The sequence below is a fragment of the Gossypium hirsutum genome, chromosome D11 (assembly GCF_007990345.1).
Source record: "Gossypium hirsutum isolate 1008001.06 chromosome D11, Gossypium_hirsutum_v2.1, whole genome shotgun sequence".
NCBI lineage: Eukaryota > Viridiplantae > Streptophyta > Magnoliopsida > Malvales > Malvaceae > Gossypium > Gossypium hirsutum.
The window spans coordinates 62,637,505-62,703,068 of record NC_053447.1 but is presented as its reverse complement, the minus strand read 5'-3'; the positions used below and the strand labels follow the sequence as shown (position 1 = coordinate 62,703,068).

Here is a 65,564-nt window from a genome sequence, read left to right as displayed (position 1 = left end):
ATTTTCTACCATAAAACTTCAAAATTCAACTATACTCATCGATGGAAAAACCCTAATACTTTAATAGTTTTGCAAATTAATCCCCGAGATATCTAGATTAAGCTATTACGATCTCGGAAACATAAAAATCATTAAAAACGGGACAAGAATACTCACTTAATTAAGCAAAATAAGCTTGTCTATCTTCAAGCTTCCATGGCTAGGGTTTCTATGTTTTATTTTAGGAAAGATGATGAAAATGATGAAAATTTGTTTTATTTTATTTATTTATCATCATTTTATCATTTACTTTCCAAAATTAACATTAATAATTTACTAAATTCCAATGATGAATAATCATCCTTATCTACTAACTCCTCTAAATGGTTTATTTGTCATGTAAGGACCTCCAGTTTTAAATTCCATAACTATTTGATATAGAGGTGATCATGGGTCAGGTCAGGCCCAACCAAAATTTTAGGCCCACTTTCTAGGCCCGAGCCCAACCCGACCTGAAATATGGGCCTAAAAATTTGTCCAGGCCCGGACCTAGAGAAAATTGCTAAGCCCAAGCCAGGCCCGGCCCAACCCATATTAAATATATATTTTACTAAAAATAAAAAATATATATTTTATTAAAAATAAAATATATATTTAATATATAATTCGGGCCGGGTCGGGCTGGGCTTGGGCCAAAAAAGTTTTACCCGAGGCCCGACCCGTTTTCTAAACGGGCTTTATTTTTTCCAAACCCATATTTTGGGCCTATATTTTTACCCGAACCCTCCCATTTTTTGGGCGGCCCGACCCATGATCACCTCTAATTTGATATTTTTAGCCACTAAAATTCAACTTTTGCACTTTATGCAATTTGGTCCTTTTTATCAAGCTAGGCATGTAAACGGTAAAATTTCTTAACGAAATTTTTATACGATATTTTTATCATACTGTACACCGTAAAAACTATTAAAGTAAATTTTCTTCCGACCTCGGATTTGTGGTCCCGAAACCACTGTTCTGATTTCACTAAAATCGGGTTGTTACATGAACTTTGATTTAATACAATAATACACATTCAACATTGATTGTGCTTAATAAATACACACAAAACTTTGATTTTGATTTAATTGTACACATTTAAAGAAACTAGTATTTTACTAAATAACTTGCGTTGCAATTAATTAATTTTATTATTGAATGAAATGTTTTTTTATTTTATATAATAAATGTAAGTTATCATTCAAACCAATTAAAATATATAAAATATTATAATAATAATAATAATAATAATAATAATAGTAATAGAAGAATTAATTTCGTAATTAATGTAAAGATAATAATGTTAAAATTTATATTTGTACAATGTTTAAAAGATGAAAATGGTGTAGATGAATACTTTCTACTATTTATTAATAAAATAACACGCCTTCTAAATTATTTAGCGAAATAGGATAATTTAAGTGACGAGGCATGTTGTGTAAGGTAAAAGCGCACCTAATTATTTATGCTTTTTGATTTAGTGCACATGATGAGGTGTACTTTTCCTATGTTCTAACTTATAATTTTATAAAATTTATAGGTCAAATATCTAATTTTTTATTTTAAGGGTAGGGCCTTGGCTCTGAAAACCCATTTTATCATATGTGCATTCCAAATACATAGAATACACGTATGATAAAGTGTGCTTTTGCCTTATGTGATGACCCTCGTCACTAAACTCTGATACTTCGCTAAATAATTTAGAAAATGTGTTATTAACTAGTTTTTATTTTAAAGTGTGATACTCGATTAAAAATCCAACTAAATTAATTATATTTTATTATTTAATAAAACATTTTTAATTCACATAATCAACTTTAATCAAGGTTAAAGATAATTAAAATATATAAAATATCTTAATGATAAAAGAATTCATGTCATAGTTAAAGTAATTACATACTATTAAAAGTTATACTTGTAATGACGGGTGGTCATACAGAAGGTTTCAAGAGATGTCAATGTTACAAGTCATACCCTAACTGGTGTAATGCAAAATCTCTCGTATGGTACTAATATGTTTAAGGAGGTTCCGACAGAAATCATTGAATAACTTCGGATAGATAGGTAGCTTATTTGTAGTGAATCTAGTTTATCTTTGTGATTGATATTTATATTTCCCTACCAAAAAAAAAAGTTGTATTTATCCAATGCTTAAAATATAAACATGATAAAAATCGATATTTTCTACTATTTAATCTTATGTTTTTTTATCTCTATAAAATCTATATAAATTCAGTTATATTTTCATATTTAATAAAATATTTTTATTTAATTAATGTAAGTAATAATTATTAAATACAATTAAAATATGTAAAATATTCAAATAATAATAAAAGCATTCTTATGTAATTAAAGTAATTATATAATATTAAAATTTGTATTTATACAATATTTAAAAGATGAACATCAATCTTCATTTATTTTGGTTATGTAAATAAATTAATTATATCATGATATGTATTTCTTAGTATGTTAAAATAGACCTTATATGTCGATTGAATCTTAGCTCGATTGATATCGACATTGTTGCCAACGCAGGAGGACGTGGGTTTGAGTATGCTAAAGCGCATTATCCTTCTAATTAAGGGTTGGGGAGGGGTTATAGGTAGTTATAGGCATTATATAAAAAAAATCTATCGAATAGTAATAAAATTGATTTTTTTTTTGTGTGATGGAAACAAAATCTATAAGATAATACTGAAAGAAATTTTTTTGATAATTCTTTAGATGTTACTTTTAAAATTTTATGGTGTTAAATTTTGATTTTTTTTAAATTTGGGCAGAATGATTTGTTTGACTCTCTTAACTTTACAAAAAAAAGTCAATTTAGCTTTCCATTTAATTTTTCGTTTCTTTTAACCCTTAAACTTGCGTTGTTTATCAAATCACTTCAAAATAAATAGAAAAATTAATATTTGTTAACTTTATGGTTTGCAAACATTGCTTAGGGAGTGCTTGCCTTGGGTTTGAAGTCTTAAGGGAGGTTGGGCCTTGGTCATTACCCTCTTTCTCGGACTAATCTTTAATAAAATGCCCTAAACCCTTAAGTGAAACCAAAACCAAAACAAGGATGAAGGCTGGCTCATCCCTTAACCCATCTAATAAGTATTGGGTAAACTACATTTAAAGTCAATAGACTATTAGTATATTTACATTTTGGTCATTCAATTTCAAAAGGTTACAAAATAGTTGTTGAACTATTCAAAAGTTTTCATTTAAGTCATTAGACTATTATAATCGTTGTTGTATGGCCTTCTTTATTCACAACTCTTACAACAGTTGAAAGCTCTCATTTCCCTTATCTTTTGCATTTTAGTTTTTTTTTTCATGAAACAACTTTGAACATTACGAATCTGCGAACCAAAATCTAAACGACTTTCTTCTTCAATCTTTGACACTGACTGTCAGATAAACTTGGATCTAAGGTATGTTACTCTACTAGTCAATAGGTTCGATTCACTATATTGATCATTGAATTGTCACTAAGAACTCGCTAGCCAAACTTAAAAAAAAAAAAAACTCAATGACTTAAATAAATACTTCCAAATAGTTCAATGACTATTTTGTAACTTTTTGAAGTTGAGTGATCAAAACGTAAACTTACTAGTATTTTAGTGACATTGGGCTAGTTTACCCTAATTAATTATATATGAACTTCATTAGATTAATCGTTAATTAATTAATCGATTAATATACCCTTTGTTACCTAAGTTTGGCTACAATATTCAATTTGATATCTGATTAAATAGCATCATGTGGCCTAATGAATATTTGACATTTGTGCTTTACTAAAAAAATATATAAATACCTAATTGGGTAAAAAAAACTTAGGTACCAAACCAAACAAGGAAACCAAACTTAGGTACCAACTTGGGATAAAAAAAAAAACCTCAAATGTCAAATTGAACATTGAAATCAAACTCAGATACCAAATAGTATATTACAAATAAAGCTTCGACAAGTTTGGGCCTCATTACATGCAAATGTCACCGGTGAGTTTTCCTCTAGATTATTTCGAGTATAAATCCAATAATATATGGGCTATTTTCAAATTTATCTAGTTTAGATCCGAATATATTCTAATTTCTAATTGATTGAATTTTATATTAAATTGATCCTAATTCTAATTAATCAAACATGTATCGTTTATAACACATGTACTAGTAAATTCTTTAAAAAGTAATAAATTAATTTCAATAATTTATCAATTTTTATGGAAAATAAGATGTCAATTCATACAAAAATAGAATATGGCTACAATCATGTCAATGTTGTTATTATTATTATTATTATTATTATTCAAATCTAAAATTTGTTAAGATAACCTTTCAAGGATCATAAATTTTCTGGTTCTAATCTGATGTGAAATTGAATAGATCCGATCTCATAGACCACTTTGTACCACCATGGGGAAATCCCACCATTTTAGGATGCCAATGAAGTGAGGCAATGTGATTTTATTTTTATTTCCATCTAGATATTTATGTCTCGTTATCTGATTATGTCTAAAATCTAATTTTATTAAATTTTTAGTACTCGAAATCTGATCTCGAAAAATAATATTACCTAATTTTTAAATCTCAAGTCGTAGTCTATTAATTGGGTGTTCAGTTTCCTTAAGAATAAATCGGATTCAACTCACAATTGTAAAAATAAAAATGTATAATTTTTATATTGCTTCCATTTTTAAATAATTAAATAAAAAAACTTATGAATATTAAACATCTAATTAAAAAATAGTTAAAATATTATAAAAGCATATAAAATTTAATATATATAATAATAGTTATAAAAATAAAAAAAAAATATTTTTGATAAAATTTCCTAAACAGTATAGTAAAAGTTTAGTCTAAACATATTTTCATTCGACTTCGTTACCAAATTAAATCGAGTCAAAACTTAATAAATCCGAATTATTTTACTCTCCCTAATCTCTTTTTTCCTTTGAGCCTTAGGCCTTCAACCTCATATCCACTATTCATAATAGTCCCCAGCCAGTAGTACCTACCAACTTTTTTTTGGGTAAGGTACATGCCAACTTTTTAATTACATGACTATAATATTGTACTAAGTACTAACCGATTTATAAAGATCGGATTATTCGTTAAAATTCGAAAGTTCATTTTTAAGAGTTTAAATAAAAATAATAATTATATTTAAAATTTAGACTAAAGTATTACGCACGTTTAAAATATAAGTTAATATTAGATTGTAATAATTAAAGTTTGAGTTCAACTTAATTTATTTTTTTAATTTAGTAATATATTTTTTATTTTCAAAACTATGTAATTTACATCATAAAAATAAAAAAAATAATTTTATAATGTAAATATAAAAAGTGAGCTGGATATTTTTAATGTGTAAAAGTTTAATAAAATAAAAATTAGTAATTTACTAAATCTTGAAAAGTAACATTTAAAAGAAAAAAAAAGTAATATAAGTAGATCTAAATAAATTAAGCTAATGCCATGTATAAAGAGGGTAAAAGTACTATGAAGATCCTTGTACTAGAAGTCAGATTATATTTTGTCTTCTTTACTTAAAAATTAGGTAAATTAATCTCAACAAATTGGTCATTTTCGTAACTAATGGAATAACAAGACAGTGGCATGTGACGCACCACATGTATGGTGTATCTTATGTTGACATACAATGACAATTTTTTAATAGTATAAATGGATGAAATTTTTAGGAGGATGATCAATTTGTTCTTTAACCTAACGCACATGGATTAATTAATTTGATTTTGAGTAGATCGTGTAAAATGCAATTTAACTCCTGGTATAAGAGTCTCTATGGTACTTTTACCGCTTAAGCTTGATCTGACTCAAACTCAGTCCACAACTCCTCGACACCATATAAAATCTATTTGTATCATTTTATTTTATTTTCCATTGCTTTTACATAAACTTGTTCAGTAGTCGAGTTATTTTATTTTATCAAAATTTTGTCTAATATTTAAGAGGGTTTGTACAAAAACATTAAGTCTGGAAATTGATTTTAAGTAAAAAAAAATTAAACCATATTTTAAAATATGGATTAACATTGAGCTCCAATATTCAAGGCTCAATCCTATCTCGAGCCGTTTTTAACTTATGTAATATATTGTTTTATATTATTTATATATTTATTGTAATTTATCTCATATAAAATTAAATTTATAATAATATATAATATGTAATATTATAATATAAATATTAAAAATACATTAAACATTATGTTTAAAATTTTAATAAAAGACAAACATATTAAAATAAAAGTTAGCATAATTTTACATAAAAATAAAAATAAAAATAAAAATAATATAGACAAATTTAAAACGAGCTTAAGTTAACCTTTTAAAAATATGATCAAACTAGAGAAAAATTAAAAATTCATATTATAGATAAAATCAAACATGAGAAAAGTAAAATAACCCAAACTAAACCCGACCCAATCTTAAAAGGCCTTTGCTTCTACACTACTTTATGTATTATTTCATGCCACTGCAATCTTATGTATTATTAGATGTCACTACAATGCAATAAATTTTATTTCTCTACACAAAAATGAATTGTCAAATTGAAAGAACAACATGTTCAATCAATTTTAAAAATGAACTCGTTAAAGTATTGCATGACTACATATACATGAACTATATGTGGTCCACACGTGATATTATGTGTCAAATACTTGTTTTAGGGGTTTGAAGGCTATATAAGTTACCCCGAATGACTCAAATAAGGGGACTTTTATTTGGAGAAAGGGAGAGCTTCTCTTACCTTTCTCATTTGGTCATAGTTTAGGAATGCTTCTCAAAAGTGCTTTTGAAAAAAAAAAACACTTTTAGGAAGCTAAAATTTTAAGCTTCTGAAAAAGTGTTTTTGGGTCAATTTTTTACTTGTGAGAAACAATTGTTCTTTTAAAAAGTAGCTTGTTTAGTAATGTTTTTGTCCCAAGAGTATTTTTTAGAAGCAATACTAAACACACCCTACATATACATGAACTATATGTGATCCACATGCGATATTATGTGCCCTACACTTATTTTACGGGATTTGAAGGCTATATAAGTCACCTTGAATGAGACTCTCTCATTTGTAGAAATGGAGAGCTTCTCTTCCCCTTCTTTTAGAAGACCGCATGTGACTCTTGGTCTTTAAGTGAACTGTCATTAACCGTTAAACCCATACTTGTTCATCAACTCTATTAGACAAAAAACCTAGTATGACTATAAGTAAAGAGATACGAAGTTCGGTATCCCTTAAGTAAGTTCTTGGATTTGAATTTTTTGAAAGATGAAGGGTTCCCAAGCAAAGCATGAATATAATTTATGAATTATAGGGTGTGGAGGGAGGGGGTCCAAAAAGCAGGTCTGCCCCATAAGAATAAGGCATAGGATCCCTTTGTACACACAAATACAAGGGGAAGGCAGACATGATAGGAATCCCACACCTATTTATATATATATATTCTATATTATTGCATTATTGTGATTAACTAAACCCTAAAATTTGCTTCTAATACAAGCCACTTGATTTTTATTTATTTATTTAAAAAATATTATATATTATTATGGATAATGGGTTTGTTAAGAGTTTGCTTGTTTGTCTAATGACACGATTAGGTAAGCAGACAAGCCAACCAGTTGATAGCAGCTTGCCAGATATGTGTTCTTCATTTGCCTTTGTAGCCCCCCTCTCAAGAACTACTGCCCCTTACCACATTAAATACTATTTCAAGTGAACCCAGCAATAAATATTAAAAATTTAAATTTTTTATTTTTAGGAGGGTAAAAAAAGAGAGTAAATTCTGAAAAAAATATTGATTCAAAAAAATATTTAGGAAAATGTACTGTTTTTTTTCGATATTTTGGGAAGTTATTAATTAAAAAAAAATTGAAAATAATGTATTTATTAATTAAAAATAAAAAAATTCGAAACAATGTGAAAAAATATATAAAAGTGCCTAGAAAATGAATCAAACTTGGGATTCAAGGATAAAGTTACTATTATTTAACCATATCACAAGAGGAGCTAATATATTAAAAGTAGTTATTAAAAATAAAAACAAAGCTTAAAACAACCTAAAATAAAAATATAATTGTGAGTAGAAGAGAAAACGAACCCAAGATTTAAAGATAAAACTATTAATATTAACTATCTGGAAAAAAAAATATGTTAAAAAAGTCAAAAAACACACCCTATAGGACGCGCTTTCAGCTGAGGTGGCTAAAAGCATGCCTGTAGCTCGCATTTTCGTCTTCTCTTTCCATTCCCTAAATATCACAGATATTGACCCATTTCCCTAATTTTTCTTTAAAATTGGTCTTTTCATCAAATTTGGCCACGTAAAAAGTGTTAACTTTTTTAATTAACAGTTAAAAAATGGAGTCAAAAGTCGATTAAATTTTAGCTCGACTTTGGCATTGTTGTCAATGTAGGAGGGCATGAATTCGAGTGCGCTGAACTGCATTATCATTTTATTTATGGGTTGAGGAGGGGTTATGAGTAATTTTAACATTATACAAAACAAAAATAATAACATATACTGAAATTAATATTAAAAAAATAGCAAAAAAAAAAGGGTTTCGTTTAACCGAGGGTGCAAGGCAATGGTCCCCTATGGCTTTTTTTATTGCCATTAGTGTGTATTGCGTTTACGTGAAAGTTCAAATTGATACGAGATTTGAACTATGAATAATATGTGCTCCGAAAAGCCTTAAAGACATTGAAATGAAAGTGAACAACTTTTTGTGCATACCTGCATTTTTTTTCCCTTCTCATGTTAGTCCTCAAATTCGTAGTTAAATCGAGTTGGGCTTTTAAATGGTTTACTTTTAAGCATGTTTCGTTTGCCATGCTTTTTTTTTTGGACACATTTGTCATGGTGCTAGTGTCACGGACTTAGGATTTTTGCCTCACAATCCGTGCGGCCTTAGGCAGTTTCTTGCTTTAAAAACTCCTAAGTCAGCCTAACTCCCACAATTTGAGGATTCAATAGAATTCCCCTTTGAAAACCAACACAAACGAAAGCAACTCAACGATCAAACAAAGGCGAACGAAGAACGAAATAAGAACAAGCCACGAAATATCAAGAACACAAGAGAGAATAATGTTTGAGTGAATACTCTCAAGAACTCATATTATTCCTCAAAACTCAAGTGATTTACAATGAGGGAAGATGTCTCTTATTTATAGTTGAGCCTCCTCAAATCCAACGGTGCAAAATTAAGTACATCAACGGCTATGATTAAAGGCCACATACCACCAAACCTTTAAGAATATAAAATCATATCTTCTAAGATTACATATCTTTTCTAAGATATGTAATCTTATAAAATAATATATTATATTTGTCTAACTTGTAGATGGGCCTTCAATCTCTTCAAGCAACGGGCCGGTCTGATTGGGCCAAATGACCTCCTGCCTTCTTGATGGTTCACACAGATGTGTCATGGTTGCGGGCTCCCATGCGCAGCCCATGACATTCTCCCCCACCAAATCTAGCGACGCCCTCGTCGTGTCCTCTGCATGGTATCGATCTATCTTATCTTGGAATTGCCACAAGGCTTCAGCAGGTTCCCAACTCATCTCACTATCCGGGAATCCCTTCCATCGGACTAAGTATTCGCGCCGCAGTCGGTAGTGCTTACGTCTGACCATACGATCCGCTTCGATGTTCTCGACCTCTCGATCATAGGCGACTTTTACCCCCATTGGTGCTCGTTCAGACTTGCTTCGATTTGGGTCTTCTCCATCTTCATGGAATGGTTTAAGCATACTCACGTGGAATACTGGATGAACTTTAAGCTTTTCAGGCAACTCGAGCTTGTAGGCCACCTTGCCTACCTTCTTCACAATTCGAAATGGCCCCTCGTACCGCCGAACGAGTCCTTTGTGCAACCCATCATGTCGCAAAATCAGGTGTAGTTTGGCAAGAACTGGTTCACCTACCTGAAATTGTACGTCCCTTCGATTTCGATCCGCCCACTTCTTATTGCGCTTACTTGCCTTGTGAAGACAAGCTCTAGCCAAATCGTTTTGCTCTTGCCAATCTCTCGCAAATCGATAGGCTGCTGGATTCGGTCCCCCATAACGAGTCGCAACAGCATTGGGTGTAAGTGGCTGTTGTCCTGTTACTATCTCGAACGGACTCTGGTTTGTCGCCCCACTTCTTTGCAAATTGTAAGAAAACTGAGCCACATCTAGCAACTTTGGCCAGTCCCTTTGTGTGGCACTCACATAGTGCCGTAGATATATCTCCAACAACGCATTCACTCGTTCAGTTTGCCCATCGGTTTGTGGATGCATGCTGGTTGAAAAGTTCAAGTTTGAACCCATTAACTTGAACAACTCCGTCCAAAATCGTCCCGTGAATCGCTCATCTCGATCGCTGATGATAGATTGTGGCACTCCCCAATACTTCACCACATGTCTAAGAAACAAGCGAGCAGCCTCCTCAGCAGGACACTCCTTGGTTGTGGGGATAAAAGTTGCATACTTCGAAAACCTGTCCACCACAACAAAAATGCTTGCAAATCCATCAGATTTAGGCAAACCTACAATAAAGTCCATGGATAAACTCTCCCATGGGCGCTCCGAAATAGGTAAAGGCTGTAGCAACCCAGCAGGAGCCTTCAACTCGATTTTATCTTGTTGGCACACCAAACAAGTTTTCACATAAGTCTCCACATCGTCACTCATGTGAGGCCAATAAAATCGATCCTCCAAGAGAGCTAAAGTGCGGTGCATGCCTGGATGTCCAGCCCATCTTGAATCATGACATTCCTTCATGACTTCCTTTCGCAAGTTCCCATGTTGGGGCACATATAGACGTTGTCCTTGAGTGTATAATAATTCTCCCTCGAGCCAAAATCGCCTCGTTTTTCCCTCTTTAGCAAGCTCAATCAAATTTTTGGCCGTGGAATCGTGGGACAACCCTTCTTGAATGCGCTCCAATAAGGGACTATTGGGTTGGCTTATCGTTGCAAATTCCATCTTTCGGCTAAGCGCATCAGCTACAATGTTGGCACTCCCCGGCTTGTACTCCATGCTAAAATCAAACTCTGCTAGGAAAACCTGCCAACGAGCCTGTTTGGGGGACAACTTTTTCTGGGTTAGGAAATAACTATTTGCAACATTATCAGTGAATACCACGAACCTGGAACCCAGCAAATAGTGCCTCCATGTGCGCAAACAATGCACCACAGCAGTCATCTCTTTTTCTTGGACCGTGTATCTCCGTTCTGTCTCATTCAGCTTTCGACTCTCGAAAGCAATTGGATGTCCTTCTTGCATCAATACTCCCCCAATTGCATAGTCTGAGGCATCCGTGCGTACCTCGTACGCTTTTGTAAAATCCGGTAAAGCAAGTACAGGTTCACTCACCATTGCTTGCTTTACTTGGTCAAAAGCTTTCTCACACCGAGAGTCCCAGTCCCATACTTTGCCCTTTTTCAATAAGTCCGTCAAGGGTGTAGTGATCTTGGAGTAGCCTTCAATGAAACGTCGATAGTAGTTTGCTAAACCAAGAAAGGACCGCAATTCCGTTACCTTGGTTGGTGGCTTCCAATCGGAAATTGCTCGGACTTTGCTTGCATCCATTCGGATCATGCCACCTCCTACAATATGGCCAAGAAAAGGCACATCTCGTTGGGCAAATAAGCATTTTTCCTCTTTGACATACAGCTCATTTTCCCGTAGGACTTGGAACACCTCTCTCAGATGTCCAACATGCTCCTCAAGCGTCTTACTATACACCACAATGTCGTCAAGATAAACAACCACAAAGCGATCTAAGAAAGGTTGTAATACCTTATTCATTAGGGTGCAAAATGTTGCCGGAGCATTTGTCAACCCGAACGGCATCACCAAGAATTCAAAAGACCCATACCGAGTCACACAGGCTGTTTTGGGCTCATCCCCTTCGGCTACTCTCACTTGGTAGTACCCCGATCGCAAATCCAACTTAGTAAACCATCTCGCACTACCAAGTTGATCGAACAGATCTGCAATGAGAGGAATGGGATACCTGTTCTTCACAGTGATCTTGTTTAAGGCCCTATAGTCAATGCACAATCTTAAGGACCCATCATGCTTCCTTTGGAATAACACCGGCGCTCCAAATGGGGCTTTAGAAGGTTTAATAAACCCGGCATCTAGAAGTTCCCTTAACTGGTTCCTCAATTCCTCCAACTCAGGCGGAGACATTCGATATGGTGCCCTTGCTGGTGGCTCAGTATTAGGCAACAACTCAATCTTGTGATCTACCTCCCTCTTTGGTGGCAATGTCTTGGGCAACTCTGTGGGCATTACATCTTGAAAAGACTGCAACAACTGCTTCACTTCTTTTGGGATTTCTTCCTCGAATTTCTCCTCCACATTGTTCCTTAAGGTGGCTAAATAGGAGACTTCGTTTCTACGTACTCCTTTGGCAAATTGGATTGCCGACAATGTTTTGCCTTCCATGTTTCCCTTTCTTTTCATTCGCACCATATAACGATGGTTCGAATCAGAGATCATCATGTAGTTCTCGGAAGGATGAATATACGCATTAAGTCGGTCAAACAAACTCAATCCTACCACAAAATCATAATCATCAAGTGGGATTACCTTAATGGTTGCCTTGCCTGTCCACTCGCCAAGTTTGAGTTCCACTCCTTTAGCCACACCCGTTATGGGAATACTTTCTGAGTTTACCGTTTTTATTCGACCCAAATCTTCCTCCACTTTGAGACCGAGTTCCTTCGCCATCTCTTTAGACATGAACAAATCAGATGCACCAGTATCAACAAGGGCATTCAATTTTCTGTCTACCACGATGATGTCCACAAACATCAGCCCATTACTCGTCTTGTCTTCAACACCGCCCAATATCGTACCAAGACTTTTGGTGTCAGGATTGGCCTCTTCGCGTGCTTCCATAGCATTGAAAGCGGCCCTCTTTGGACAAACACTCAACCGATGTGGACCTTGGCAAAGAAAGCATCTCATTGGCTCTTTCTTATCCCCTGGTCTACCATTATAATTCCTTGGGGCTTCGCCACTCCTTTCTGTTTGCTCTTTGTCTCCCCCACCATTGCCTTTGGGTCTTGGCTTGGGTTTGGAAGCATCATTATTGTCAAACTTTCTCCCACCAGCTTCGTAGAAGTTCTCTGCCTCAGCCATAGCTACAGTCAAATCGGTGATACCTAGGCGGCGCAACTCTTGCTTAGCCCACATTCTTAGCCCATCCTCAAACATATAAAATGCTTCCTTCTCATTCAAGTCTGAGATCTGAAGCATCAGCTCACTAAACTCCCGCACATAATCTCGAATAGTGCCTTGTTGCGTAAGCCGACGCAACTTAGCACGAGCCTCCTTTTCAGCATGCTGCGGATAAAACTGCTTCTTTAACTCTCCTTGGAACTCCTCCCAAGTCCCAATGGCCGTTCCTCCACGTCTCTCCTCCGTGGACCTACGTCACCACCATAAGAGAGCAACATCAGTAAAGTAAATCGAAGCAGTGTTTACCTTAGTGGCATCATCCTCAATGCCCATTGCTCGAAAATATTGCTCCAATTCCCACAGGAAGTTGTCCACTTCTCTCGCAGACCTAGCCCCCTTGAACTTCTCGGGTTTTGGAACATCTACATGGCGTTGCTTCGATCCTGAAGTCAACATCCCATTTCCCAGAGCGACCTTACAAATTGTGAGCTCCCCCTTAAGCTCAGCAATCTCCTCTTTCATGGCAGTCACCAGGGCCTCAAGAGCCTCGTCCCTTACCGTCAGCTTGTCCGAAGTGGATCTAAGAGTGTTAAGCACGAATACTTTGCTGTCTTCCCTTAGTTCCTCCATACGGGTTAGGACCACTTCGAGTGTCTCCCTCATGTCACCAACAGACTCCTCGAGATTGACCACTCGATTTTCCAAGCTCGACAAGATGTCCCTCGATCGACTAGCCTTCCTGGCCCTCCCACGGGTCTCCATTGGCTCATTCTCACCAACTTCTCTCGACATCCTTCTATAGTGCTTTCGAAAGACTGGCTCTGATACCAACTGTCACGGACTTAGGATTTTTGCCTCACAATCCGTGCGGCCTTAGGCAGTTTCTTGCTTTAAAAACTCCTAAGTCAGCCTAACTCCCACAATTTGAGGATTCAATAGAATTCCCCTTTGAAAACCAACACAAACGAAAGCAACTCAACGATCAAACAAAGGCGAACGAAGAACGAAATAAGAACAAGCCACGAAATATCAAGAACACAAGAGAGAATAATGTTTGAGTGAATACTCTCAAGAACTCATATTATTCCTCAAAACTCAAGTGATTTACAATGAGGGAAGATGTCTCTTATTTATAGTTGAGCCTCCTCAAATCCAACGGTGCAAAATTAAGTACATCAACGGCTATGATTAAAGGCCACCTACCACCAAACCTTTAAGAATATAAAATCATATCTTCTAAGATTACATATCTTATCTAAGATATGTAATCTTATAAAATAATATATTATATTTGTCTAACTTGTAGATGGGCCTTCAATCTCTTCAAGCAACGGGCCGGTCTGATTGGGCCAAATGACCTCCTGCCTTCTTGATGGTTCACACAGATGTGTCATGGTTGCGGGCTCCCATGCGCAGCCCATGACACTAGAACTCTGTTCACAGATGTTTTTGCTAGTATTGATCCAGATTTGGATTCTCAAGTGGAATTCGGAGAATTCTAAAAACTTGAAGATCCAACTTCAAGAAGATAAGTAGTTCGATACAAGATTGCTTTGTTATTTTTTGCTTCTATTTGTGATTTGCCATATGTTGTTGGAAAAATATTGATTTAAATCGTTGGCTTTTCTTTAATTATTGTTCTCTATTTATTTTACTCGGGAAATGATTCTAAATAAACAGATACGAAAGTTATAATTATAAACCACGATCGAATTTATGGAAGCATTGATTTATAATATCTACTTTAGGGATGCCTAAAATTCCAACTAAAAAAATAAATGAGTTTTCATTATTTAGGTAGTGATATATTTATATTTATTTGTGTAGGACAGTTTCATGTACATATAATAGCTAGCAATTAAAAAAAAAAACTGTCAACTGAAATTGTCAACATGTTTAATTTGGTAATTTAAGACCACCTGAAATTTTTTAAAATATTCTATAAAGTTTAAAAATATAAAAATATATATTAAAAATTAAATTCTTTTAAGTGTGATATAATTTTAGAGTATCACGTTATCACATTTTAAAATAATTAAAATTTAACAACTAAATTAAAAAAAATTCAAGTTACATGATTGATGTGGACCAAAAAAAGTTCAAGGGCTAAAATAAAAAATATCAAATTATTTGAATATATCATAAGCATCGATTTCATGGTAACAACTGTGGAAGCAGGGGTGAATCTAGGGGCAGCTGGCAACGATCCCAACTTAAAATGAAAATTTTTTCATCTAAGTCTTTTATAATTTGTAAAATTTTAAATTAGTAATGGTAAAGTTATACTTTGGCCCTCGGAATTATAAAGATCTAGGCTATTAAAATAGTGAAATTGTATTTCTACTATCATAAAAATGTATAATTTAATTCCAGCCCTCCCAAAAAAATTTCTAACTTTGCTTTTGCCCCTCAAGTCGTATTTTTGGATCTGCCACTGTGTGGAAGTATTGTTGTATATAAGACAGAGGCATTGGTAGTACTGGTGCTTGATATGAAACAGTAAATAAGTTAACTACGAGATATGGTGTGAGGTCGGGAACGTCGATCTCCACCCATAAAAACGGAGCATATTTCATAGTAAACATTTTACCTCTTTTAAAAAATATCTGCGATAAAAGGGTTAGTCACTATTATTGATGATAAATATTCTAATTTCCTATGCTTTGCAAATTGAGCATTCATTAAATATATTTGGTTAGGGGGCTAAATGAGAGAAGGTGGCAGCACATGCCGTGCATTTCGGGCATCATGGCGTGTGGACCTTCCTTCACCTTCCTATCTTCTATACTATGCAACATTGTGTTTTGGCTTTTGGCATTATCCCCCCTAAATTTTGAGTTTTGGGGTTAGGATTTCATCTTTCAATTTTTTTTTAAGTTACAATCGTCCGAATAAAATTGATTATTATAAGTTAGGTAAATATACATGAATTTCGTGTTAAAGTTTAATTTAGTATCTAAATTTTATGGGTTCAATTAGATACTTAAACTTGGCTTTATAGTTCATATTGATTTAAATAAGTCATTTATCGTAAGTATCAATTTGGATAAAAAGAAGTCAAGTTCAAATACCAATTTGAATCAATAAACTAAGTTTAGGTACCTGGTTGAATTAAAATAAACTTTAGGTACTAAATTGAACTTTAAAGCTAAGTTCAAGTACCTAATTGAACCAAAAAAACCTTAAGTAAGTTCGAGTACCAAAATGCATATTTATCCTTATAATAACTGAATTGAATAAATAACTCAACTAATTAACTAGAATAAATTCAAAGAAGAATTCACATTTGCATAAGTCAAACTCATATTAAATTAGTTTTTTTAAATAATATTATTATAAGATCCGATCGTATTTATTTTTTTATAGCTGAACTACCCATAATCCCTCCCAACTCATACATAGAAAGATAATGCGCTTCAACGCATTTGAACCCACGTTTTCCTATATTAATATAATAATATTTATATCAATCGAGTTAAGAATCAATCTACTCAACGAAATCAATCTTTTTAATTTATAGCTACACTCTCCCATAATCTCCTTCATTTGCTTGTTTTATCCTCTACCTGGTATCAACATAATTGGCTTTGCTTATCATCATGTTTTTTTTTTCTACAGTTCTAACAAAATTCCAAACAGAAACAAGACATTATGAAAGACAATGTTAAAGTCAAATAATTATTACATTCAATGATAATAGACCTTACACACCATATATATATATTATTACCCACACCATATGTGGATAATAGATGTACTATAATTTTTTTTCCATATTGTAATCATTTATGATTTTATCTATTCATAAGTGAATGATGAACCTGTTTCATGTGCTGCTTACCATAAACCCCAAGTACACTAAACTTAAATATTTAGATTTTAATTTAATTACAGTTTTTTTTCAAATTTCTTATATTGATAAATTACATTCAACTTCAAAAAGTTTCGTGGTCATTAAATTTAAGTCATTAAAAATCATTATTACATAATTTTCTTTAGTTGCATTATCTGCATTAATTAAAATTTTTTTTTCTATAGTTTATATCATCACTCAAAGTTCATTATTCAAACTTTAAAAATATTAATTTAAGAGCTTAGTGATTTAAATAAAAAATATTAAGAAGATGAATGAATTAAAGAAAAATTTTTAAATAATTTAATAGTGACTTTGGGTGGAATTTAGCCTTAAAGTTAAGACTTTTTTTTTTGCAAAATGCAAGCTTGAAGTTGAATGCTTGTGTTTTACAATAGGGGGGGGGGTAATTAGTGAAGATGTAAAATTTGGTGTTTTTGATATAGAAAACTCATCACCTACCACTGATAATTCAATCCTTCTTCTCTTAATTTATTTTTACTCTTAATTTTATTAAACCGCACACCATTCATTTTCACCTTCACAGCCTTTCTCTCAAAAAACCCACTTCCATGACCAATATCCACTTCATTCAGTTTCAAGCCTTTCATTATCAATTCTGCCTTTGCCTTTACAAGGACCTTCATTTCTGGTGCAAGATAGCTCCATTCCAGCTTAGATTCATATCCACATTTCCCCATAAAACCAATTATCTTCTTTTACTTATTTAAGCTCCTTTATTTTTTTCTTCTTCTTTTTGTGTTTATTGGACAAGTGGGTGCATTTGAGGGTTTCTTCAATTAGTTCACCTGCTCTTGTTTCTGGGAAATGGCCACATTGGGGGCTTCCTTTTCTAGATCTGAGATTATCTTTTCAAAGATCTGAGCTTTACTGTTGGAAGGTGAAGTTGCCACATTTGTTTAATTCTTAATGTTCTATTTATGTATCAAATTTTTTGCTTTTTTAGCTCGCTGTACATAATTTTTTTTCCTTGTATCTGAATCTTAATTGACTGATCTGTTTATTTACTAAAATCAAGGGTCTGTTTTACATAGCTTGATGCTTTTGCCCCATGAAATATGAGATTTGGAATGTAATTTTGAATACTAAGCCTTATTTTTATTGAATTTTGTAAATTATGTAGGTGTTGAATATCTGAAACTAGGGGGGGAAATGGCAAATGATCTCAATGCTGAAATGTCCAAGAAGACAGCCATTTTTGGACTTAAAGTGTGGGTAGTTATTGGGATTGTTGTTGCTTTATTTATCATAATCATCCTTTCTTTGTTGTCATTTTGTTTAACTTCAAGGAAGAAGAAATCAAGAGCTAGAAATAAGCTTCCCCTTACTCAAATCCCATCTATATCTAAAGAAATCAAGGAAGTTCGAGTCGAACAAGTATCAGCCAACGATTTCGTTCCTCGGGATGGTATTCTTCTCACCATTCATGATAAATCCAGTGACAAAGATTCAGATAGGGTTATGGTTCATCTTGGTATGGGAAAATCAAGGAATGGAGATAATAGTAGTCAGTCAGGGTCATTTCACCATTTAGAAAGAGATGGTGCAGGGTCTCAATCAGGAGAAGAAGGGAGTTCCGGTACCGTGACTGTTTATAGACCGTCTTCTTTGTATCCCGTCACTGCTCCATCTCCTTTAGTTGGCTTGCCTGAATTCTCTCATTTGGGTTGGGGTCACTGGTTTACATTGAGGGATCTTGAACTTGCTACGAACCGGTTTTCAAAGGAAAATGTTCTTGGAGAGGGTGGATATGGCGTTGTTTATCGGGGTCATTTGATCAACGGAACGCCAGTGGCTGTTAAGAAAATACTCAACAACTTGTGAGTATATATATATGTGTGTGTGCAGACTTTAAACATGGTGTTTTTTTCTTGTCCCGAAGTCTTGTTTAGCTAAACGGCCTATCATCTTCTTTGTAGAGGCCAAGCGGAGAAAGAATTTCGAGTCGAAGTGGAAGCCATTGGGCATGTTCGTCACAAGAATTTGGTCCGCCTTTTAGGTTACTGTATTGAAGGAACACACAGGTATAGTCTTCTTTTACTATGTTTTTGCATGGTTAAAATTTTTTGAATAGTTGACTATAAATTGGATCATCATTAGCAGTTATTGCCGTTAACGAAGGACATTGTTTAAAAATACAGGATGTTGGTTTACGAGTATGTCAACAATGGAAACTTAGAACAATGGCTTCACGGAGCTATGCGTCAACATGGATATCTTACCTGGGAAGCTCGCATAAAGGTTCTACTTGGAACAGCTAAGGCGTAAGTCACTATATCTTCATACATTTTCAGGTCCGGTTCTCTTTTGACACATGTTTTCTCATGCAGTCTTGCCTACTTGCATGAGGCCATTGAACCAAAGGTTGTGCACCGAGACATAAAGTCCAGCAATATTCTGATCGACGATGAGTTTAATGCCAAGGTTTCCGATTTTGGTCTGGCGAAGTTGCTAGGTGCTGGGAAAAGTCATGTTACAACCCGAGTTATGGGAACATTTGGGTATTTTATTTTCTCTAGTGCATCTTCATGTTTATATATTTAGGACCTTTAGTCATCTCTTGACAACTTTTTCCTTAAATCACGCAGATACGTGGCTCCTGAATATGCAAATACTGGCCTTTTGAACGAAAAGAGTGATGTCTATAGCTTTGGGGTTGTACTATTGGAAGCCATAACTGGTAGAGATCCCGTGGATTATGGTCGTCCTGCCCATGAGGTACACGAATATGTATTTCTGCAATTGAATCTTCACCCCTTGTGGTTTTGGATGTATTTCTACCTTCCCGAGTTTTAATTGTCGTTCTAAAGCATCCCTATAACACGAATATGTAAAAGTTAACCGCATTCTACACCTATACGATCATAAGACCTTGATGTTTCGTCTTGACAATCATTGTATATCACTGATGGATTTCTTATTCTGTATTCTTTTTTTAAAGAGGTTTTTATGTTTTATTAAATATAGAATCTTAATGTTTACAGGTTAATCTGGTAGATTGGCTGAAAATGATGGTTGGAAGCAGGAGATCAGAGGAAGTGGTAGATCCAAATATCGAGGTTAGACCGTCGACACGAACTCTAAAACGTGCCCCTTCTAACTGCTTTGAGATGTGTTGATCCGGATTCTGAAAAAAGACCCAAGATGGGTCAAGTTGCACGAATGCTCGAGTCTGAGGAGTATCCTATACCAAGAGAGGTTAGTGTTGCATCCATTCCTTAGCATGATCAATATGCATACATACATATATATATATAGCTCTGACATTCATGAAGTGCATGGTGGTTTTTTTTTTATCTGTTGTTCTGTTTCGATGAAATCAGGACCAAAGGCACCGTCGGACTCATGGAAACAACTCTGAAATAGACTCACAAAAGGATAATTCCGATACAGATAAGAGTGATTATCCAGCTTCATGGTCAGAGAGTAAGCGGACACAATCTTGAAGCTCGAGCGCAAAGAGGGTGGCAATGAAAGGTGGGATCCTTAAAAGCTTGTTTTGTGTCGAAAAAGTCATCGGGTTTGTCTCGGTATTAGCAGTTGTTGATAAGTAGGGAATTGTGGTAAAGAGTGGGGAAAAGGGGGAAGGACTTTTGCTTTATCAAATATTATTATTATTATCATCATTTGTTTTGTAATTGAATAGTATTAATTTGTAGATGGTAGGGATGATTTGTTGTGTATGAAATCGGTGTTTTGTGAGACATTTTAAGTGAGACCAAATATAAGGTTTAGTGATGGGTGTGGTGGGGATTTGTTTCATTGTTTTAGGCGTACGGACTAGGATTAGCACTTTTTGAGATTTGTTTTGCTTTAACCTCAACTGAAATGTTCCCATTTTTCATTGGTTGGAGTTGCTTTGCTTGTATATTAATTTGCTTATTATGAAGAGTACCAAATATGCATACAACAATACTTTGTTATTGCCTTTGCCATATTTCTTTTGCTCAATAAGCTTCATTGTCCAAGAACAACAAAGAACATGGACAAGTGCATCGAGACAACGAAAGGAAGCAATGGGAATCCCCCGAGTTCGATTGCTGACCCCCAAGGTCAGCCAGAACCGATACCGGGTATTCATGTGAATAAAGACCAGGCCGATGTAATGACGATGGTTTGAATCCTAATGTCGCAAGGAGACATGTAATCAGTTCATTGCAGCAACAAAACAGCCTAAGAACTAGACAACACAATGGCAACTTAATCAGACAGCAACAAATTAAAGCGGTCTTAGCCAAACACCATCAAAGGAGGCTCGGGTCTGGTGCTGGTTATGTTCTAGAATCATTTTCAGTGATTCTGCAGTAGAACCCAAATAGGTCCATTCAATTTCAATACAAATAACAATCGGTCAATCACCCTATATTTTCCCATTATAATAATGTCATTCACCTTTGTTCAAACAACCCTAAATCTAATATAGTAAGGGACCCATACCATACCATGACAGTACCATAGGCACAAAATGACAAAAAGTGGTGTAGCACAAGCAACATCAACAAAGTGTCTGATTCATTTTGTACCATTACCAACATCCATCTTCAACAAAAGCTCCTGGGAAAGCAATCAGCACTCGGTCATTTCCATAAGAACTATAATATATATAATAAATATCAGTTGCTTGCTACTCTTTGGGTCTTTGCCATGAGTCTCTGCCCACCACCATCTCGCCATACACTGCAAACTGGCAATCTTTCCGGTGGTCCCTTATTTTCGTCTGTTTTTTCTTGAATCTCACACTTTCCACCTTCTTCAAGTTGCGCAGCCGAAGCGTCGCCAAGGCGATTTCTAAGGAACTTGGAGACTTTTTTCCGTTGCTTATTTCCCCCTCCTTGAGATGCCAAAATTTTCTTCGAGCCACCAACATCTGGCTCGACCTGAGACTGAGGTGGGACATGTGAGTTAGCGTCTTCACCACCCAAAACCTTTGATTTGCCTTTGGAAGTGTGACTGTGATGCCCATCCTCCAATAATACTTTCACCCCACTATGGATTTCACCCGCCAAAGTATGTTTTGAACCAGTACTGCCATAGTCTTCACACTTCTCCTTTCCTTTCTTTGACCTTTTATCGTTTTTCCATTGACCAGTGTCATCATTGCAAGAATAGCTGTTACTTATGTTAAAATTGTATATCTCCACAAGTTCTCTTTGTTTCTCAACGTTGGGGCATAACCTAGCTAGCTCAAGAACAAGATGCGATAAACCAAACTGGTGCACATAGGCAAGATACTCCTCGGTGCTAATAAAACCCTGCCAATATTCACCGGTTATTCCTGTGAATGCAGAAAATTTGTCCTGATCAAATTCCAAAGAAACACGGATCTTTTCCACTAGAGCTTTGTTAGCAGATTGAAAATCTTCCACCTTAGGTAAAGATTCCCTAATCCTAGTAGGCTTACTTTTGGAAGAGCCAGATGAGTTATTAGTAGTTGATAGATGCGAAAATTTTGTCACAGGTCTGGACCGGTGCGCACCAGCAGCTGACATGTTAGGTTGAAGACTCACTGCAGGCCAAGCCTGAGCAGTATTCGAAACAACATTTGAAGTTCCATTGTGTCGGTGACGTGAGGGAGCAGCCATGCTCCTTCTAGCTGGTCCTTGTAAACCGTTTCTAACTTTTTGTTGATTGCTATTTGATGCTGCTGGAAGGGGAGGAAATGACGAGTCTTCAAGAGGTCCACCCCTAGAGTTTCCTAGTGCTCGGCAATTTCTTGAAGATGGCACGGAATCTATTGTAGCTAATGACTCGAAAGGGCCAACGATAGAAGCTACTTCACTCTTTATAACTGTTTGGTCACTTGTTGAAGTAGAATGAAAACTTCCAGCAGTCACGAAACTAGCTTGCATGGTCAACGAAAGTTGACTATCAGATGAATTGGGATGAGAGACATGTCCTCTTACTGGATGATCCTGCTCACAACTCCGCCGGTACCGGAAACTTATCGGTATCTGGATATAATGAAAAGAAAAATTACTAGCAATCTACATCTCCTTATACTATACAGTGGAAGATTACAAGTGACCAAGCAATGAATTGTCTAAAACAAGCATACCAAAATAAATATGTAATAAAATAAGGGGCATTGAAGAAACATGATTGTTTTCAATGATCCGAACACACCTGCAATGCAGCATTACGCTTGGAACGAGACATGCGCCCACCGTGTTCGAGAGTATTGTGCCTCTACAGAATTTTGTTTTTCTTAAAAAAAAAAAAGAAGAAAAAAAGATTGTACTTAAAATAAGTGGAAAATGTACATAAATATAACAACTATGCCTCAGACCTTCAATTCAGATTGAGTCGCAAAAACAACAAACTTTTTGGCACGACAGGCTTCATCCTCGCATAAATGATGCTCCCGGCTAAAATGGATCTGTAGCAAAATTTCTGATTCTATGGAGAATCAAAATGGAACAATTACAACAAGAACAGGAAAACACGAAATGGATACTGACCTCCATGTCATCATAATTTCTATAGTATTCATATTGTCCGGGATGCCGCCTGCATTGAGCCATGTCAGTTGAATACATGAGAGAACTAGCAATACCTAACATTTGCAATCTCTGAACTATAATTATATCACATTAATAAGGCTTACCTTTGGCATATGTGGCAAGTGAAATGTTCGGTAGACATATGCAAGTAGAGCTCATTCTCGCCATAGAATGGATTTTGACAGAACTCACACATAGGATGTCCCATAAAACCTCCCCTTTCACTTTCAGTGCCATCAACCACAGAATCACCTGTCTTTATATGCTTATCCAGTTGTTCTCTAGTATATAACTTTTGCTCACACATAAAGACCTGACTCAGATATTAAAGATAATATCAAATACATCATTGTGCAGCCAGCGGTTCTTGCCTCACAGTCTTAGTTAAAACAGGGTGTATATCTAATGAAAATTCCAACAACTGGGTAAAACGAAGCAGCAAAAGAAAATATCAACAATCACATAAATGGAAGTACTTTAGAGATCAAACTAGATCACTGTCTCCTACTTTGCTCTGACTCTTCATTTTTTTCTTTGGGAATATGTGTCCAACACATATTTGGACATAAGTAAGAGGATGACCTTCCAAAAATCCTCCAAATGCATGGAAAACTTAGTAAAAATTGAACATATAATGTCTCATACCAGTGTCCGAGCAACATAGGTATTGTCTCATTCCTTAGAATGTATCTAGGAGGGTTATCAATAAGAATGCAAGCCATATTGTTCAATTAGAAGGCCACTTGATAACATTTTTCTAGCATAGTTTATAATTTTTAACATAATATAACCAACTGTATCTCACCTTCCTACCTTCAAGACACAGACTGCAGTTAAGCAGTCTATGCCGGTTAAACAAGTGACTCTTAAGCTGCTCAATGTTCTTAAACTCTGCTCTCTTCTTTGATCCACCATTTTGCTGTTCATCCTTATTATCGCAAACAGTACAAGATAGCCTGCACATCGCTTTTATCATCTTGTAGTGATCCAGATCATCGAAATATGCTTGTGTCCCTTCATGGTACCAGTAAGAACTAACTTGACCCTCAATTGGATCAACTGGAAAAGCCGAGAAATCATTTATCACCTTCGTATAATCTCCCAAAGCCTGAAAAACTCATTAGATGTAAACTTAACCAGATATTGTTTCCATTATTCAGCATAGACATGGTTCAATATTATCAGATGTCAATCTCGAGAACATAAAAAGAATGACTAACTTTGGTAATAAAGATAATTTTCAGTTCGGACTTGCAAAGGCAACAACGGTAGTCATCGCAGATGAATCGGAGACGAACGATGCAAGTCGAGCATACTTCTCGATGGCCACACGACCCATATGCAACCCACTCAAGTGTGTCAGCACATACAGCACAACTATCATCCATTTTTTTATTTTTGGCCTCCTCTGAATCTGACCCAACAAAGGAAAAACGAAATCCTGCAAACATAACAAATTTGTGCTAAAGGGGGAACCCATTTCTAATCCATCACCATACACAGAGATCAATTCCTCAAATCTATTTGGCTTTGTAATTTAGTTTGAAATTTCAAATTAATTTACTGCTCTGCACTACGTTTTAAGTATTGGAACAGAAAACAAAGCTGAAACTCGAAACTTGCATGAAACAGCATTCACAATTCACAAACCCTAAAAGTATCAGATCATTTTGGTTGACACTTCGAACAACAAGTATATACATGTATAGGCGAAGTTATACTTATATTCATTGAAGTAAGTACATAAAGCGGGACAATGCAAGTAAATTACAAGGAATTTTAAGGGGGAAAAAGGTCAAAAGGGAAGTACATGCCTGCTTTCTTGAATCTGGATCCTTTGTTTTTGAGTTTATAGCACAAATAAAAAGTACAAAAGTGACAAGAAACACTAAACCTTGCTTATATGCACTAATCAAACTCAAAAGACAAAAGGGAGTCAAAGTAATCAGAGTTTTACTATTTAGTCCCTGGATGAAAAAAAGAACCCCCAACAGTTATTTCAACTGATTGAATAAAAAATAATTAGCTCTACAGTTTAATCTCAAAAGTTTATGGCTTGGATTATTCATCCAAATTCGAAAGTTGTACAAAATATAAAAAAGTTTTGATGAAAATGTTAAGCCAAAAAGTATATTTGAGTAAAAAAAAATCGTTTAAAATATGGGCTGGTCCGAGCTTGAATAATGAATGTTTAATCTCATAAGTTTAACCTTATCAATTATTTCAACTGATTAAATCGAAAAAAATTAGTTCGAGAGTTTAATCTCATAAGTTAAATAGGAAAATAAGAGAATTCGTTGTGTTTATGAGTTGAGTTATTCATCTAAATTCAAAGGTCAGTATAAAATTTAAGAAGGTTTCGATGAAAATATTAGGCCCAAAAGTAGACTTGGATAAAAAAATAAGTCCGTTTAAAATATTGACTGGGTTCAAGCTTGAATAATGAATGTTTGAGTCCGACCCATTTTTTTAAGTTTGTAATACTTTGTATTATGTTATTTTTATATATTATGTAATTTATAACACTTAAAAATTAAATTTATAATATTATATGCTATTATTATAATGTAAACATTAAAAAATGTTATGAATATTTATAAATGTTTAATTAAAAATAAAATAATATATTTTTATTTAAAAATGACAACAACAGCTACACTGATAGTGCTAGAAACTACTAGAAATGTGTCACATTGATTAACCACTTATAATTGCATCTTATCCTAGCTTTGTCACTAGTAAGCTATGTGGATAATAAACCATTTATAACTCATTCTAACCTTATCATTATCGAACTGTGCCAACAATAAATCTTGGTCAACCATGATAACATGCATCCTAACCTGACCACTGTCAAACTATGTCGACAATGAAGTCCGATCAACCATGATGACAATGTTAGAAGCCCTCGATGCCTTGCCAAGCTATTAACCATGATGACAATGCTAGAAGTCCCCTAAGACTGTTCCACATTGGTTATTTAAAAAACCAATCCCCAAGTGACATATATATCATTTCGTTTAAATGATACTTTCATTTTTTTTCATATTTTTATGTAATATTTAAATAAAATAATTAAGAACCATATATTCAATTATCGAGCACATGTTTAATAAGATATATATATATTTTTTCATCACTCTACTTATAATAATTATGTAACATAATCTAATAGTTAATAGTATTGTCACACCCCAAGATGGAGCATGACACAGCAATATTGTCTTAGTACAATACTCAATAATTTAAGTATTACCTTAAGATGATATGAAGTCTTCTTCTAAGTAAGTTCTCAAACCACACAAATTTTTTTAATAAGTAAAAACATCACATCCACATTTCTCATAAAGAAATAAAACATTATTACAAAATCATCGTAATCTCAAAATTAGTTCAACAGTTTTATCATTTTTGGAGGGTCAAGTGTAAATTTATTATTACTAATTTAAAATTTTATAAATTATAAAGGGGTCTAAAATTTTATTTTAGTGCGGGTCAAGCCCCTACCAATACTAACCCCTGAATTCAACACCGAATAAGAGTCCTATTATTAGAAAAAAGTGTGATCAAAACGTTAAATTAAGCTTCCATGATAAACTTCCCCACTGCATATCTAAAAAGTGAAAGAGAATAAAAGAATGAGCGACTAATGCTCGATAAGTATAACCATGACTTGTTAAAAGCATTGTTCTACTATTAACCTATGAAAATGATAAAAGCATTGTTCTACTATTAACCTACAAAAATGAGTATAGTTGGGAAAGAAAATAAAATAAAACAATAAGTTGTAATACCGATTAAGTTATTAATATGCTTGGTTACAATTTTTGTTGAGTATGACTCTTATTTCAGTTAAATTAGAAATAATTTTCTAGTTAAACTCTATTTATTTGTTTCAATCAAATTCTAATTAGTCTAGATTATTTTATTATTATTTGACCTATGGATTTAGCCTATAAATAGGCTCTTTTACAACCTTATAAAACATACCCATAAGACATTTTGAGAGTTTTTTATTTTTTGGTTTTCGAGGTTTAGTTTTTATCTTCATCTTTTATGCTCTTTGTTATTTTGCCATTATAGTAAAATTATATTTGTCCGTGGCTTTTTTATCCTTTTTGAAGAGGGTTTTTCACGTTAAATTTGTGTGTTCAATTTCTCAATTTCTTCTGCTATTTTTATTTGTTCATTGCTTAACCGAGTTGATCCCCAACAATTTCGAATTCGTTATTATATGTTTATTCTAGCTTTTGTTGTTTTGGATGTTGAAACAGTTTTTCTTTATCCATTGGCAATGAGTTTCGACGTATTGAGGGTATCCATATCCATAGAAGCTTTCATTTTCGTGCTCATCCTAATTGTTGGTTTAGTTTATGTATGGCGAAAAAGAGCATTGGAATGGTTTTAGTTCTTGAATATTCAAATAATGAAAAGAAAGAAAAAGTAAAAATAACAATAACATTGAGTATGAACTCTATCGAATTTTCCTTACTTGATCGAACAACCCAAAATTCAGTTAGTTTAACTACATTAAATGGTCTTTCAAATTGATCAAGACACTCCGATTTATGACCACTTGTTAGTTGTTGTTTTATTGAATTTGTTTCGGAGATACCCAGCATTACCAATATATTTTTATTAAGAAAATAAATAAAATTCCAACCAAATAGTGAAAATTTGAGCTAACTACTATAACCCGTTAAATGTAATCCTTTAACTAGGTCTAAACAAACTATGATAACCCGTTAATAGAGTCGATGTGAATCAAATATAAGGCATTAAACTCATTTTTATATTACTTCCTACCCATAAGAAAGAAAACAAAAGCATGTGTAATTTTTATTTCCTTTTTTGGTTTTGGTTAGACCTGTCCATGGGCCAGGCCGGGCCTGAAAAAATTTTCAGCCCGCCTCCTAAACACGGGCCTGGCCTGGCCCAAAATATGGGCCTAAAATTTTTCTCAGGCCCAGCTCGGGAAAAATATCATAAGCCCTAGCCCGTCCCGGCCCAGCCTATTTTAAAATAAACATTAAAAATATTTTAAAAATAAAAAAATAAAAAAAATTATTTTAAAAGTATTTTAAAATTAAAAATTAAAAATTAAAAATATATATTTATTATATTCGGGCCGGGTCCGGGCCAAAAAAGTGGTGCCCGAGGCCTTACCCGTTTTTTAAACGGACCTCGTTTTTTTGCCTAAGCTCATATTTCGGGCCTATATTTTTACCCGAACCCTCCCATATTTCGGGCAGACCGTCGGGCCGAGCCGGGCCGCCCAGCCCATGGACAAGTCTAGTTTTGGTTCTATATTGGCCAGAAGATTTTGGTTTAATAACTAATAAGTCCTTCCCCTCTTGAAGTTTTTATATTTTAAGCCCATGATTAAACAGTCAATACAAATAAAGCCCAGCCATAATACAATATATAAATTATGGGTTACAAATATCTTTTAACTTAATTGGTTAAGTTTACAATTGGATCAAAATGGAGTGGAAGGGTGGGTTTGATGCTTTACAAGAACAATGTTTCCTAATTTCTCACTTTTCACTTACATATTTTTGACCAGCCTCCTATGTCGATTTAAAAAGTTTTAAAACAATAACAAACTAGAGGCACTTTATTTATGAATAAGTCTAGGTAAACCATTAGCTTGTTTTAGTTATATCACACCAAAAACACACACACACACACTTCGCTCATGCAAGATACTGGGAATTGCATTTTCGCATTTTCTCGTTAATTCAAACATTTTTCCAGCCCATCATAAAGCACAATTATGATCAGAAACACCAAAATACCAACAACCAACAAACAAACATGGACCGACGGAAACCATGTTTCGTGTTTATCGCACAAGAACACACACAAAAAAGAGAGGATGAAATACTCTGTAATTTGAGTATTTCGGTCTACAACAACAGTCTTGTCCAGCTTATGACTTGAACAAAGAATACCAAACTGCATTGGCAGAATAACTCGACTTTGGAGAACAAAAATAATACCCTACTTATGCTTCAGACATAATGCAATCTATAGCCTGCTTGCATATGCCAGTCATCGTGGCCTCAGGCCCGTAAACCTGTATCAAGACAACAGTAACATAGTCAAGTGGTAATACCAATGTTTCCTTTGCTAATACACCACAACATCAGTCATGCAGCATTTTCAAAGAAGCACACTGTGATTTCATACCTCAAGGGGTACTCCTAGTTCCTCCCCAAGAGCACGCATCCTTGCCAAACCAGTTTGATAGTTTGGACCACCTCTTCGAACATAGATGTGCATTCTTGCTGCTTTTAACTTGGCTTCCTGGAGAGAGGGGGAGGAAAAAGGACCGGAATGTCAAAGGAAAGTCTCAACCATTGAACTAAAGTTTACTTGTTTTCAGCTGAATCGTACCTTTTCTCTCAATGCTCGAATGATTCCGTTGAAAGTAGCAGCTACATCAGTGAAGTTAGCAATGCCACCTCCAATGAGAAGGGCTCTCTTACGACCATCAGGGTTTGCAGTGGCACACTGCAACATCCTAAATCAGTAAAATTTTCCAAAAACTCTAATGGCGAATTTGCTTCTATAAAAATGGCTTAAACCAGTCACTGTTTCTTACATCAATAACGACTCTTGCATATTGCAAGACCTCCTCTTCATTTGGAGCTCCACTATACTCCGCATAGTTTCCCAGTTCTGAAGCATAACCTAAATCTCCTACCTAGTTAAATAAACAGAAATAACTCTAAATCCTTAGAATGGCATCAAATGATATCAAACCTGCGGAAAATAACGATAAGGTCAGTGGAACGTAAAACAAAAAACACAGATCCTTTAGAAGGCCACTTACAGTATCAGCATAAATGACACTAGCACCACCTCCGGCAACCATTGTCCAGATACGCCCTTTTGGATTCAAAACAGTGAATTTCAGAGATGCACTTGTCTGTAATATTAAGCGAAGATTATGATCAACAAATGTCCTTCAACCATGTGAAAAGAAATCTACATTGAAACATGGACTACAACAAGAACGGCTACCTTTTCATCCAATGAATGAATGAAGCTTTCTGTAGAGCTCAGGACTCTCCCAAAAGGTAGAGGAAACTCTATGTTACCCCACCTGAATGCACAAAATTGTTTTGATGCAAAACAAGTCTATATGAGATATATATTTCGAGGAGATATATAGCTATCAAGCTTGGCCTGGAAAGAAGCTTACTTGTTGAAGTTCTTGAATGCAGCAGTGTCGTCCAGCTCCCCCCTCATATCCAGTGGGTATGGTTCTCCATTCACCAGTGTAAATGGATTCATCTCGAGAAAGCTGAAGTCAAGATCTGCAGCCAACAGAAAACATCAGCATAGATGCTAAGACAAGAGAGTTTTAGAACAATACAATAATGTGTTGAACTAAGGATAATGGACAAAATCAGAGATACTGTAAAAATAGAAGCCTCTATCCCAATAAAAGAGATGATGATATTCAAGATCATAGTGAAAAATACTAGACATTTGGTGATCCTTTTAAATTTTGGCATTTAAGTTTTATAGAAACGGGTGGATTATTGCATTTTCAGTCATGAAATGCAATTTCGCTGTTCGGTGAATAAAACATAGAGCCAACAAATCTGAAACCATCAACCCCACGTACCTTGAAAGACAGAAAAGACACCCATGATGAAGTCACCAATCTTCCCGCGGACCTACGTGATGCTTAAATGGTATCAACACTAGCTATATAAATGCAACACAGTATAGCTTAAGAGACTAAGACCAGTAATTCAAATAATACATTGCAAAATATAAGAATATATGAAGGATATGAGAACAAAAGCCAAACAGATTCCATTAAGGAAATACAAACAACCGGGAAAATACTAGTGAAACTCACTTCCAAAGGAAGTGTAGCTATCAACGGTGCACATGTATCCAAGGTCATAGGTTTCTCGGTTGGAAGGAAGATGGTTTTAACCTGCAAAACCAAAGATGAAAATACATGTAATCTTTTAAAGTCACATATCCCTTCAACAAATGGTTAAGGAATTCAATCGAAAGAAACAAAAGGCCAAGGCAAAACAAACCTTATCCCAGTTCTCTTCAATATCAATACCTCCACATTCCGAAAAACTAATGGTAGAACCAAGCCTTTCAGAGACTATTGAAAGGTAATACTCTTGTTCATGGGGTACAAAAGGTTCGACAATGAATGTGGTTATAGGTGCTTTGCAACCGCCCATTTCAACCTAAATAAATAAAGGATTCAGATCAGTATTACCAGGAACGCAGACCAATCCAGTATGAGGAAAAAAAAATTGAAACAGAAATAGCTACTTGTGCGAAATGGAATTCAATATACATAATTCTAAATAAAGTATTAAACTTGTGACTCCGTTTCATTCAATAGTTTTGTGATCTACCGAATTAGATAGCTAGAATTCAATTGTGCAAACCAATTCGAAAATCACCATGGAGATAGCGATTTCTGGTAACAGTGATTGAGGTCATGCATGATTGATAAAAAAAATGGCAGCTGAAAACAACGAGAGCAAAACGGTTACCTCAGTGCCGAGGCGAGCTTTGACGAATTCAGCAACTTGAGCAAGATCCAAATTGAGAGCAACCAAGCCACTCTTCCCACGTTTACCAAACAACATATCCGGCTTAACAACCAATCTGGTGGACGAAAGCCATGGTTGTTCGTTCGTTAACTCGGTGAAATCAGTAGATTGAGTCACCTAACAAAGCAAAAAAAAAACACATATCATACAATTTCCATTGCTTAGTTGGGTTTTCGTATTATAAATAAATAAATAAAAACCTGAGCAGAACAGATTTGGAGGTCGATATTAGCGAGGCGTTTGAGGTGTTGTTTGAGAAGTCTCTTGGAATCGTATTCTCTGATCTTCTTGCGAGCCATTTTAAGTCTTTGAGAAGCTTAGATTGAAGAAGATCTACAACCACAACCACAACAACAACGCCGAGGCCGAGGCCGAGGCCGAGGCTTTTTATTGATAGAAAGAAAGAGGTAGGTAGAAGAAAATGAAGCGTTAGTTGGGAGAGGCAAGGAGAGTGAAGATTGATGGGTTCAATGACAACGGGCGGGGCGGGCGGTTTTTTACCTGCCTTGGCCTGACCCTGATCTAATTTTAACTTATAATTTATAAATATTTGAACCCGCTTTCTTGGGTTTATTTTAGGGTAAATTACACTATTAATTATTAAATTATGAGTAAATTTTTGTTTTGGTCATTTAACGAAAAAATATAAGTTGGTCATTGAACTATTTGAAAGTTTTTATTTAAGTCACTAAAATATTCAAAAGTTTTTATTTAAGTCACTAGACTGTTAAGTTTTTTTTTTTTAAGTTTCGCCAGAAACTCCAAGCAATAATTCGACAACCGGTATAATAGATCAATATCTATCGATGAGTAGAAGAACATACCTTAGATTCAAGTTGATCTAACGGCCAGTATCAGAGATAAAAAAAATTGTTTGAATTTTGGTTGCAGATTCGTAACGTCCAAAGTTGTTTCATTAAAAAAATTGAACGGTAGAAGAGAAGGAGAAAAAGAGGGAGTTTTCAATTGGTGCATGCAATGCAAACATAAAAAGCTATATATCATTGATTTTAACAGCCCAATGATTTAAATGAAAACTTTCGAATAATTCAATGGTCAAATTGTAACTTTTTTAGTTAAGTGACCAAAATAAAAACTTATCCATAATTTAGTTACTTCATGAATCTTGCCTTAGGTTGCCACAAAAGATTCGAGTCCCATTTCATCCAAATCACATGTTGGTTAGTCACCTACTCCCTAAAGATTTGCTTCCCTTTTCATTTCAACGGTGTTATGCTTGCACTTTCATTTTAGACACAGGTAAATTTACATATAGCTGTGAACATTGTGACTTTAATCTCCATGCTATATGTGCTAATTCATTAAGGCAACCCTTGAAATGTGAGTTTCACCTGAATAATCTTTATTATTTTGGGAGAAATCATAAATTAGCCTTTGGTTCAAATTGGGGTAGATGTTTCTATTGTCATGAATGTGGTGGAAGTTCTGAAGGAGAGCCCTTTTATAGGTGTCTAAAGTGTCATGTCAAATTTCATTTTTAACTTGTCCCTCTTCCTCATGGTTTACCCCACCATTGCCCTTCTCCTTGAATTTGGAAGACTCGAACTTGTCTTTCCTCAGATCAAGCTTAACAAAAAACTTCGTCTTGGTATGGCTATAATAAGTTCAGTAATGCCCTATTGACGCTACTTCTGTTTTGCCCATGGCTTCAACCCATATCCTAACCAATAGAATGCTTGATAAATGCCAAAAGTAACATGTTTTAACCTCATTTTTAATGCATTTTTGGATGATTATTCGATTTAAAATAGTTAATTTTATGCTCCAAATGGAAGCAAAAAGAGAGAAAAACAAGTGAAAATCAAAAAATCAGAGCATATTTCAAGAGCCATATGGGCTAGACACACGGTTGTGTGAGACACACGAGCTGCCACACGACCATGTGCCAGGCCATTTGGAAATCACAAATCGCATTTCAAACCTGCGGGAAAACATGTTTTTTTGGGTTTTTCAGACATTTTTAAGACCTATATATGAAAAAGATAAGAAGAAATGAGGAAGCCGTCATAGAATATTCAAGAAAACAACTCGAAAAACACCATTGAAGCCGACTCTAAAGCAGATTTCCATCAAGATAGAAGAACTCCTTTTGATTTCTTTGAAGTTTATTATGAGTTTATTTATTTATTGTGGTTATACTATCTTTGGGACGTTTTTATTTGCTATCATGAACTAATTTTCTAAATACCTAGGAGAGATGAACCTTATGATAAATTATATCTTTTGATTTTTATTTTACGCATAAATCTTAGATTTTGTTCTTAATTATGTGTGCTTAATTCTTGGTTTGATATTTCTAGATTATTAATCCATGTTTAATGTGCTTAAATTAGAGGATGAATAAACCCTTTTTAAGAGTAAATCTAGTGTAATTGAGTGGAGTTGCATGCAATCCTAAAAATAGGATGACATAAATCTACAGGATTAGAGTCAAATCTAATAGGGGATTTATAGATCGAGTTAATGCGATAATAGGGGTTTTAATTAGAAATAAATTTCAATTAATAAACCTAGAGTCAGTTGCTTTTAGTCTTGAAGAGAGATATTAGCATAATTTAAGGATTTCTACGGATCAAGATACTAAGTTAATAAATTGTGTAATTTAGATTAATAATGACAGATGAAATCTATATGGATTCCTGACTATTGTTTTCACTTCTGGGTTGTTTACTTGACTATTTTCTTTATTTGTTTTTTGTTGTGTTATTTAGTTAATTTAATTAGAGAACAAGCATCAAGTATTTATTACGTAAAAATAGAATTTAAATAATAGGATTCATCATAGGTTTCATCTCCCCTAAGTATTTAGGGGATTAGTTCATAATCCTGAATTAAAACATCTCAAAGTCAGAAATTCCATAAGACATAAAGAAACTCAATAAAATTTTGAAAGAAATTAAAAGGAGATCTTCAATCTTAATGGAGATCCGCTTCCGAGTTGGCTTCGATGGTGTTCTTCGAGTGTTTTCTTCGATCTTCTCTGATGGCCTTCTTATTTCTTCTTCTAATAAGTATTTATAGACTTTAGAATGCTCAGAAACCCTAAAAATTGGGTTTTTCCGCATATTTAGGAAGTAGGGTGCGAAACCGACACGGGCTATCACATGGGCGTGTGTCCAACCCGTGTGGAAATGCCCAGCCCGTGTGGATCCTGAAAACAGCTCTTTTTGTCCGATTTTGGCTCGTTTTTCTCTCATTTTGCTTCAAAATGCTCTCCTAAGTATAGAAACATTAATTTAAAGGATTAAGAGCCTCAAATTCACTAATTTGCATAATTAATCATCCAAAAACGCATTAAGAATGAGATTAAAATATGTTACTTTTATAGCTTATCAAATATCCCCACACTTAAGCATTTGCTTGTCCTCAAGCAAAATACTCAACTCTCATTAAAATTAATCTTTCTCAACTTATAATTCTCATTAATAATGTCTGAAAATAATTCACAAATAATCATGCATTGATAATTCAACTAAAAGGGCACTAAAGTTCCAAACAATCCAAGTCGAAAATTTTTAAAGCACGAAAATATATATATTTCCCCTTATCTAAGTAATTACCTTTAATTCAAAATCAACAAGAGTCAACATCCTCACTAAAGATTCACTCAAATAGTGTTTAAGGTTCAAGAATAAGCACTCAAAAGTCAAATAAGAAAAATCATTACTATAAGCTTGCATGAAAATCAAATCTCCACCACTATAAAATGATGTGATACACAAATCAAAAGGTCTTTAAGAGGATGTAACGGGGCTTAGGTTAAGGGTGTGGAGAAAGGCCGAAAAAGTTGGTTAAAATCGAGATCAAATTGATAAATTACCAAACTATAAAAATAAACAAATATTGAATTAAAAACAAGTGCATAAATCAAGAACTAATTAAGAATAAGAAAACGAGCTTCTTCCAAGAAAATGAATTTAACTGTTCAAACTCAATCATAGAACTAGATAATAATCAATATTTTTTTTCTTTTCTCTTCTTTTTTTAGAACAATAAGAAATAATTCAGCAAATCAAATAAAATAGCATAGTTAGACAATTAACGAAATTAAAGCTCGACAAAAAGGGAGTAATAAAACGGGAAAAAGTCTCAACGAAAAAATGAGTTATGGGTTAACATTAATGGGTAAATTAAGAAACGGTGTCTTAGGTTTAACGGGGTTCACTAAAGGTTAATTAAAAAGGTAAACTTTTTATGGGATAAGTGGGTTAAAACCTATAAAAATTCACTCTAATAGAAGTATGAGAAAATTACTTAAACACAAAACATAATTCGGGGATTTTTTAATAATTAAATAAATAATCTCTCCACACTTAGGATGTTCATTGTCCTCAATGTATAAACAGATATAATCACAATATAAACATAATATCATAAGAGAGGGAGAAAACTGAAACTACCCTGAATATTGGATGAAATCGCGAGAATAATAAAAAGCGGGAGTGTAGGCAAATCTAAATGTAGTGCATGATTCCGAGTAAACCAATAGGATTCATTGAATAAATTAATAAATTTCTCTTAAAAAATAAAATAAAAAAATAATACAACACATGTTTATGTAGAAAACTAATATAAAAGTATTTGTAATGCTTATACGATTAAATATTATTGAAACATCCCCCGACGGCTACTTTTGATAGATAACCATTTGCAGCCATTCTGCCTTTGACATTAGCCTGCAAAGCCTTCAAATATCTCAGGAAACAAAGCCTTTATTAGATCAAAAACAGGAAACGGATGCTATTGCGGTCATTGTAGGTATTGCGGTCGTGAATTTTACACTACTTATTGTGTATTGCGGGTATAGCGAGTTTCGGAAGTAGCGGTTTCGGACGGTGTCGCTACCGCTATATAACGGCCGCTATTTCGGTAACGGACTGCTATTTAAATCCCTGATTCCAATACCTTACTTCGATGTCAATGTTGAAGAGAACAATAGTCATAAAGTATAGTAAAACTTCATTCGGGCGATATTTAAATAATTAAAGCGCCTCGAACAAAAATAATTCTAAGATTCAAACTAAATCTAAATGTTCGGGGAAGAAGTTAATTGTCATTTTTTTTAACAACTTATGATTTAGTTAAAATATTATTACAATAAAATGTTTAACTTTTATATAAAATATATTAATCATGTTCTATTAATTAAAAATAATCTTTAATAAATAAAATTAAATTTGTAATTTTATTAAAGATATTACTTAAATCTCATTTATTATTAATATATTATAGTTTTTTTAATTTAAAATTTTTAATAAATTTAAATGATAAAAAAATCCAAATGTTGTTTTAAGTGTATAACAATTATTTTATAACATCTAAAATTTTAATAGACAATTAGAATTGATATCGAAAGAGATGACTGATAAATTTTATGGAATTCAATCAAATTAAAAAATTAGTAAAATAATAAAAAATTAAAAAGTATTATAATTTAATTATTAAAGTAAATAAAGTTGGACCTAAGAGTATTTTTGGATAGACGTTTATTTTCAATGCAATGCGCTTAGTTTTTTTTTTTTTATTTCACGCTACAGTATTGTTACAGTATTTAATCTCACTATCATTTTTATTTTTACACTAATCTCAGGTAAACGCACTGCCTATCCAAAAGAACCTTAAAATTTGAATAATAATAATAATAATAATATCTGCATAGATAAAAAGGGTAAACTACCAAAATAATCACTTTTGTTTACCTCAGGTTACATTTTAGTTACTTATGTTTGAAATATTACGTTTTAGTCACTTATATTATTGTGTTGTAATATTTGAGTCATTGAGTCGTTAATTATCGTTAATGGTATAACGGTAAGCTGACATTGCACATGAAATCATCATTTCAAACAAAAATTTTAGGTTAATTTATACAATCAGTCCCCATATTTTTTCGTTTTGAACAATTTAATTTTTTTTCTTTTATGTTGTTTTAACTTTCATTTTTTTTCCATTCTCTCCTGCTTCTCTCTCTATTTTTCTCCCTTCTCTATTTCTTTTAACTTATTTTTTCTCTATTTTTCATTTGTTAAAACTAATCATTATACTTTTATTTTTTTGAACAATTTAAATTTTCGAGTGAGGCGAGCTTGTTGACTAGTTCTAACAAATGGAAAACATAGAAAAACTACGTTAAAAGAAACAAAGAATAGAGGAAAACAGAGGGAGAAACAGAAGAGAATGAAAAATAAAGGAAAAAAAAAAAAGAAAGTTAAAATAACATAAAAGAAAAAAAAATTAAATTGCTCAAAATGAAAAAATATAGGGACCAATTGTAAAATTTAACATAAAATTTTCATTTGAAATGATGATTTAACGTGACACGTCAACTTACCATTACGTTGTTACTAGCAATTAACAGCTCAGTGACTAATTGTTACAATACAATAACGTAACATTTCAAAAAAAAATGAGTAAAATATAATATGAATAGAGGTGAACATGAGTTAAGCTACTCGACCCTGCCCGACGGCCCACCCAAAAAATGAAAGAGTTCGGGTAAAAATATAGGCCCAAGATATGGGTTTGGGCAAAAAAATGAGGCCGTTTAGAAAACGGGTCGGGCCTTAGGTAAAACTTGTTTAGACCGGGCCCAGCCCGGCCCGAATTATATATTAAATATATATATTTTTATTTTTAATCAAATATATATTTTTTATTTTTTAATCAAATATATATATTTAACATGGGTCGGACTCGGGCTTAACAATTTTCTTTCGGACCGGACTTGGATAAATTTTTAAGCCCATATTTTAAGCCAGGCCAGGCCTGGGCCTAGAAAATAGACATAAACTTTTGTTTGAGCCTGGCCCAAACCCGATCCGGCCCGGCCCAGCCCATAAACACCTTTAAATATGAATAAACTATTTTAATAGATTACCTAATAAATAAATAAAAGGGAAGGAAAGGTAGGTCTGGGGATTGAAAATTTTTGAATACAAAGAAGGAAAGAATGGAAGCACGTGATGTGTGCAGGTGGGATGTGATTATCAGTGGAAGCGAATCAGATGAGATTTTGTGATGTCACTGTAACAAATAAAATAATATCAGTTACATTCATTTTTTTTTTGAAGTTTAGCTGATAATAATACAGGAATTTTATTCATACAATATATATTCAATCAATTATAACACTGAATCAAATTAATATAAAACACAATAGATAAATAATTGACAAAATCCATACGTCATTATAAATAAAATGTATTATAAATTATAAAATATGTCCTATATCATTTGAGAAATAAATTCTTCGAATTAACTTTAAAGTTTTTTTTTTCTTTTTCAAACCATTTACTTTTGCTCAATGACGATACTAACTTTCGAGTTGATTACCGCTGTCTTTTTCTCCCTCACATCAACTTTCTCCTTTTTTTTTTCTCAGTCACTCCATGTGCTTATCATTGCTAAAACTCCACAACCTGTGATGGATAGATGTTAGTGCTTTTCATTTTTTAAACTCTACCGATCACCAATAATTTTTCTTAAAGAGTGGGTGACTCTTTGTTGGTTTCTTAATCTTTTTTTTTTAAAGAATATTTCAAAATAATAAATTATTTCACAAGTCAGCTTGGACTAGAGGTGCTCATGGACCGGGCCAGGCCCAAAAAACTTCAGCCTACTTTCTAGGCCCGAGCCTGACCCAGCCCAAAATATGGGCCTAAAATTTTGTCCAAGCCTGGCCCGAGAAAAATACAAAACTCGGGCCCGACCCGGCCCGTTTTTAAAATATTATATTTATAACATTATATTACAAATTTTATAACAGTATATTAAAACAGTATATTACAATAATAATTAAGGTGTAGTATTTATAAGTTATAACAGTATATTACAAATTTTATAATAGTATATTAAAACAGTATATTATATCAAAAATTAAGGTGTAGTATTTATAACAATATATTAAAACAGTATATTAAAACATTATATTAAAACAATATATTTATAACAGTATATTAAAACAAAATATTACAAATTTTATAACAGTATATTAAAACAGTATATTACATTAAAAATTAATGTTTTAATAAAAAAATTAACAATATTAATTATTTAGTTAATAACATTATAAAAATATAAGCACCAATTTATGTTAAAAAATAAAGTATAGAAACTAAAATTTAATCATTTTGGTAAAAGGATATAAAGATTAAAGTTTAGTTGTAACTTGTAAGCATAATAGAGGGATAAAATGATATTCGACCATTTTCATATAAAAATAAATACATATTATATAATAGTATAATACTGAACTCATATATTGCACGAGATAATAAACTAGTTATTTAACTATGCTAGCCTATCAAACTTGTCACATGTATTTAAGTAATACTAAAAAAACACACAAAATTCAAATGAAAAGTCGCTAAGGTTGATTGTTTTGAAGGAAAAGGGTGTGAGATAGTGATAGCAACCTGTCTGGGCCTGCTGTTTTTTCTGCCTCACTAAATAGCTTGTTTCTGCAATAAAACAAAGCAAACACAAAAAAAAAAAAAAGATTAAATGAAGAAACTAAGTTTGTGATCTCAACCCTGCAAATTACATGCTCTATAAAACATAAATCAATTTTCAACCCTACAAATTACTTGCTCTATAAAACATAAACACAAATAAATGTTGTGTGGGTCTGAATCTGTTATTGGAGCATTTATTATATTCAACTTGGAAGTCAAGGTCAAGAGAAACTGGTGTTTTTTCTCATACTTGACAAAATCAAACTGTATTATAATTTCATACCTGATTTCATTACAAGAAATTATACATGTACATATATACATATTCGAAACTAATACATATATACATATTCGAAACTAACATATACATATATCAATTCATTACTAAATTTCAAAACTAGATCTTATACATGTATATATATAATCGAACCTCATATACTTATATAATGACATATCTTAATTCGATACAAAAGCATATACATATATATATTTGCATGCTTATTCGAAACTACTTAAACAAGTATAATATACATATTATAAATCCAATCCAAAGGTTTATACATGTATATACCTATGTATTTATTCGAACCTTATGCACACATATATATACGTACCTTTGATTAAACCAATAATTTATACATATATATACATGTGTGAATTCGAACCTTGTATATATATATATAACCTTTATACTTCAACTAAATTCAATAACATTTATATATATACTTATATACCATTCATACTTTAACTAAATGCAAAGGCCTATATAAGTATATACCTATATATTCGAACATTATAATTCATCAAAGTACAATACATATACATACGATGGGCAAGATCATATATCCTTGAATTAGTTAGTGGGAAATGATTGGCAAGATCATACTTGTCCACTAATTATATACCAGTGAAGGTTTTATTAAATTTTAAGGACCTTGATTAATCTCCCATTTAATCCTTCAAATCTAGTTGCTTCACAATTTAGTTCATTCCCTTTAATTACTAACTTTTAATCAATTACTAATTTCCTTAATAATTCCCTTAAAGATCCTACTCATTATTCTCGGCTTTGTCCCGTGAACTTATCGAGGCTAAGAGCAAGTGCCACAGATGATTCGAGAACAACCTGCTTTTTCAGTTTTTTCAGATTCCATAAACCTTAAATCCAATTCTATTGATTTTCTTCCTTTTTCGGTTTTAATAAAAGAACAAATTTGCAACAAAAGAACAATCATCATTCAAGAAAAGAAAATCACATTAATCCGCAAAAGAACTAAAAAAAAATAGAACAATATGTAAAGTGTAAACACAACCAAAATCCCTCCAAGATTCAGTGTCTCAAAATCAAAATCAGAAAACCGTTAACAGAAAAAATCAAAATCACAATCAAAATCAAAAAGCAAAAAGGTGAGATGACGTTGAAAAATTAGAAAACCGTTAACAGGAAATAGGGTTAACAGCAAACTTACCTTTGAAATTCAAAGGTAGAAGACGTTGAAGGCTAGAGCGGAGGTGGAGTCGTGGAGGACCGGACACCGGAGGTGGAATGGTGGATCGATGGAGGTGGGTTTTCGATTTGGGGGAAAAAAAGGGCGGAGGGAAGGGGTTAGGGATTTACAGATACACGGGGTCGGGAAATGGGAAATGGGAAATGGGGAGGGGAATTGGGAAATGTAAATGTAATAATAAAATTTAAAAATAAAAAATATATGTTAATTAGATCCGGGCCGGGCCGTTTTCTAAACGGGCCCTATTTTTTACTTGAGTCCATATTTCGGGTCTATATTTTTACCCGAACCCACCCAAATTTTGAGCAGGCCGTCGGGCCGGGCCGCCCAACCCATGAGCACCTCTAGTTTGGACCCATATTGTATTGAGTTTTATTTGTTTTTCATTGCTTAGTAAATTTTCACTTTTAGAAATTTTTAGCTACTCTTATAGCATGTTATTTAGGGTGGGTTTGGATAGGCGATTGGGTGCGGTGCGGTGTGTTTAGCTTACTTTTTGTCTCACGCTACAGTATCTAATCTCACCGCCACCGCTGTTTTTACACTAACCGTAGGTAAATGCACCGTCCATCCAAACTCACCCTTAGTCTTCTTATGCATGTAGTATTGTTTTGCAAGTGAATGATGTTTTTGTTCTCGTCCTCTCTAATTTGGTAGATGCTCAGTTCTTTTACTGATTTTGCCTACCTACCATTTTGGACCATTTGGGATTGATTTCCTTATCGCAATAGTTGTTTACAATCACGCTAGATATGTTGTGCTTGAATTGTAACAAAACCAGTCATCGGTGAAGGGGTCAATTCAATGTAAAATGTCAACTTTGTTAAGAAGCATTTAATTTTTATTGATAAATAAAAACTCGTTAAAATAGCAATTTTAAGGTTTAAAAGGAATCTTTAGTATTTATTGTATCATTTTATTTATTTATTTATCCTTTCTATTTAATTAGGTTCGAACTTTTAGTTTGTGTTTTCCTAAAAGAGAACTCCTTTTATTAATATCAACCTTTCTATTTAATTAGGTCATCAATAGGAATTTTTTAGTTTGTGTTTTTCTAAAAGGGAACTCCTTTTATTAATGTCAAATTTTCTATTAATGTTGAAGTTGAAGCTTTTGTTGTGTTGATGGAACTTATCCTTCACCGTGGACGATGGGTGTTTGTTATTTTTTTTTTAGTAAATTAAACAATGAATTACATAGAGTAGATCATAGACAAATAATCAAAAGTGTTGTCATCCTTCGAGACCTCTTTAATCTCCAAAAGGGGATCCTCAAACATGTGCAAAGTTTCACCACTCAATAAACCCATTTTTGCCAAAGCTTCAGCTGCTCGATTGGTCTCTCTACGAACATAAATCAATGACCACTTATCTTCAAAGCCTAGCATTTGTTGAATTCTCCTTATTAGAGAGTTTTTTGGACCACCAAGCTTGCTTTCACATATATAAATGACATTTTCAAGATTATCTGACTAGACAGTGACCTCGTCATAACCTTGTTTCTGAAGGAGAAGAAGACTGTAACAGCCCGATTTTGACCCTAATCGAACAAAGTGATTTTGGAACCACAAACCCGAGTCAAAAAAATAATTTAAAATTATTTTTGGTATTTGCAGTATGTGAATCTCTATGTGTGAAAATTTTGTACGAAAATTTGATCGTTTGAGTGCTCAATTTGATAAAATGACTTAATCGCGTAAAATAAAAATTTAGGGGTCAAATCTAAAAGCACTCAATTGTTGTTGTCTTTTAAATATGGGGGTCTCAAATGACAATTAGGCCATTTAAATGATAGTGGGTGGCTATGGACAACTTTATCCTTATGTTATATGAAATATAAATTATTTAATAAAGGTTAATAAGGTAAATAAATAAAATACTAATATATGTTAAGTAAAAACAAAGTAAAAATTCAATTGTTATCATCCATGTTTAGCCGAAACTAGAGAAAAGAAAGAAGAGAAAAAAACAAGCATAGATTCAAGCTTGATTTAAGGTTTGTTTTAGCTCGGTTTTTGATAATTTTTACGTTTTTGAGATCGTTGCTTTGAATACTTCAAAACCCATGTCTTAATTTTGTGAATTGTTGATGATTTTGAAATGTGCCATTGATGAATGCTTGAGCTTTGTGATAGTTGATGATGAAAAATGAAAGATATGTGAAAGATTAACATGTTTTGTCTTTGAATTTTTGGTGAAATTGAGTAATTTGGGCTAAATTGTAAAAATAAAATTTTGAAGGACTAAAATGTGAAATAAATGAAATGTGTGGGCTTGTATGAACACTAGGAATATTCGGCCCTAGTATGGTGTAATTAAATTTTGTGAATTTTGTGTTTTGTGCAAAAAGGACTAAATTGCAAAAAGTGTAAAATGTTAGGGGCAAAATGGTAATTTATCCATTTATGTACTTTTTGGCTTTAATTGAATGATTTGATGAATAAAAAGGCTAAATTTGAATATGTTTAGATCAAGAAACGAAGAAAACGGAATTGGATCGGGGGAAAACGAAGATAGTTGAGTAGTCGAACGTGTCCGTCGATATCCGAGGTAAGTCAATTAGCAAGTAAATGTTTTCTAAACTAAATATATATACATATATTTATCATATATATGATTAGTTAGAACTTAAAGTGTGTAAATTGAATGAAACCTTGTAATTTTCCTATATGATAGCCAAATATAGGAATTTAATTTAGATATAGGTTGATGTTAATGATTGAAGTTATATGAATCTTAGCCAAATATACATAGACATATAATTCGAATGTAAGGTTAAATTTCTTTAGGTTGAATTTAAGGTTATGAGTTATAAATGTTTAATTAGGAAGTATAATATAAGTTCTTGAGTTAAAATTTATTTTATGGATTACACATGTTTAAAGGCATGAGGTTCGAATATAAATATGTATACATATAATCAAGTTTTTGAGTTGGGAATTAATGTATGAGTTTTATAATTATAGGGAGATTTGAACATATATGTATGCATATAATCAAGTTATTGAGTTGGAAATTAATGTATGTTTCTTATATTCATAGAGAGGTTCGAATATAGAGATTATAAAATCCTTTGAACTGAATTTAATGTTCTTGAGTTATATTTAGGTGGTTTGGATGTATGTTTACTATGAAAAATCGTATATAATTCAATGTTATGAATATACAGATATTGAGTAAGACTTGTGTATTTATAAAGATTTTTAAGAAGGATTATCTTTGTTTCTGAAATTCTCAGGTTTTGTGCCTAGCAGGCTTAATGACGGTGTTCTGAATCAGGCTTCAAGCCTAGCAGGCTATGTGCCGGTGAATTTGTTCAAAATATGTGTTTAGAAAGTTCTCGTCGATAAAATATTAGATGCAGTTTGACATGTGAATGAATTTTATCTGCATGCAGGTGTGTATTAGTTAATTAATGAATGAATGGAAATAAGGTAAGTTGTCTATTCGAAATGAAATATCATAAGTGTTTGTAATATTATAAGTTATCAAGTTTAATTAGGGATATAAATTGGCTTATATATATTTATATATGAATGAATTAAGGTATGTTTAGATTAGTAGAAAGGTATATGGAAATTTAAAAGTATATCCAAGATATGTATATTATCTTTATAAATAAGTTAATTACTCTTTTATTTTATTAGTTAAATTTTATCTATGCTATTGACTTACTAAGCTCTTAAATGCTTACTGTATGTGTTTGCGTCTATTTAATTTGTCTTATAGATTTTGAGGTGGTTATGAGCTCGGGATCGTCAGTATAGCTTATCACACTATCGGATAATTACGGTATTTTAAGTTGAAATTTTCTTTGAGACTATGGCATGTATAGACTAGGTTGAAATTGTTTCTTTTGAGAGTAAATATGTATTAAAGCCATGCGAATGTGTTTGTTTTAATAAGCTTTGGTTTGAATGATAAGTTACACACATTTTGGTTTTGGTTTGGCATTATAAGGAATATGTAAGGTCAATGAATTGAATGTTGTGAGTATGGTTTATTCGAACTAGATATGAGCTTAATAATTATATATCATGTTAATAGGTGGAAGTGTGCATTGTTTTAGAGTTGAATAATTTGGTTGTGAATGCTAATGAAGAATTTTATATGAAAGTATGCATTTTTATAAAGTGATGAAATGAAAACTTTTGTAAATGTTATATGTATAGACAATTACTTATGAGTATATACATATATATGTTTACAAGATATGCTAAATCGATATAGACATATATTTTTTTTAAGTACAGAGATGCAAATTTGATATAATGTGATTTATATTTGTGCTTGTAATATTAAATGAGTTTAGGATATTTTGCACATTTGCGTAGTGATGACTAAGGTTTATATACATATGCATGATCATAATGTTATTTGTAGGGTTAAAATTTGTATTATTTTGTATTCAACAAGTATAGAATATGGCTTATTGTTTATATGCAAGATATTTAAATAAGTGATGAATATGTATTTCCTTAAATCACTTTGTGAATTATGATTTTGTATTTATTTGTATTCAATTGTGCTATGTTTTGGTAATGCCTCGCAGCCCTAATCTGGCGACGGATACGGGTTAGGGGTGTTACAAGACCATCTAGTATACCCCACAGCTTAGCAACCGCTACTGAACATTTCCCCAAAAAACGATTGTTACCTAAGATCCATTTCCCTTTGCCATCGCGTATCACTCCACCTATAGTAGAGAAACTAGACATAGAGTGAACAACACCATCAGTATTAAGGTAAACACACATACTTGAATTCTGACGAACTGAAGTCTGCTTTGGGCGAGAATCCAACGCTTCATTATGGATAAAAAACTAATAAATTATATCAAATTGTATCACCCCATTCATAAAATGAATTAATAAATTCTCCTCTTAACCTTAAAGATTTGGCCATTCAATTCCTAAAGTGAAGTCATGGGTTATTCCTTACTTGATTCTTTTGACAATTAAACCTTCAATCTTTTGACAATTTTGAATTTTATTTAATTTACTCGCTTTCCATAAAATTCTATAAAAGTGCCTTATTTGCATGGTTTATGTGTAGATACTCAACGTTTTCCCATCACATAACACAATTACCTTCATTATTTCCCATTCTCTATCTTTCACTTTCTTTAACCTTAAATTTCTACATTTTCTTTCTTCTTTCACATGGATATCACCATACCTCCCTGCAATCATACATCTTGATTAAAACCATCTTTTGAAATCGTGCATTGGAACTTTTATTTTTATTTTACTTAGTTAAATTTTAGTTTTTAATTACTTCCTCAAAATCAAAATATTTTTAATCACCAAAGTGTTCGGTTTTCATTTCATAAATATTTTCTTTGCACAGTCCCTGTGGGTATGATAACTCAACATTTACTTGTCACTTTATTACTTGTTACGATTGTATACACTTGCACATTTTCATTGTTCTAATATGCCTATAAAATAGTATCAAATTTAACAATAAAACAAGAGATATACAATATTCAAACAATAATAGTAAAATAGTAACAATATAATAACGAAATGACAACAAAACAACAACAAGAAAGGAAAGTATAGGTTGATTCGGGCCCAAACAAAAATCCTATCTGAGGCTCAACTCGTTAGAAAATGAGCATTATTTTTTTTGTCCAAACCCATTTATCGGGCCCATACTTTTGCCTACCCCTCCTACTTTCAAATAGATTTTTGAACTTAGACAAATGACTCGACTCATGATCAAATTTAGGTACAATAAATTCATTTGCAAACAACTCTTCTAGACCAGTGGACACTTGCCACCTTTTATCCCTTGAACACCTCAAAAATTTAGTGCCATTACATTACTCCTTTGCATATTTCATGGACTGAACACTACAATTTAGTTGGTTGATGAAAATCTAATGGTAGTTCTTCAATGTCAAATAGTTTTATTAGGTCTAGTGCTAGCTCTATTTGGTCATTAGTTAAAGGTTTATGATTAATGAACATGGCAATCACTAGTTGAAAAACTATGGGTTCTTTAAACTTTAAAGTAGACATTTTTATTATTATTTTAAGCTAGTCATTTGTATTTTTAGGGTGGGTTTAGATAAGCGATTGGGTGCGGTACGGTGCATTTAGCTTACTTTTTGTCTCACGCTACAATATCACTATAGTATCTAAGCTCACCGCTACCGCTGTTTTACACTAACCGCAGGTAAACATACCGCCCATCCAAACTTACCCTTAATCATGGAAGCTAAATATTACCATTGGACTCAATGGCAGAACTTAAGCTCATGATTCCCTTAAAATGTTAAAATTTTAATTTAGGCATTTTATAATTTATTAAAATTTAGATTATTAATAATAAAATTATACTTTGCCCTCTCCCAAAATGATAAAAAAATTTGATTTAACCTTTTAAAATTTTAATAATGAAATTACATTTTTATTATCACAAAACTATACAATTTAATTTTAACGCCTCAAAAATTTTCTTACTCCACCACTCATTGTACTCAATGGCAGAACTTAGTAGAGATTAAGTGCTTATGGTCCCTTTAAAATAGTAAAATTTCAATTTAAGTTTTTTATAATTTATAAAATTTTAAATTACTAATGATAAAATTACACTTTACCTCCCTCCCAAAATGATAAAAAATAATTTAATTCTTTAAAAATTATAAAAATATTAATTATTAAAATAATAAAATTACATTTTTACTATCGTAAAATTATACAATTTAATTCTAACAAAAAAAAATCTAACTTCACCACTAATTGGACTTAGGATCAAATTTCTACCTCAATTTTAATCTCTTATTCATGTAAATTGCAAAATAAATATACAATGTATTTAATTTTTTTCCTGTTAACTAGAGATTTTGAAACCTATTTTAGAATAACCCCAAACGATTAATTAAATATGTTATCATTTTTGTCAAAAAAATAAAATAAAGTTATCATGTAATCGATGAAATCACCGGACAAATTATCAAAAAAAGCCTTATTTTTTTAAAATTTACCGATATGGGCCCGATATTTTATTATTTAATGGAATGAGCCATTTTTCTCGAAATCGCGTCTACGTCAGCGCGATGTCAGGGGACATGTCAGAACATCGCGTCCACGTCAGCGCGCTTTGCTTACGTGGACACAAATTGCGCCTACGAGGACGCGATTTGCTAACGTGGATGAACAGTTTATGTTTTTTAGCTTGGAAAACTTTGAAAGGCCATAACTTTTGGCTCGGTTGTCCGATTGAGACGATTTTTTTTGATTTCGAATAACTTTTCGAGATCTACGCGCTGACAAACCCCCGAAGGCAGTTTGCAGCAGTTTTTGTCAAAAAAGATCATTTTTTGCCCCTAAATTTTGATTTTTTCGATTTAAAATTGAATTTTGAAACATCAAATCATTATTTTTCTTATTTATTTGAAGTAAACACCAGATTTTTTTTACAGAATTGTTGTATTATTTTTTTTGATTTGACACGTGTATGGAATAGGTCCGATAAATCGTTAGAACGTAAGTAATATAATTAAGATAATAACAGTATTTCTATAATATGTCAATTAATTAGTTTAGCTTAGTTGGTTAAGATGCTTGCTCTTTTCTCTTACTACCTTGGTTCAAATCTTGTTGGTACAATTTTGAATCTTTTTTGTACTTGTTGCTATTGATGTAATATTGAAGAGTTAATTGATTAAAAAAATAAATACAAGTACAAAAAGATTCAAAATTTATTTTTTCAAAATACCAAAAAAGCTCTATATTTTTAAAATTTATCGAAATGAGCCCGGTATTTTATTTTTTTGACCGTTGGATACTGTTCACATGCTGGCCGAAATCGTGTCCACGTCAACGCGAGATGTTGACGTGGAAGGAAATCGCGTCCTTGAGAGCGCGATTTCCTTCCACGTTAGCATCTCGCGCTGACGTGGACGCGATTTCCTGAAGCGTACCCTGACATCGCGCTGACGTGGACGCGATTTCGGGAAAAATGACCCATTCCGGTAAATAATAAAATACCGGGCCAATTTCGGTAATTTTTGAAAAAAAGGGCTTTTATCGGTAAATTGCCTAAAATCACCAATAAATAATAAAAGATTTGCATTTAAGTTTTTAGTTTTCATCAATATCGAGTTATCTATCTTCAAAAAAAAAAATGGTATTATGTTACTTTCTTTTATATCAGTATAGTATTACGATTCATAATCTTTGTTTTTTCTTATACAATGTTTAAAATTACTATAACCCTCCTTAACTTTTAAATAAGAGAATAACACGTTTTAATGTACTTAAACCTATATTCTCTTACACTGATGATGATATTAATACTAACTAAGTTAATATTCAATCGACAAAAATAGTACCGTTTTTAAAAAGAATTAATACATTAATACATATATAAATATTAATACAGTAAGTCTCCTTCCCGCCACATTTGAGGGTTGAGAATCTATTTCCCGCCCACTTCCTCTCATAAGTAAAACAGCTGAGACAAAAACGACGACGTTAATAAATCCAATCGCAAACGACGCCGTTTGGCTTGGATGGTTTTCCCTCACGTTATTAACTCCCGCGTATTGGACCTTACTTCTTAAAATGTTAAATTCCAGTTTAACCCCAGCAGTCCCAAAACCCATTAAAAATATTGTTTCTAATATTACCCCTATGAAAATAGATCAGATGAGGTTAATTTTCGTATTATTTTAAATTCGAATATTTTAAATTAAAAATATTTAAATAATTTTAGTTTTAACTGTTAATCTTTTGGTATCAAATTATTATATAATTAAATATTTAAAATCATTTAAAATTTGGATTATTTTGGTTACATGTTCAAATAAATTCATAATTAAATCATTTTAAGATTTTAATTATTTTATATTTAAATTATTTTAACTCTTTACCATAAAATTAAATTAAATTCGAGTAAATTAAATAAAATTTTTGGATTTTAATCAAAATAACTGGGGCGGTCAATTGTCCATTTTCGTCAAACAACAAAAAGAATCTCACGTCATCAAGGGCAATTCAGTAACTTCGTCACAATATAATGATGGCATCTGTCGTAAATATCCCAAACCTCAGGCCGTATATGTTAGTCGGTCGACATATATAAAGCCTATCTCTAGGCGTCTCTTTATTCTAAAATCTAAAATATATAAACACCGCTGCTCTCTCTTCATTTCCTTTCCCCGCCATTTATTTTTTTCCTTTTGCATTTCCCGTTCTTAAGAAAATTTTCAATTTTTTTCTTAAATCTTCGATTTTTTAAAAAAATCGAAGAAAAAATCCCCAAATATCCTCTCATTTCTTCGATGCCCAGATTAGTTGCTCTTCTCTTTCGCTAAATAATTTGTTATCTGAGCCTTTAATTTTGGGCTCTGTTTATTATTGCTTCTCTATTCGAAACCCTAACCCTAGTTTCGCGTCCTCAAAGTAAGTGTGCAGCCGTCGCAGACGCAATAAGCGTGATTCGACTTCAAAACCAGGGGGTTTTAGGCTGAAATTTATAGGAGATTCTCGGCAGAGTTGGGAATGTGAGTTTTCTTATTGTTTTCCTTATGTTTTTAGCATCTTTTAAGTATTTGGTATCATTTGAAACCCTAATTTGCCTTTGAATTTGAGTTTTATTTGATGAAAAATTGAAGTGTTGGACAGGTTCCACTGGTGTTTTCGAGATGTAATACTAGGTTATTATATGTTTTCTAGTATTAACATGTAAAATTTGAACTTATTCGAACTTAAAGTTCCTGGGTTTCAATTTGAGTTTGTTGGGCGCTTATATGAGGACAGTGACATGTTGTTTTGTATTTGTTTCTTTGACTTTTGTTGTTTCTCAAGTGTTTTAAGGTTCCTAAAAAGCTAACCTAATTCTCAGTTCAAGGTTTTCTGAAATTACTGTTGAAGTATTAATTAGAAAATTCCCATCTTTTTAAATTTTATTCATTGACATTCTTTATATATTGGTCATTAATTGATCCTACTTCTATGCAGAATAGCTCCTAAATGGCTGATCATCGAGGTGCAAATGGCCAGGCTCCTAATGGGACAGCTCCTGGAACAGGAAGTGTTTACTCTATTAATCTGGACAATTTCAGCAAACGTCTGAAGGCTTTGTATTCACACTGGAATGAACACAAACCCGAGCTCTGGGGCTCTTTTGATGTCTTTGCAGTAGCTACACCACCAACTTCAGAAGATCTGCGATATCTGAAATCATCGGCTTTGAACGTTTGGTTGCTGGGTTATGAGTTTCCTGAGACTATAATTGTCTTCACAAAGAAGCAGATTCATTTCTTGTGTAGCCAGAAGAAAGTTTCTCTTCTTGAAGTTGTGAAGAAATCCGCCAAGGAGGCTGTGGGCGCTGATGTTGTGATGCATGTGAAGGCAAAGAGTGATGATGGGATTGCGTCGATGGACTCTATATTTCGGTCCATCAGGGTACAATACAAGGGAAATGAAAATGATGCTCCTAATTTTGGTTACATAGCTCGAGAGGCTCCTGAAGGAAAGCTTTTAGAGACATGGGCTGAACAACTAAAAAGTGCTGGTTTTCAGCTTGCTGATGTAACCAATGGGTTATCTGACCTGTTTGCTGTGAAGGACAAAGAGGAGGTTATGAATGTCAAGAAAGCTGCTTATTTAAGTTACAATGTGATGAACAATATTGTGGTTCCAAGGCTTGAGAGTGTAATTGATGAGGAGAAGAAAATTACTCATGCCACCTTGATGGATGAAACGGAGAAAGCCATAGTGAATCCACAGCTTGCCAAAGTAAAGCTTAAGCCAGAGAATGTTGATATTTGTTACCCTCCCATATTTCAAAGTGGGGGTGAGTTTGATCTCAGACCTAGTGCTGCAAGCAATGAAGAGAACCTGTACTATGATTCTGCTAGTGTTATCTTATGTGCGGTTGGAGCTCGCTATAACAGTTATTGCTCAAATATTGCTAGGACTTTCTTGATTGATGCCACTCCACTTCAGAGCAAGGCATATGGGGTTCTTCTTAAGGCCCATGAAGCCGCAATTGGTATGTTGAAGCCTGGGAGAAAATGTAGTGCTGCGTATCAAGCTGCACTTTCAATTGTTGAGAAGGAGGCTCCTGACTGGATTCCCAATCTAACAAAATCTGCTGGTACAGGAATCGGTCTTGAGTTTCGTGAGTCAGGCCTTAATCTCAATGGGAAGAATGACCGTCTGGTCAAAGCAGGGATGGTTTTCAATGTGTCAGTCGGTTTTCAGAACTTGCAGTGTGAGAGTAAGAAACCAAAGAGCAGTGTTTTTTCTCTCTTACTTGCTGATACAGTTATTGTTGGTGAACAAAATACGGAAGTGGTGACTGGCAAATGTTCCAAGGCTGTTAAGGATGTAGCTTACTCATTCAATGAGGATGAGGAAGAAGAAGAAAAGTCTGTGAAGACTGAAGCTAATCGCTTCGAGCCCTTCATGTCTAAGACGGTGCTTAGGTCAGATAATCATGAGATCTCAAAGGAGGAGTTAAGGAGGCAGCACCAAGCAGAACTTGCTCGTCAAAAGAATGAAGAAACAGCTAGGCGGCTTGCTGGTGGTCCTGGGAATGGAGACAACCGTTCAGTTGCCAAGTCTTCAACTGATTTGATTGCCTATAAGAATGTGAACGACCTGCCCCCTCCTAGAGATTTTATGATTCAAATTGACCAAAAGAATGAGGCTGTGCTCTTGCCAATTTATGGCAGTATGGTGCCTTTCCATGTGGCTACTATAAGGACGGTTTCCAGCCAGCAGGATACCAACAGAAATTGCTTTATCCGGATTATATTTAATGTTCCAGGGACTCCTTTCAGTCCTCATGATTTGAACTCTTCAAAGAATCAAGGAGCAATATATCTGAAAGAAGTCTCATTCCGCTCCAAGGATCCAAGGCACATAAGTGAAGTGGTACAGCAGATTAAAACTCTTCGTCGGCAAGTCGTGGCCAGGGAATCTGAGAAAGCTGAGAGGGCAACCTTGGTTACTCAGGAAAAACTTCAACTTGCAGGGAACAGGTTCAAGCCTATACGGTTGTCTGACCTTTGGATACGCCCTGTTTTTGGTGGTCGTGGGAGAAAGATTCCAGGAACACTGGAAGCTCATGTTAATGGTTTTCGGTATTCTACCACTAGAGCAGATGAGCGCGTTGACATCATGTATGGAAACATAAAGCATGCATTCTTCCAGCCTGCAGAGAAAGAGATGATCACTCTTGTTCACTTTCATCTGCACAACCATATAATGGTGGGGAACAAAAAAACCAAGGACGTCCAATTTTATGTTGAGGTTATGGATGTAGTCCAGACATTGGGAGGGGAAAGAGGTCTGCTTATGACCCTGATGAGATTGAAGAAGAGCAAAGGGAGAGGGATAGGAAGAATAAGATCAACATGGATTTTCAGAGTTTTGTGAACCGGGTAAATGATCTATGGGGGCAGCCTCAGTTCAATGGTCTTGACCTTGAGTTTGATCAACCGCTTAGAGAACTTGGCTTCCATGGGGTCCCCTACAAAGCATCCGCTTTTATTGTGCCAACGTCAAGCTGTTTAGTTGAGTTGGTAGAGACTCCTTTCCTTGTGGTCACCTTAAGCGAGATTGAGATCGTGAACCTGGAGAGGGTTGGCCTTGGGCAGAAAAATTTTGACATGACCATTGTGTTCAAGGACTTCAAGAAAGATGTACTAAGGATTGATTCCATCCCTTCAACCTCACTTGATGGCATCAAGGAATGGCTTGATACAACAGACATCAAGTATTACGAGAGCAGGCTGAATCTGAACTGGCGGCAGATTCTGAAGACAATCACTGATGATCCACAGAGCTTCATAGAGAATGGGGGCTGGGAATTTTTGAACTTGGAAGCTAGTGATTCAGATTCTGAGCAGTCAGAGGAATCAGATCAGGGTTATGAGCCATCTGATGTGGAGCCTGAATCTGAGTCAGAGGATGATGATTCCGATAGTGAGTCTCTGGTTGAGTCTGAGGATGAAGAGGAGGAAGAATCTGAGGAAGACTCCGAAGAAGAGAAAGGAAAGACATGGGAGGAGCTGGAGAGGGAAGCAAGCAATGCAGACAGGGAGAAAGGGAACGAATCGGACAGTGAAGAGGATAGGAGGAGAAGAAAAATGAAGGCTTTTGGGAAATCTCGAGCTCCTCCGAGTAGTTCTATTCCCAAACGTTCCAAGCTACGGTAGTTGCTATATTATTTCTATAAAATTTTCTGTTTATTTTTAATGATTAGACATGATTTAGTAGCAGCAGCTGGTATTTTAGAAGAATGTAGTTTTCTAACAGATAGCTTGGTACTGTCTTCGTATTTGTAGTGTTTATACTACTAGGATCTTGTTCCTATGTATTAAGCAGTTAAGCAATCAGTTGGGATTGTCTGGAAGGAAAAATGTTGGCTGTAAATTGGTGGGCATCATTAAAAGGGGGAGTAAAAACGTTTTTATAGTTTCGTGTTTTGTGTTCCACTATTTATGGAACTACATTTTGACCATTTGGAATGCATTGTTTTTGGTTTTATGATATGCGTAGTTACCACTGCTTTAACAGTTTAGTTGGATGTTGAAAATGAACCATCTTATGTTACTAAATGTGGTATAGCAATCAGTTTATTTGTAGCTTTCAGGTGCCCAAGTCTCTCATCAGTGATGAACCCAAAGATGTGTATCATAAAAGCCAGCATGTGGAAGGTATGAATAAAGACAAGCTTTAGTTAAATATCTTCTTGGAACTCAGTTCAGTTCACTTCTTCATTTTTGGTCTCTTGACTTTTTAGTGTCCGGAAGTCAAAACGTTCTCACTAACCCTAGAGCCGTGTTGAATTTCATTATTCTTGCTTAAAGGACATCAAGCTCGACTCAATGGTAACTAAGTTTTGTTCTATTCCTTTCCATTAATTTTGGGGTGTGCTGAGTTTTTTCACTTATGGAAATGTTATATTAAATATATGCCTAGTGGAAACATGCAACTTTCTTTCATCATTACTATGAAGGGTTATGAGGTTTGCTCATGCATGACAAATCATCATCATGATTGTTGGCACCATTTTTTTGATGAAAAACGGGGTTGACTTGGGTTTTGAAAAATGAAACGGGAGTCGCCACCAATCCTTTTTTATGAGGTGTGATTGGATCACCTTGAAAAGTGGTTGTTTTTAGTAAACGGTTTGATTTTATTAAAACAACAGGTTTGGTCTACGAAATTCAAAAAAACGGGTTCGGGAGTCGATTACGCACGAGGAAGGATTAGCACCCTCGATACGCCCAAAATTGGTACCTTAGTTGATTACTTAATGTCTTAATGTCGAAAAGCTGAAAACTTTAAAGAAATTTTAAAAAAAATACGATCCTTGTATTAAAAAGTTGAAAATTTTGGAAAAAGTGGCATATTTCACGTTATTCGAGAAAGAGAATCATATCCAGTAAGTTAGGACACAATGTCTCGAATTCACGATATTTGAATGAAAAATGCTTAAAAGATATTTAACTATCTTGGATAAAAAAAAAGGATTACGACCAGTAAGTTAGGACACGATTCCTCTTTTAAAAATTCCCGAGATTGTTTAAAAACTTAAGTTTAAAAAGATTCGTATATTTAGATCTATTGTGAAAATCGAAACCCAGTAAGTTAGGGTACGATCTTCTCGAATCTAAACACAGTGCCATTTTTTAAAACGAATTTTGTTATATTGAGTGAAATAAAAACACGAAATCGTAGTAAAAATGTGAAAGCAAATTACATTATTACGCATGGCTAAACTATAATGAATACAAAAGTATAAAAATAATATGAGCAATAATACTAAAATAAAATAAGGAAAAAGAACAAATCGGTAACATGCGAAATAATAAGCCGTAACATGTAAATAAAATGCGCAAATGCGTATAAATATTATATAAATATATATAATATATACATATAAAAATGTGCATGTGATATATATAAAAAAATAAAGTAAGATAAAAGAAACCGTATAAAAAACATATAAACATGTATACGTATATTCGTGAGGAAAAAGAAAAGTATATAGATATACATATATAAAAGAAAAAAGCATTTATGTATATATTAAATAAGTTAGAAACAAATACATAAACATATATACATATATAAGCAAAATATAATAATATTATTAATATAATAAGACACATATTTAAAATTACATAAGTAAACATAAATGAAAATATATAATGAGAATAACAATGATATAATAATAATAATAATAATAATAGTAACAATAAAATAAAATTGCTAAAATATGGGCTAAATTGAAATAAAAACAAAAGAAACTGGGCAAATTCAAAATGAAAGGGACTAAATTACAAAGCGCGCCAAAAGCGAAGGGATCAAATGGGCAAATAACCCAACCGCCTCAAAACGCAGCGCAGCAGTGGGCCAGATGGAAATAAAATTAAAATTATAGGGATAGATTAAAAATAAAAGGAAATAGCAAAAAGGACCGAATTGCAATGCGTTTTAAAACTGGAGGGACTGAGCGCGCAAATAGCCCATTCAGCGAAAACACGCGGATCCTCCCCTCGGGTCGGGTCACCGCGCGGGTCAGGTTGGAACGGCGTCGTTTCAACGCCTGGGGCTATGGCGAAAAACGGCGTCGTTTTGTAACGCTTATAAAAAATCAAAAATTTTCTTTTTTGCTTCATTTTCTGCCTTTTCCTTAAAAAAAAACTGAATCTCATCCTCTTCCCTCTCTCCTCACGACTTCTGGCCTTAGATTCAGGCCTCCGCCGCACCACCTCCACGGCCGGTGGCCGGAGTTGCGCGAAATGAGTTTTCAGCCCTCCTTTCAGTGTCCTCGAAGGCTAGGCCTTCTCAACCGAGGGACTGAGTATGAAAGGAAGAGACTTTCCTCCCCGTTCGACCCCGGTGACGGCGAAGGAGGGCTCCGACTCCGGCTTCCGAAACCAACAGGTACTTTCTTTTTTAGTTTCGTTTTCGTTAAGAAAGATTGTAGAAAAACAACAAAAATAAAAGGAAAATAAAAGGAAAATAAAGAAAATACAAAAACGCAAGAATAGAAAAAGAGACAGAATCAACCTTTTATTTTTGATCCTTTTTTATATTTACTGGTGTTGTTAATCCCTTGTGAGAAAAATACATAGTGTTTGGCTTTTATAGCCGATCCATTTCTATTTTCTCTATTATTTGCTACTTTGCGTGTTTGTGCCGTTTTGCAGGTGATTGACCGAGTTGGTGGCGGTGGGTGGTGGCAGCGGCATACAGAGGGCAGGTGACCAGTCGACTGACGGCAGAAGACCTAGGGCTAGGGTTTTTCTTCTTATTTTTTTAAGTTGGTGTTGGGCTGGGCAATAGTTGGGTATTGGGTGTTGTAATTGGGCCATTGGGGTTTGGGTTTAGTCTAAGTGGGTTAATTTGGCCTGGGCAAATATTGGGTTTTACAGCTGCCCCTCTTTGCTCGTTATCGTGTAACGAGAACAGAGCAAAGACATAGAAAGACCAATTTTGCCCAGCCTCGCTGAGTCTCGACTTATTCGAGTGCTTCTCTTTTCCAAGTAGCATCCTTCCAGTCCACTGCGTCTTGTCGCTTCAATCCGTTCCACTGCACTTCAAGGAGATCTGATTTGTATCTTCAATCTTCTTCGCAGCAATTTCAAGGGGTGAGATTTGTGGTTTAAGCCTACTCCACTGTAATGTTAGGCATTGGAGCTTTAATCCGCTTCACTACAACTCCAGAGAAGTAGGATTAGTAGCTTCAATAATGTCTGACGCGATCCGCTCTTCTGTAACTTCAGAGAGATAAGATCCATCATTTTGACCCACTCCACTGCAACTTCAGGGAAATCGGACTCATATCTTCAACTTGGGCCACTGCAACTTTAGGGGGATAAGATTTGTGACTTCAACCTGCTCTACTGCAACTTCAGAGAGACAAGGTTTGTGACTTCGCTTCCATCTATTCCACTACAACTTTAGGGGAATAAGATTAGACATGATAAGAATTGCTATCTACTGTCCGCTCCGCTACAACTTTAGGGGGACATGACTTGTTGTTTTCAGTCTATTCCACTGCATCTTCAGGGAAATAAGACTTGATGCGATCTACTCTGCTGTAACCTCAGAGAGATAAGATCCTTTATTTTAATCCGCTCCACTGTAACTTCAGGGAGATAGGATAGTGTCTTCGATCTGCTCCGCTGTAACCTCAGGGAGATAAGATCTGAAATTCTCCGGTCTACTCCACTGTAACCTCAGGGAAATAAGACCTGATGTGATCTTCTCTACCGTAACTTCAGAGAGATAAGATCCTTTAATCCGCTCTATTGTAATCTCAAGGAGATAGGATTACTATCTTTGATCTGCTCCGCTGTAATCTCAGGGAGATAAGATCTCTGGCTTCAATCTGCTCCGCTGTAACCTCAGGGAGATAAGATCTGAAATTCTTTGGTCTGTTCCACTGTAATCTCAGGGAGATAAGACCTGTATAATAAACCTAATTATGCCTAATGATTAGGATGACATGATCAAAATGAAACAAATGCTCCTAACTAGACATATGTGAATGGTGTTTGCATGAATGCAGAATTTTATTTTTCCGAGAATGATCTCGCTTAGGTTATCACTACTCGAAGTTTATCAAGGTTTTGTGTGTAACAGCCCAATTTTCAGTAGTGTCAGAACAGTGATTTGAGATCACTAAATTCGATGAAGAAGTTAGAAATATTTTTGAATTAGTGAATTTTGTGATTTAAAAGAAATTATTAGGTAAATTGGGTCGAAAACGAGGTATCGAGACCTCGATATTATAAACTGAGCCGTAAATATTTTTATAAATATTTACGGAGTGTCAATAGGATAATATTAAAGTTTCGTTAAGAAATTTTAATGTTTCGATAGTTAATTATGAAAAAGGATTAAATTGCAATAGGGATAAAAGTTTAATTATAGATTAAAGAAAAGTTAAAAGGACCAAATAGGCAATTATGCCTTTTTCCAAAGTTGAGGCGGCATAAGTATAAAAATCTGAGATTTTTATGTGTTAAAAAATATTATTATATTATAGTAATGATTATGTTTTTATATTATATTATCATTAATATATTATATTATATTATATATATACATAAAACAAAAGAAAGAATAGAAAAAAGAAAGAAAAGAAACAGAATAGAAGAGACGAAACAGAAAAAGAAACAGAGAGCAAAACGGGCAGAGAAGGAAGGAAAGAAAGAAAGAAAGAAAGAAAAAGAAAAAGGGAAATTTAAGGTTTTAAGGTTCCAAGCTCAATTGGTAAGTCAAATTAAGTCTTTTTCTTATAATTTTTGAGTTTTTGGAATCCTAGAGATAAATACTACTTGATTTATGTTGATATTTTGAAAGTTAGTAGATTGTTAGACATGAGTTATGTTGAATTAATTGATGAACTAGAGGTTAAAATGATTGAATTTTAAGTTAGAAGTTAGTAAAAGATTGATTTGTAAAATAAAATATAAGTTTTGAATTGATAGGGATTAAATTGAAAGAATCCCGAAATTAGGGATTTATGGGGAAATTGAAGAATTAAACTGAGTTTATAGTAAGAATTAAGAGAGAATATAGAGTTAGAATGCAAAAATAAAATTAGTATTGATAAGGGATTAAATTAGAATTTGATGTTGCCATAGAAGGAAAAAAATGTTCAGAATGTTATAAAACATAAGAATAAGAGATGAAGTTTAATTTCCGAGCATTGGGGCAAAAATGTAATTATGTAAAAGTTTAGGGGCAAAATTGTAATTTTCAAAAAGTTAGAGTCGAGGGCTATTTTGATGAATGTGATTATTAAATAAGTTAAATTTACTATTTTAGATCAAGAAGTACGAAACTCGAGGTTAGACAAAGGGAAGAATAAAGTTGAAGACTAAGTTGGTAAATTTGGCTATAATTGGTACCGAGGTAAGTTTACGGTAAATAAATGCAATATTTCAATATTTATTATTAATGCTGTTAATTTCCAGCAATTATGAATTTATTTTATGAATTTATTTGATGATGATCCAAGCATGGAATGATAGAGAATTAAAATTTAAAAGTCCCGTTGATACATAAGGATGGTACTGGATACGAATGTCATGACATTTGGGTAAAAAGATCCCATGTAAGACCATGTCTGGGACATGGCATTGGCATCCTTAAGATCATGAGAGGTCCCCTGTAAGACCATGTCTGGGACATGGCATGGGCACCGAGACGAGAGGTCCCATGTAAGACCATGTCTGGGACATGGCGTTGGCACCGAGATGAGAGGTCCCCTATAAGACCATGTCTGGGACATGGCATGGGCACCATCACGAGAACATCCCATGTAAGACCATGTCTGGGACATGGCTTTGGCATGTTATTATCAGAAGAGACCCGAGTATCCTTATTATTCCAATGTAGTTCAACGGGCTTGTAAACGAATCATGTTCATGAAAGTTCAGTTTAAAGCATAAATGGCAAGCTCAGGTAAGTTGTAAGACTTAAGAACTTATTATACTATCAATTGATGTTCAACGATGCAGCAAGGATTGAGTAAGTTATGCACACAAATATTCTAAGTAAACAAATAAGAGAACTAGTATGAGATTAACTAAAGAGTAAACTAGAGATATAGACATTGAGTTTAATTATTTAAGTTAAATATTGTTATTTATTTGCTAGTAAACTTACTAAGCTTTATGCTTACTTCTTTTATTTCTCTCTCTCTTATAGTATTGCAAAGCTACTTCAAGGATCCTAAAGAAGTCGGAGATCGTCCACACTATCAACTACAACTGCTCGGTATTTTATATCGAAACACGTTTAAGTTATGGCATGTATAGGGATTTAGTTATTTTGTATGTTTGTAGTGATGATTTTGCTAATGAGTGATGTGTAAGTAGTTGATGATGTATGGTTATTAAAATGATTAAGGATGAAGGTGTTTGTTGTTATGAAAGATTAGGTGATAAATTATGCATGGAAATCATGAAAGGATAAAATTTTGCAAAGAAACAGAATTCAGGCAGCACAGTGACGTGAATTTGAAAAATCACCCAAGATAGTATAAAATGAATTAGAGGGTGAATGATATATGGAATTAAAGCTTGTTGAGTCTATTTTCATGGAAAAATAACGGTGTAGAAAAAAGAAATTTATATTTTAAGATATGTGAATTTTAGTAAGATAGGGTCAGAACTGTTTTTGGAGTCCCCTATTCTGAGTTTAGAAAATAATTAAAAATTGTAAAAAAATGGTTATGAGTTGAAATTTACATGCTTATATTCCTTAATGAGTCTATTTTCTATAGAAACAAGTAAGAACTTCATATGAAAATCCTATAGCGAGAAAACTTATTTTTAGTGACTAGAGGTCAGGGCAGTCTGGTGGTGACACAGGGGAGACTTTAACTAATAAACTGTACTAATTTGCTAAACCAAAAATTCTAAAAATTTTATGGTGAGTAGATATATGAGTCTAGTTTCAGGGAAAATTTACGGGATTAAATTTTGAGTTCTGTAGCTCAAGTTATAATTAATTTAGTAACTGCTGCGCGATTAGACAGATTTGCTGCGAATAATGAAATAAATTTTCAAACCTAGTTTTTATGCTCCGAACTGGTAAGATAAGCTAAGTAATGCCTCGTGCTCGACTCCGGAAACGGTCTCGGGTAAGGGGTGTTACATTGTGACTGATGTGCTACAACGCCTTCTCGCTTGACTGATTTTTCTGAAGAAACATTTAGCCAGACTGTCCCCATTGTAAACCTCAAAGTTATATCCACTGGGACGCCAAAATTTGTACCATCATTCTCTCACAGTAATCTAAGGGTAGAAATATGTGGCATTTCCTCTGTCCTCTTTTATCACAATTCGGGGATATAGGATCTGAACCGTTCTGGTTTCCTACACCATTCTCAAGGTGTCGTACCAAAGTCTTATGCGCAAGTGAAGGCTCTCTTCTCCGAGGTAACCTCTTCCTATTGCCTGATGATCATTGCTTGCTTGTTCATTTAAGCTTTGTAATTAACACGACAGCTTGTCATTTTGTTCAATCAATGTTTAGACAACAAAATCTGAAAGGATAGTCTTTAACTTAGACTCTTCCTTCTTAGATATTTCACCCTTTAAACTTGGTATTTTCTAAACAATAGTCATGTTTCAGGTCCCTATATTATTTAGAAATTTTCCAGAGTAATGTGCAAAACTTCTTTCCTGAAAGTTTCATTAGTTCGTTAATCACTATTCCTATGCAACATGTTTGCAAAAAGATCATAACAATGGATAAGAATAAAGCTAGTTCTCAAATAAAACATCAAAGATGGCGAAAGAAAGGTAACAAAGAAGTGGATTGAGAATGTGCGTTTTCACAAAAGGAAAGGAAGAAAGAAAGAAAATAAAAGAATGTATTTTCAAGAATACACATAAGAACTAGGTGCCCCAGTTATCGCAGCTTGAGTTTCTCTGTACAAACTTTCCGAAGACCCTTCTGAGTTTGACATGTGTTCAGGAGATCTGCAATACTCTATCAATGTTCCAAGACGTTGCATATCCTTTCTTATTGGTAAAGCAAGATCATCATATGCCCCTGATCAAAATTTGATCCGCTCAAATCCTGATGTTCCAATCCTGCCCAATACTTGAGTCGCCTTTTTCAGGTTTTCGACTCAAGCCCTCTTTGGTCTCAAAGTGCCCTTTACGGGTTTTCACCTTAGCCTCTCCAAAGTTTTTTTTTTTAGGAAGCAAAGCGCCCTTCACGGGTTTTCACTTTGGTTCCGCTTTCTTTCAAGTGAAGTATTTCTTGACGGAGTCTGCGTTTACAGGATTTGGTAAACTTTTGCCATCCATCTCGCATAGGATCAAAGCTCCACCAGAAAAGGCCTTCTTTACAACATAAGGGCCTTCCCAATTTGGCATCCATTTTCCTCTAAAATCTTTTTGCATAGGAAGAATATTTTTTAGTACCAAGTCCCCTTCACGAAATTCTCGAGGGCGAACCTTTTTATTATAGGCTCGCATCATTCGTTTCTGGTACATTTGCCAATGGTGAATAGCTCTTAGCCTCTTTTCTTCTATTAGGTTCAACTGATCGTACCGAGATTGGATCCAATCGGCTTCATCCAACTGTAGCTCAGATAACACCCGTAGAGAAGGGATTTCAACTTCAATGGGTAATACTGCCTCCATTCCATAAACCAGAGAAAAAGGCGTTGCCCCAGTAGAAGTTCTAACAGATGTTCGATAGGCAAGGAGAGCAAATGATAATTTCTCATGCCAATCCTTGTAGGTTTCAGTCATTTTCCCCACAATCCTTTTAATGTTTTTATTGGCCGCCTCCACTGCACCATTCATTTTGGGACGATACGGCGATGAGTTATGATGCTTAATTTTAAATTTGCTACAAATTTCAGCTATTGTGCTATTATTCAAGTTCATCGCATTGTCGGATATGATCCTCTCAGGCATTCCATATCGACAAATGATCTCCTTCTTCAAGAATTTGCTGACTACTGCTTTCGTGACATTTGCATATGAAGCAGCCTCCACCCACTTGGTAAAGTAATCAATTACTACGAAGATGAAGCGATGCCCATTAGAAGCCTTTGGTGATATTGGCCCAATAACATCCATACCCCACATGGAAAACGGCCAAGGAGAGGTCATGACGTGAAGAGGTGAAGGAGGCGCGTGTATTTTGTCTCCGTAAATTTGGTATTTGTGGCACTTCCTGGCATGATCAATACAATCTCCTTCCATGGTGGGCCAATAGTACCCAAATCTCATGATCTGTCTGGCCATCGTGAAACCACTAGCGTGCGTCCCACAAATACCCTCATGGACTTCTTCCAAAATTTTCTTGGCTTCCACAGCATCCATACATCTTAACAGTACTTGATCCTTCCTTCTTTTATATAACACTTCTCCATCTAAGACATATTCAATGGCTATCTTTCTCAGAGTTCTTTTGTCATTCTCTGTTGCTTGATCAGGGTATTCTCGATTCTTCACATATTGTAGGATACTCTGATACCAAGGACAATCATCTTTTCCCTCCTCCTCAATATTGCAGCAATTAGCCGGGGTCTCAGAGATACTCATCTGAACAGGCCTTATTGCCTCAAGTCTATTCACCTGAATCATCGAAGCTAGAGTAGCTAATGCATCAGCCATTTGGTTTTCCTCCCGTGGGAGGTAATAGAAGGTGATATCGTCAAACTCCTCAGCCAATTCAAGAACTAGTTTTCTATAACCGATTAGCTTAGGATCTCTAGTCTCCCACTCCCCTTTGAGTTGGTATATCACCAACGCTGAATCCCCGTATACTCTCAGTACTTTGATGTTCCGTTCAATGGCTGCACGAATGCCCATAATACATGCTTCATATTCTGCCATGTTATTTGTACAATCGAAGTCCAACTTGCTAGCAAC

The 65,564-nt window shown here is 34.0% G+C and overlaps 4 protein-coding genes and 2 long non-coding RNA genes across 13 annotated transcripts; 3 read left to right on the top strand and 3 right to left on the bottom strand.

Annotated features, from left to right (window-relative positions):
* The first annotated feature begins 17,529 nt into the window (after nt 1-17,529).
* On the top strand, nt 17,530-20,923 carry LOC107927266 (probable receptor-like protein kinase At2g42960). Of its 2 annotated transcripts, XR_001692409.2 has the most exons (8): nt 17,533-17,959; nt 18,203-18,899; nt 18,999-19,103; nt 19,221-19,343; nt 19,410-19,580; nt 19,668-19,797; nt 20,064-20,277; nt 20,403-20,923. XR_001692409.2 is itself a non-coding variant. In XM_041104743.1 (7 exons), the coding sequence occupies exons 2-7, from the start codon at nt 18,232-18,234 to the stop codon at nt 20,196-20,198; spliced, it is 1,332 nt and encodes a 443-aa protein (XP_040960677.1). In that variant the 5' UTR covers nt 17,530-17,959; nt 18,203-18,231; the 3' UTR covers nt 20,199-20,278. The 2 variants fall into 2 exon arrangements, 1 of the variants encoding a protein (XP_040960677.1); XM_041104743.1 differs by lacking the exon at nt 20,403-20,923 and having other exon boundaries at nt 17,530-17,959; nt 20,064-20,278.
* A 491-nt stretch (nt 20,924-21,414) lies between these two features.
* On the bottom strand, nt 21,415-25,598 carry LOC107927265 (E3 ubiquitin-protein ligase hel2). 7 transcript variants are annotated; one of them, XM_041104741.1, is made up of 9 exons: nt 25,394-25,537; nt 24,800-25,020; nt 24,385-24,687; nt 23,684-23,892; nt 23,538-23,586; nt 23,366-23,455; nt 23,203-23,265; nt 22,481-23,030; nt 21,415-22,354 (listed from the first exon to the last, which is right to left on the bottom strand). In XM_041104741.1, exons 2-9 carry the CDS (start codon nt 24,965-24,967, stop codon nt 21,693-21,695), a joined length of 2,094 nt encoding a protein of 697 aa, XP_040960675.1. In that variant the 5' UTR covers nt 24,968-25,020; nt 25,394-25,537; the 3' UTR covers nt 21,415-21,692. The 7 variants fall into 7 exon arrangements, with proteins under 7 accessions (XP_040960675.1, XP_040960676.1, XP_016713792.2 ...); XM_041104742.1 differs by having other exon boundaries at nt 25,390-25,479; XM_016858303.2 differs by having other exon boundaries at nt 21,415-23,030; nt 25,394-25,598.
* A 3,687-nt stretch (nt 25,599-29,285) lies between these two features.
* On the bottom strand, nt 29,286-32,705 carry LOC107927299 (ATP-citrate synthase alpha chain protein 2). Its single transcript, XM_016858362.2, has 12 exons — nt 32,386-32,705; nt 32,126-32,302; nt 31,649-31,810; nt 31,459-31,539; nt 31,219-31,270; nt 30,790-30,904; nt 30,609-30,690; nt 30,418-30,513; nt 30,187-30,288; nt 29,979-30,095; nt 29,772-29,888; nt 29,286-29,658 (listed from the first exon to the last, which is right to left on the bottom strand). The coding sequence occupies exons 1-12, from the start codon at nt 32,482-32,484 to the stop codon at nt 29,587-29,589; spliced, it is 1,272 nt and encodes a 423-aa protein (XP_016713851.1). The 5' UTR covers nt 32,485-32,705; the 3' UTR covers nt 29,286-29,586.
* A 6,649-nt stretch (nt 32,706-39,354) lies between these two features.
* LOC107927229 (uncharacterized) lies at nt 39,355-42,341 on the bottom strand. Its single transcript, XR_005920721.1, has 3 exons — nt 42,129-42,341; nt 40,621-40,665; nt 39,355-39,624 (listed from the first exon to the last, which is right to left on the bottom strand). It is a non-coding gene; the product is annotated as an uncharacterized lncRNA (long non-coding RNA).
* A 1,739-nt stretch (nt 42,342-44,080) lies between these two features.
* Nucleotides 44,081-46,122, top strand: LOC121223380 (uncharacterized). The gene is made up of 3 exons (XR_005920720.1): nt 44,081-44,162; nt 44,636-44,716; nt 45,405-46,122. It is a non-coding gene; the product is annotated as an uncharacterized lncRNA (long non-coding RNA).
* Nucleotides 46,123-51,303: 5,181 nt separating this feature from the next.
* On the top strand, nt 51,304-55,680 carry LOC107927240 (FACT complex subunit SPT16). The gene is given in 3 exon segments (XM_016858262.2): nt 51,304-51,683; nt 52,141-54,466; nt 54,469-55,680. Coding segments are annotated over 2 exon segments (3,195 nt in total). The 5' UTR covers nt 51,304-51,683; nt 52,141-52,152; the 3' UTR covers nt 55,350-55,680.
* The last annotated feature ends 9,884 nt before the right edge of the window (nt 55,681-65,564 follow it).

Excerpts from the sequence above, each read along its gene's own strand:
- LOC107927266 (XM_041104743.1), top strand. The coding sequence starts at position 18,232 with ATGGCAAATGATCTCAATGCTGAAATGTCCAAGAAGACAGCCATTTTT. Across the intron at positions 19,104-19,220 it reads TGTATTGAAGGAACACACAG|GATGTTGGTTTACGAGTATG; the intron begins GTATAGTCTTCT and ends TTAAAAATACAG. Across the intron at positions 19,344-19,409 it reads CTACTTGGAACAGCTAAGGC|TCTTGCCTACTTGCATGAGG; the intron begins GTAAGTCACTAT and ends TTTCTCATGCAG.
- LOC107927265 (XM_016858302.2), bottom strand. The coding sequence starts at position 25,030 with ATGTTTGCAGGATTTCGTTTTTCCTTTGTTGGGTCAGATTCAGAGGAG. Across the intron at positions 23,587-23,683 it reads ACTTGCCACATATGCCAAAG|GCGGCATCCCGGACAATATG; the intron begins GTAAGCCTTATT and ends GGCTCAATGCAG. Across the intron at positions 23,031-23,202 it reads AGCGTAATGCTGCATTGCAG|ATACCGATAAGTTTCCGGTA; the intron begins GTGTGTTCGGAT and ends CATTATATCCAG.
- LOC107927299 (XM_016858362.2), bottom strand. The coding sequence starts at position 32,484 with ATGGCTCGCAAGAAGATCAGAGAATACGATTCCAAGAGACTTCTCAAA. Across the intron at positions 30,691-30,789 it reads GCATTCAAGAACTTCAACAA|GTGGGGTAACATAGAGTTTC; the intron begins GTAAGCTTCTTT and ends TTGTGCATTCAG. Across the intron at positions 30,096-30,186 it reads ATGCAAGAGTCGTTATTGAT|TGTGCCACTGCAAACCCTGA; the intron begins GTAAGAAACAGT and ends AGGATGTTGCAG.